This window comes from Hyperolius riggenbachi, chromosome 3 (genome assembly GCF_040937935.1).
Source record: "Hyperolius riggenbachi isolate aHypRig1 chromosome 3, aHypRig1.pri, whole genome shotgun sequence".
In the NCBI taxonomy this organism is placed as follows: Eukaryota; Metazoa; Chordata; class Amphibia; order Anura; family Hyperoliidae; genus Hyperolius; species Hyperolius riggenbachi.
In genome coordinates, this window is record NC_090648.1 from 289,075,339 (window position 1) to 289,147,427 (window position 72,089).

Here is a 72,089-nt window from a genome sequence, read left to right on the forward strand (position 1 = left end):
CAACCCAGTAATAACATTACATCTGTAGTGGCACTTCCAGGTCAGGTGCTACGCGGCAGTAAGTGCACACCGACATGAACTGCTTTTGGTAAATTTTGACTATTAATGTGGCAAAAGACTATGGTAAAGATGAGATTGTGCTTTCTTGTGAGGGACAGTTAGTGACATGACTATACTCTTTAAAGTGCTTTTAAGATGTCAACATTATAATACAGTAGAAATACACAATAACTGTAATGATAATAATATGAACTCAGATATAAAAAAGCACAGTAATAATAAAGATGCATTTTCCCAGCCTTCAATGATGTTTGTACACAATGATGTTTTACAAAATAACCCCTGTGGATACCTGATGTGTCCCCATCAGAAAACATTTAGTGCAGAGGCTGGAGGATACCATCTTGGGGAAAGGGGGAAATTTGTGACGTTCTGTTGGTCACTTTGAGAAAATCCGCTGACAGTAATCAACCCTAAAGAGAGATAAGTATAAGGGTTGTCAAATGAAGCCTTACTGTTGTATATTCCTCCTGAGTAATTATGTTTGTTGGTTTTAAAACTGCTATCCATCAATTATAAAACATATTACCCTTCCCTCTGGGAAGCAAAGTAAAAGTAGTGGTAGTTAATAGAGAAGATTGCAAACATCTTTTCTTTTAGCATCCTGAAACTGAAACTGTGGTCAAGTTGCTGCAGAGCAGTTTTTCCTACCCCTTCTCAAATCTGATGGTAGAAGCATCATGTTCCAAGTTAACAACTCATCTCTGTGATCTATAAGGCCTGTGGGATTCCCTGCCTTTGTATCAGTCTTTATGCCCCAATCTCCGCAACCTTCACCTTGAGTGGCGCATCCCTACTCAGCCGAGGGCCAAGTGCTTCATTCCAGCACTCAGCTACACCCAGGCCACTTCAGGACCACAGTGCTTAACCCCCCTAAAGGCCGGGCTATTTGGCGTTAGGCGGTCCTGAGGCTGCCGCCGCGGTCACGCCCATTGGCTTGACGCGGTCTTGAGGTAGTTAAGTACGCAAGGTATAAGGACTGATGAGTTGAAGCCAGAGATACCACCAGTACCTACTAGATCAGGCATGGGCAAACTTGGCCCTCCAGCTGTTAAGGAACTACAAGTCCCACAATGCATTGCAGGAGTCTGACAGCCACAGTCATGACTCATAAAGGCAAATGCATTGTGGGACTTGTAGTTCCGTAACAGCTGGAGGGCCGAGTTTGCCCAAGCCTGTACTAGATGGAAGCACAGGCAGAGACAAGAAACAAGGTCAAAACAAGCCAGGGGTCATACACATCAGATACTTAACAATTGTGATACGAGAGAGCAGGCGATAGTGTAGTGGGTTAAAACAAAGTTCAGTCCAGGCAGCAATTCAAAGTATAGTCAGGTTCAGGCAAAGGGTCGGTCCAGGCAGCAATTGAAAGAACAGTCAGGTTCATGCAAAGGGTTGGTCCAGGCAGCAATTGAAAGAACAGTCAGGTTCAGGCAAAGGGTCGGTCTAGGCAGCAATAGTAATAGTAAGGGTAAGGAAAAGGGTCAGTGCAAACATCAATCCACAGCCAGACCAATACAAATTTTACCCGGCAACCAGCCACAGCTAACATTATCATGGGCAGTTTGTGCAGAGCAGAGCAAATCTTTTAAATCAGCACTCACCAATCATTGGCCAGATGCACACATGATCAGTCTCTCTTCCTGAATGTCAGCTGATAAAACTACATTTGCCATTGCCTGAGCATGTAGGATGGATGTGTGCATGGTCACATGTACTATACCGCCACCAGAACCCTCTCTTGCATGTGCGTCCACAGGAGCCCCAGAAGTGCCGTGTGTGGATGCGGGAGTTGGGCCACTCAGCTGCAAGTGCCAGGAATGTTGGAGGCACAAGAGGCAGGTGAGATTGTGACATGATCACTCCCTACAGTGCTTTCTAAAGCTGGGCAAGGCTGAGACAGCTGGTAAGTGTAACGATCGGTGTACCACAGAGAGGGTCTGATTACCGGTGATCTGCAGTATCACTGAGAATACAGAATATACCCGATTATTGGTGATCTGCAGTATCACCGATAATCAGATATATCTACTAACCTCTGGACACCTGAGATAACAAGTGAGTGATTGGGTGTAACAGTAACACAGTGGACTGTACCTAAGGAGTAGGTACAGTGGCAGTAAGGAATACTGCACAGAAGAAAGCTCCTTCCGTAAGCCTAGACTCTCCCGGGGGAGGAGCTAAGCAGAATGTGGGAAGGTCAGAGCGTGAGTGACACCAATGAGCGGGTGTCACTAACAGATCTGGAAACTGCCTCTAACAGTAAGGCTAGTTCTCGAGGTCGGCCAAGCCAGGTCATCAACACACAGAAAGATAAGGTACAGAATCAGAAGGCAGATACGGAATCCAATAACAGGCAGGGTCAGGCAACGGAGAATCAGAATAACGAGGTACAGAATCAGGAGGCAGGTACAGAGTCCAGGAACAAGCAGAGATTGGCAACAGGATATCAGAAATAGCAAGGTACAAGATCAGAGTTCAGAGGAATAGTCAGGCAGGCAGAAGGTCATAACAAATAATACAATTCAATATTCCTAATGCTAAGGTGTGAACTCCTTGATGTCAACACCTTTGGAAACTATGCTAGATTACAGAAACAGACAAGGCCTGAGTGCTACCCCGTAGTGATCGCAACGACAGACAACCAGAGAATGACCAGCACCCAGTATATATACTATAGCGCTCTCCAGCGCCACCCTAAGTGCTGGACCAATGAAGAGTGGTGGAAATGTCAGCTGACCAGCTTGGTCAGCTGACCTTCTTCTGGCTGTCATATAAACTCTGCCTCTCAGCGCGCGCGCGCGTCATTCTGAACCTGTGTGGACTATCAGTCCCAGCCACACCATTCACGTTTTGCAATGTCTCTGCTGGCCTGCACGCGGGGTGAGACGCACCGCTATCTACACAAGCGGTGGCCTCCCCACGCCTGGTCAGACTGTCAGTAGCAGGCCTGTGCGCGCAAACCGCCGCGTCAGACGCGGCGGTTTTTCCGCGTTCCGCTATGCCAGCCGCGGAAACAGCCGCCTCATCCTGCGTACATGCGGCGGCTTTTCCGCGTTTCTTCACAGTAAGCCTTGCTTACTGATCTGGGACTCAACAGTGACTGTATAGTGGACACATAAGGAAAATGGTCAGTTGCATCTCAGTAATAATGAGTTAGCTTAACATGAAATCAGTGTGATGAAACTTCAAAATCACCCACTGACATCTATTTAAGTGTAAATAGCACAGCCAGTTTTCTCAGCCCAGATGCTCACAGTACTGATTTCACCTTTTACATTGTTCTTTCCTTTGCTCCCCGCATGCAGGACATTCTACCTGTGCTACATTTACAGATCATTTACAGAATATTCTCCCTATGCCCAGAGGCCACCAGATTCCTAATAAAAGTTGTCATTATCTACCTACCTGGTATTCCTCTAATGAGGTTCTCCCTTCTACATCTACAATGAATGCTGCAGCTAGAAAGATATGTGCTTCTGACTATCCTCAACTGCTGCTTCTTTCTCTGCATGGGCATCCCTTTAACATCAGAAATACATTCAAGATTCTGTGTTTTGCCTTTAAATTATTAGTATTATAAATTTATACAGCATCAATGGCATAGCATATGACACTTAACAATTTCAATCAGTTGCAGAGGCAAAGTATAAAGACAGTCCATGATAAAACAAAGGGCCATGCAGATAATACACAGTCATACAGTATAGCTAGTATAGCTAATAGGAGGTATACAGTGGCGTAGCTACAAACCTCTGGGCCCCAATGCGGAATCTGGATGTGGGCCCCCCCCCCGGCAACAACAGCCCCCCCCCTCCCCCGACAACACCCGACGGATGCACACACATATCAAAATCCCTATAGCCAGCTATAGGTACCCCCAGTATAGGTAGTCAGGCATAGGTAAGCCAGTATAGTTGCCCCCGGTATAGGTGAGATAGGCAGGCGCCGCCGGTATAAGTTAGATAGATAGGTGCCCCCAGTACAGGTTAGCTAGGTGGGTGCCTCTAATATAGGTAGCCAGAATAGTTGCCCCCAGCGTAGGTTAGATAGGTAGTTGCCCCCAGTATAGGTTAGTTAGGTAGGTGCCTCCAATATAGGTTAGATAAGTAAGTGCCCCCAGTATAGGTTAGATAGGTAGGTGCCCCCAGTATAAATTAGATTAGGTCGGTGCCCCCTAGTATAGGTTAGATTAGGTAGCTGCCCCCCAGTATAGGTTAGATTAGGTAGCTGCCCCCCAGGATAGATTAGGTAGCTGCCCCCCAGGATTAGGTTAGATTAGGTAGCTGCCCCCCAGGATAGATTAGGTAGCTGCCCCCAGGATAGATTAGGTAGGTGCCTCCCAGTATAGGTTAGATTAGGTAGCTGCCCCCAGGATAGATTAGGTAGGTGCCCCCCAGTATAGGTTAGATTAGGTAGCTGCCCCCCAGGATTAGGTTAGATTAGGTAGGTGCCCCCCAGGATAGATTAGGTAGCTGCCCCCAGGATAGATTAGGTAGGTGCCCCCCAGTATAGGTTAGATTAGGTAGGTGCCCCCCAGGATAGATTAGGTAGCTGCCCCCCAGGATAGATTAGGTAGCTGCCCCCCAGGATTAGGTTAGATTAGGTAGCTGCCCCCCAGGATAGATTAGGTAGCTGCCCCCCAGGATAGATTAGGTAGCTGCCCGTCCCCATAATGGAGGGGGGGGCCGCAGCCACGGGGAGGGCAGCCCGACCTCTCCCTCCCTTCCTCTCCCCGCCCCCCCCCCCCTCAGATGCAGAGTGAGCGGCTCACGGAAGCGCTGTAGGCAGAACTCACCTCCGTCCCTGGTTCCAATCGCCGCTGATCTCCTCTCTGGCTGGCTCTGCATAGATGCTTACACACGCAGCTTCCTGTTTAGCCGGAAGCTGCGTGTGTAACAACATCTATGCAGAGCCAGCCAGAGAGGAGATCAGCGGCGAGTGGAACGCAGGGAGGTGAGTTCTGCCTATAGCGCTTCCGTTAGCCGCTTACTCTGCATCTGAGGGGGGGCCCCGGGGAGAGGAAGGGAGGAAGAGGTCGGGCTGCCCTCCCCGCGGCTGCGGCTCCCTCCTACCAGCGCGAACGGGCGCATGGCCCTCCAAACGGAGATGGGCCCCCCGGGCCCCTCCCCCGCCTCCTCAGGAGCCGGGCCCGGTCGCCAAGGCAACCGCTGCGACCACGGGCCCTACGCCCTTGGAGGTATACAACAGAACGAAAGACAATTAAAAGTGATACTGAGGGGCAACCCTGCCTGTAAACACTTACTGTACAATGTAAACTAGATGGATTAAGCTGTGATTACTTGACAAAATATTACAAAAGACCAAGCTAGGTCATTACAACAAGTTCTAGTCTCACTTTTATTTCCACCTTTTTATGTAAATACACCCCTAACTACCCTCTCTGATTTACATACGACTTTCTCACTGATAACTGTTTTCCATGCATGACTCCAAGATCTCTCCCATGGCTGCCCTTACACTATTTTTTTCTATCATTTCATTAGGTTTATTTCTATCTTTAACAGGTTGGGCTGGTGTGATATGTGAGCTTATTGCTACTGTGCTTGCACAATAAGGCCTGGTGCACACCAAAAACCGCTAGCAGATCCGCAAAATGCTAGCAGATTTTGAAACGCTTTTTCTTATTTTTCTGCAGCGTTTCAGCTAGCGTTTTGCGGTTTTGTGTAGCGGTTTGGTATAGTAGATTTCATGTATTGTTACAGTAAAGCTGTTACTGAACAGCTACTGTAGCAAAAAACGCCTGGCAAACCGCTCTGAAGTGCCGTTTTTCAGAGCGGTTTGCGTTTTTCCTATACTTAACATTGAGGCAGAAACGCATCCGCAATCCAAAATCTGCAGCAGCCCGGGAGTATGCGTTTCTGCAAAACGCCTCCCGCTCTGGTGTGCACCAGCCCATTGCAATACATTACCCTAGCGGATCCGCACCCGCAAGCGGATCGCAAACTGCAGCCGAACCGCTCTGGTGTGCACTAGGCCTAATAGAATGTACTACGAGTATGGTCTACATCAGCCTATCACACAGGGACCTTTAGTTTTTCTGTTTAGCTATGCTGAAAACACTCATAATCTTCATTGTTTTGTGCTGTCTGTGGGGTGTTCTCTGCTTGATTTAGATTTGCAGCATATTACCCCATGCATTTAGTTATTCATCATCAACACTGATTTGGGCTGAGGGGCTTATTCTACTATAATTGCAATTCCAGAACACTAGATCATACATTGGACAGCACTGTAGCTTATAATCACACACCACCACCATCACCACCATAACTTTCCTAAGGCTACATTCATGTACATGAGGATAGGTACCCCTTTCTGGGAACCGGAAATAGATACGTTTTAATGTACAAAAAATATAACTCATGGAAAAGATAGCAGCTATTTATTACTAAATGTTAGTACAAAACCACCAAAAAAAACGGAAAACCACAAAAACTGAAAACTGTAAAGACTAAAGGGAAAATCTTAAAGTGTGCCCTGGGTGGTAGAAAAAATATTAGGTACTTACATAGGTAGAGGGAAGGCTCTGAATACTCCAGAGGCTTCCCATGTCCTTCTCGCCCCCACCATTGCTTTGCATGTAGTATGCTTTGCAAAAGAAGTAACAAGGCTGTGCCACTTTTCTATTATTTATAATTATTATTTTGGGGGGATTTATATAGCCCTTACAGATGTAAACCTTTGTTAAACCCCTAAATCATATTTATTAATAATCAAGGGAACTTTACCATTCATATATGTCAGCAAATATTTATTAAAATAATAACTGAGATAAATATTTAGTAAGCCGGTACCCATTCAGTCCTTGGGCAAGACTCCCTAACATTGCTACTGCCTACTGAGTGCGCTCTAGTGGATGCCTCTCAAGCGCTTTGTGCCCGACAGGAGAAAACCGCTATACAAATGTTTTGGGCATGTTTTTGTTGTTGTTTTTTTTAATACACTAATGTTATTTCTACTAGTATGAGCATATGTAAAAGTCTATATAAGACACTTGCACTAAACACTTTCACTAATTACCCCACTTAGAATAGAAATCTCTTAGGTATGCAGAATTATCTTATATGTGTTATGTAATTATGGTTTTGTGCGTGTATTATCAACCTAACTACACCTTTTAGGTTGTTTTATGTGTGTACAATGGCTTAAAATGTATCAGGAGGTGGTTAAAACTATTTTATCTTTATTTTTGACTATTTCCTTCTCTTGTTTTTATTTCTGTCATTAAAGGCAGACATGACTTTGTCTGACACTACATTTCACTACTGATAAAATATAATAAACACAATAGTGGGAAATGTATTTACCGCTATAGAAAATAATTTATTCTAAAATTGTAGTCAGATATAAACTGAACACTATAGCATGTTTTATTACTCTAAAAACATATTTTATTTCTAGGTATGTTCTTGCAAATATTCATCCCATTTAAATTGTACATATAATAAATCACTGACTTAGATTATTCAAGTAAAGACCTCAAACAAACCCAGTTCAAGTACTTAGAATTATTTATGTGAAAGACATAGCCATCATTGGAATATGAATTGTAAATATTTATTAATGGTTCACATTAAAGAAGATTTCAGCTGCAGGTACTTCACCTTCTGTCACTCCTAACTATCTAGAGGATGGTTTCAATCATAGTCTTGTCAAATTATCTTTTAGGGTACTGAACTCCCTAAACACAACAAAACAGATAGAAGATTAGAACGCATGGTGCATCATTATTTTGAGATATCAAAATTGGTTTAAATTGCTTAACGGGTTCCCCTGTTAAACTCGGAATTGGAACAATTACTTTCAATACTCTGATGTGTCTTAAAGCACGTTAGATATACAATATTCTCTCTCATGTGTAGCGTAAATATACTCTGGACAACGATGTGTGTGTGTGTGCGTGTGTGTGAGTGTGTGAGCGTGTGTGTGCGTGTGCGTGTGTAAAACATTTTACAAGTTACCCTGTGTACAACTTTTTGTTTTCTATTGAATTACATTTCTGAGCCCTACAATTCAAATTTAAAGGGTTGTAATGCAGCATCTGAATCTATACAGTTTTTTCATCCTCAGATCACTGCCTCCTGCCTCTCTTGTTAGTGGGAGTGTCACCCTATGACCCCTCTGTTTCCTGTGTGTCCTCTGAATATGGCATGTGTATGCTGACACCATCATCCATGTTAAGCTTGGAGAATGCCAGGTTATTCTGGCACTTCTGTCCCACCCTCTGCACTAATGAGAGGGTGAAATAATGATGTTGGGGGTGTAGGTGAGCTAGGTGCAATCATTGGGGAAGGCAAGAGGGGTAAGAGGTGGCATTGCTACAAAGACAGAGACCTATCTCACCAGAGGACACTCTGGGGAGTCACAGCTAGAGATGGCCCGAACCTCCAATTTTCGGTTCACGAACCGGGTTCGCAAACTTTTGCAAAAAGTACGGTTCGTGTGAACTTCCGCAAACTGCAATAGACTTCAATGGGGAGACGAACTTGGAAAACTAAAAAAATGTATGCTGGCCACAAAAGTGATGGAAAAGTTGTTTCAAGGGGTCTAACATCTGAGTTTTTGCATGGATGAGTGGGATAGATGCCAAAAGTCCCGGGGAAAAATCTGGATTTGACGCAAAGCAGCGTTTTAAGCGCAGAAATCACATTGAATGCTAAATTGCAGGCCTAAAGTGCTTTAAAACATCTTGCATGTGTATACATCAATCAGGGAGTGTAATTAGAGTACTGCTTCACACTGACACACCAAACTCACTGTGTAATGCACCGCAAACAGCTGTTTGTGTTGTGACGGCGGTGCTGGACTGGTGCGCACCATGGCGAGAGTGCAGGCGATAGCGATTTTCAAGCCCATATGGTCGCCAGGCTGAGGTGATTGTCCAGCTGATCAAATTTGGTCTGTCCACAATGAAGCAATGACCTTATTATCTTGGGTGTGCCCCCCCCCCCCCGAGACACTCATATAGCCGGCGGTCATTGCTTCGTTGTGATACGCAAGCCCCTTCACCGCGGCAAGGTAATGATCATGAAGGGGAATTGGCACATGTACATGCCTTTTGTTTTGTTGTTGCAGCCGCACTGCAGCCAGAAAAATTAGGCAGGCATGTACACGCACCAGAAAAATTTGTATAAATCCGCCTGGAATCCTGGACCCTGTTGGTGGTGGCAGAGAAGGTAGTCAAGCTGTCTGCAGGCAGAGATGCTGTGTGGGGAGCGACTTAGTCTTGGGGCAGGTAGTCACACGACTTGCAGGCAGAGATGCTGTGTGTGGGGACTGGCTTAGTCTTCGGGCAAGCCTGACCGTGCTTTGCAGACCACGTGGTCAGGTGGTCCCTTGACCCAACGCTGTGTGCCAGAGATGACACCACTTGACTTTCAACATCACGGTACAGTTTGGGTATCGCCTTTTTTGAGAAATAATTGCATATCTTCCACTGTGGTGTGTGGATTTGCTTTTGTGTGCTGCTTTCCCTCAGGTGGTCATCCCATTGCAGTTTGTGCTCTTGTAATCATGTGCCTTCGTAAGGTAGTTGTCCCTACGCGGGTCTTGGTCTTTCCACGGCTCAATTTTTGGTGGCAGAGAGTACAGATGGCATTGCTCTCATCTGAGACAGACACAAAAAAAATGTCCACACTGCTGAGCCCTGGGGCGATGGCACTTTGGTGGTGGTGGCTGACTGAGTGTTAAGTGGGGTGCCAGAATCAGAGCAGGAGGAGGAAGATATGTCACGCTTCTATGCGGAAGCTGAGAAAGATGAGGTGTTCTGTGTTAAATAGTCAACTACGTCCTGACAATATTGGGGGTTGATGGCACATGCCTTCTTCTGAACACTGTACTTTGGTCGCGGGCCGCAGGAAATCACGACGGCGCGACCTCGAACAGACCTGCCAGGTGGCCTGCCTCTGCCTTTTGTTTTGTCCATATTGGGGGGGATGAAGTGAAAGGTATGCAATGACTTGACTAATGCAATGTGCAGTCAGTCACACAGGTGCAGTTAACAAGTATGCACGGAGTGGTATATCACACTGTGTGCGCTCACGTAGGTAGGTGGGTGCACTGTGAACAACAGGTAGTAGGTATATGCAGTACTGGGTATTACAATGTGCACCCGTCACACACACACAGGTAGTCACTGAATGTGCTGGGCCTGGCAGTGGCACACACACAGTATGGATTATCAAGGCTGTCTATGCAACACAAGTGTCAGTGGGACACACATAAAAAAAATAGATCACAAGAACATGATTAGCTCTCAAAAGAGCTGTTGTGGGGTGCTATTTTAGCAATAAGAATCAGCAAGGAGCAAGATAACAAGCCTACAAAAGCCTAACTAATCTTTCCCTATGAGTGAGTCTGCACTGCAGCAGCAGCAGCTGTCCCTTCTCTATTTACTGCAGGCACACGAGTGAGTATAATGGCCGGCGGGGCCTGCCTTTTATAAGGGGGGGGGCTCCAGGAGGGAGTGTAGCCTGATTGGCTACAATGTGCCTGCTGACTGTGATGTAGAGGGTCAAAGTTGACCCTAATGGTGCACTATGGGGGCGAACCAAACTTCCCGAAAAGTTCCCCGTTCGCCATGATCGCGAACCACGGAAGTTTGCTCGGGAACCGTTCGCTGGCGAACCGTTTGGACCATCTCTAGTTACAGCTAAGAGTATTTTCAACCTGCACAACTAAGCAAGCGTGTACAGCAAGAGACGTTCATTCCAGGACATGACACTGTTCTATGAGGAATCACAGTTTATTTCAGAAAATTATAGTACTGTACATTTACTTTTAGACACACTTACTTTGTTCTTTCTTTTGTCTTTCCGGCTGACTTTATGCAATCCCTGTGAATGTGATATATCACATGTTCACTGGAGTACGCAGTTTGACCACAGAGCATGACTACAACTGTGTCCAAAGTGTTAGCTCCAGCACATAACCATGTTTGTCATGCTCAGTATAATCACAGCAAACCTACTGTACTTTCCTATTAACTCCTCTAGGTCTACATCTCTCCATCTAGCCCTGACAGTTGCAGCTAATGGCTCTGTGTTTTGCTGCACTCATCCAATTCCCAACTATGCTGTGCAGAGCGCATGGCAATTCCCTGTGCAGCTAATCCTTGCATAGTGTAGGCACTAACTACATTTATGCTGTGCCTTCCTTCACCAGAACTAGTTTTTGTTTATTGTATTACTCTATTTGAAGCATGCCTTCTGGATCCTTCAATATGCTGTATATGCACACTAAGTTTTGACAGAAGTGCCCTCTTTAAAGTGGACCTGAACTCTTGCACAGAACAGAAGGAGAACTCAGAGAAATGCCCCCTGTATGTATTTAGAGACTTTAGCCTGTTGAATTCCCTCTCATTTGTGTTTAATCACAAGTTGTAATTTGATCTTCCTGTGTCACATGACTGCCTATGGCAGATAAGCAAATAAACCCATTTGAAAGCACAGGCTGTAAACTATATGTCTGCTTCCATGAATCAGGCAGTAGAAACAGTGCATATTTATTTTAGGATTTGTATCAGCTGTAATATGCGAGCGGAATGCAACAGTTAGGTGAGTTATTCTCCGTCCACCTGCCGCACTTGCCTGCCACCCGCATATTTGGAGGGAGGAGTGTAAGGAAGGAGGGGAACCCCCTCCCCACCTCGGTCCCCACTGCCCCTCCTTCTTGTGCTGCTTCCCCCTCCTGATAAATATTGGCCAATCAGAGAGTAACAGGTGTGGAAGGGGAAAATGGAAGGGAAAGAGGCTTCAGCCAAATAGGATGCATTAGTTATGTCTGAGGGGAAGGTAAAGATGAAAAAAAAAGAAAACCCACCATGCCCTGCAACTTCCTTTGTGTGGCAGATGTACCAAATAAGAGCCAGGGAAACTGGGGAATGATGTTTTATGCAGAAGAAAAGTAAGAGTGATTTTTAACTTTTGGATTGCCTGGTTAGCATCCTTATTACGTGTTTACCAGATAAAAATAAAGAATTGATTTTTGATTTTATGCCTGACAGTTATTCTTTAATGTTGACACTGGAATTAGGCAAAAAATATGTAATATCTAATCATCAATTTTGATCACCCAGATTGGGCGCCAGGGGGTGTGGTGCAGCAGGTTACTGACAGGGAGGGGGGTGTCACAAAGGCCTCCCAAAGACGCCATGAGCAGGAGGGGAAGCAGTGCAAGAAGGAGGGGCAGCAGAGACAGCAGCAAGGAGGGGGGCCAGAACCCCCCTCCCTCACCTGGGTCCCCTCCTTCTGCACTCTCCCCCCTCCAGATATGTGAGCGGATTGCGACAGTCAGGTGAGTTATTCTACATCCACCTACTGCACTTGCCTGCCACCCGCATATCTGGAGGGAGGAATGTACAGAAGGAGGAGAACCCCCTCCCCACCTAATATCTAGTCATCAATTTTGATCACCCAAATGGGCCACACCAGCTAGCCATTGTGTCCCCTTTGTACCCCTACTTCCTCCCGCCATCCAAAAAAAATGTGAAGCTGGAGCTGCCACTGACTAGAGATGTACAGGGACCAGATATTTGTGTGTAATAGAACTTTTCTCCACATTAAGCTTGAGCTGATAAATTCTTTCTTTACTTATCCAGGTGCCTTCTCCTTAAAAAAAAGATACTTTTGCATTCAAACAATAAAAAAAGCACAAAAAACAGTAAAAAACTAAACAAAACAAAAAACCCCAAACCCCATTCAGCTTTGTAGTGTCGTGTGTAACCTAGACTTGAACATGACATTTGTTTAAGATTTTGTAATCCAACTTGGCTTGCTGATGATGATGCGTATGATGCTGCAAACTAATTGATGTACTGTATGTGTCCCTGAACATGATGCATCAAACCTGAAATCTTTTCTAGACTTGAAGGTGGTCAAGTATTTTAGAACTAGTACTTGTATTGACATTTTTAAACATCTACTTGCTATTTTATTTTTTTTTACATGTACACAAGACTTGTCAGAGCCAAGTCATACAGATTTTGATACTAGCCACTTGCTGCCAATAGCCATGACAGCTGTGAGATTTTTTGAAATTACTTTTCTATTAGACTTGTGGGTTGCAAGGCGCCAGTGGCGTAGCTAAGGAGCTGTGGGCCCCGATGCAAGTTTTACAATGGGGCCCCCCAAGCACTGTATAAATAACAATGGCACACCAAAACCTGCCAATGGCAACTACAGTGTCAGAGGTGCAAGAAGGGGAAGGGGAACAGCTTGTTGTTAATAATTACCACTATTCAAAGTATCTATAGAAGGCCTGGTGCACACCAAAAACCGCTAGCAGATCCGCAAAATGCTAGCAGATTCTGAAACGCTTTTTCTTCTTTTTCTGTAGCGTTTCAGCTAGCATTTTGCGGTTTTGTGAAGCGTTTTTGGTGTAGTAGATTTCATGTATTGTTACAGTAAAGCTGTTACTGAACAGCTACTGTAACAAAAAACGCCTGGCAAACCGCTCTGAAGTGCCGTTTTTCAGAGCGGTTTGCGTTTTTCCTATACTTAACATTGAGGCAGAAACGCATCCGCAATCCAAAATCTGCAGCAGCCCAGGAGTATGCGTTTCTGCAAAACGCCTCCCGCTCTGGTGTGCACCAGCCCATTGAAATACATTACCCTAGCGGATCCGCACCCGCAAGCGGATCGCAAACCGCAGCAGAACCGCTCTGGTGTGCACTAGGCCGAAGTGATTATTATGAGCACAGGACCAATAGAGAGCTAATACTGATGTCATGGGATGGGACTTCGGTGCCCCTTTGGCCCAAGTGCCCGGATGTGGTTTCAACCTCTGCAACCCCTATTGCTATGCCCTTGCAAGGCGCTCTGCACCTCAGTGGCTGTGGCTTTGCCAGTCTGTCTGCCTGCAGAGCACAGGGAAGCAGTATTTCAAATAATGATGTCTTTTAAAAGATGACTTGCTGTTTCACTGAAACTTTTTATTAACATAAAATAAAAATTATATGGATTCTCTCCTTATGCTGTTCTTTATTAAAAAAAAAATAAAGTAACTGTTATATGTGGGTTCTTCTGCTGAGAGCATTGTGCCAAAACCCGGTGAAGTTTTATTGGCAAGCTCATCTTTCTTTGGAAAACACTCAGTTGCTTCCTTTTTATTCAATTTTGCTGAAAGTCTACAAGATGTTGTGGATTTTACATCCTAAGGTTCTATGAAAGTCTTCTACAAAGTATCTGAATGCTGTTTTGAAATTTTTAACAAGCTGGCTGTGGAACTAAAACATCCATGAGCCCTGGCAGCGCATTCTCTTTGCCAGCTAGTCCATCAGCATGAAGTGTGCTCTTTCACATCATGAGGCCTTCAAGCTGCTTTCACATCCTCTTGTTGTGGTCTTTTTGCTGCTTGTGCCAAGAAATCACCTTTTTCTGTAGATTTTTTTTTATTATGAAGTAGTTCTGTGTATTTACAAGCTAGAGATCCTGCTCGTGTTTGTTCTACTCTGCCCAACACATTACTTTGATAATGTATAAAACCTGTCACTATGGAACAGCACGGTAAAGATTTGTTTTTGATTTAAGTCTGTAGGAAAGCAAAATGTGCTAATTTTGCATATCTTATTTACTAAATGAAGGATTCAGGGATGTTCCTTCCATTGGGCGCCAGGGGGTGTGGCGCAGCAGGTGACTGACAGGGAGGGGAGTGTCACAAAGCTCTCCCAAAGAGGCCATGAGCAGGAGGGGAAGCAGTGCAAGAAGGAGGGGCAGCAGAGACAACAGCAAGGAGTGGGGCCAGAACCCCCCCCCCTCCCTCACCTGGGTACCCTCCTTCTGCACTCTCCCCCCTTCAGATATGCGAGTGGAATGCGACAGTCAGGTGAGTTATTCTCTGTCCACCTGCCGCACTTGCCTGCCACCCGCATATCTGGAGGGAGGAGTGTACAGAAGGAGGGGACCCCCCTCCTCACCTTGGTCCCCACTGCCCCTCCTTCTTGCGCTGCTTCCCCCTCCTGGGGCCAACTATACTACCTACACTGGGGGCGACTATACTACCTACACTGGGGCAACTAGACTACCTACACTATGGGTAACTGTTCTACCTACTAGAGATGTCGCAAACATAGAATTTTCCATTCGCGTACAGTGAATGCGAACTTCCAAAAATGTTCGCAAACAGGCGAACCCAGCAAACTGTCATATACTTCAATGGGCAGGCGAATTTTAAAACCTACAAAGACTGTTTCTGGCCACAAAAGTGATGGAAAAGTTGTTTCAAGTGTTCTAACACCTAGACTGTGGCATACCAGAGGGGGATCCATGCCAAAAGTCCCACCAAAAATTACGGAGTTGACTAGAAGTCGGGTTTTAATCCCTAAAGGGCAGAAATCCCATTATGCAAAGCTCTGGTTGTCAGTGGGCTGTGGAGTGTCACACACAGAGAAATGCAATAGTACGATCAGAATACAGTGAAATTATAATGCACAGGAGTGGTGCTGTGTCTGCAAGTTAATGTTGCAACAGCAGTAGTGTGCACACAGCTTTGGGTCTCAGTGGGGCTGTGCAGTGTCACAAACAGAGAAATGCAATAGTACTATCAGAATACAGTGAAATAATAATGTACAGGAGTGGTTCTGTGCATGCAACTTAATAAAGCAACAACAATAGCAGAATTGTGCACACAGCTCTGGGTGTCAGTGGGCTGTGGAGTGTCACACACAAAAAAACCATAGGAGACCAATGTGCTAGCCCTCAAAAGGGCTGTTTGGGGTGCTTTCACAGCAAGTGAGGAACACAAACACAGGCCTAGCTAATGCTTTCCCTACCTATCTGCAGCAAGTCTGACCCTGCTCTAACTAACAGTCAGCAGCCAGCAGAGAATGAATCCAATATGGCCACTGCAACTGCTTTTTTATAGGGTGGTGGGGGGTCCAGGAGGGGTTGCTAGCTGATTGGCTGCCATGTGTCTGCTGACTGTGAGGTAAGGAGTCAAAGTTTGGCTCCATGATGATGTATAGGGGGCGGGTCGAACATGCCATATGTTCGCAGTTCACGGAGAACGTGAACAGCGGAATTTGCGGGATATTGACCTCCGGCGAACTGTTCGGGCCATCTCTACTACCTACACTGGGGGCAACTATACTAGCTATACTGGGGGCAACAACACTAGCTTTACTGGGGCAACTATGCTAGCTATACTGGGTCAACTATACTACCTACATTGGGGCAACTATACTAGCTATACTGGGGGCAATTATACTAGCTATACTGGGGCAACTATACTAGCTACCTATACTGGGGCAACTATACTAGCTAACTATACTGGGGGCAGCTTTATTACATTTACTAGGAGAACTATGCTACCTATACTGGGGCAACTGTATTACATATACTGGAGGCACCTATACCTGGCATTACCTGCCATGGCGCACTCGCTCCTTTCCTTTTTTGGGGGGTGGTTGTCTTATAATACTGGGTTTCAAATGCCCTAGATATGCCATTGGAAGGATGTACTATAATTATTTATGGACACACTGCAGCCAGTTTACAGTTAGACTACACAGTTAGCAAGCAGCAACTACTGATTTATCAGCCTGATCTGCACTGTGGCAATAGGGGTGCGCAGGCTTTGATGGGCACGTGGGCCATTTTCATTGTAAGCGGCGGTTGTGGCTTGCGCATGCAGTCTTTTGGGGCGGAGGTGGCATTTGCATTTGCAATTATGGTGTGTGTGCAGGTGCGTTGTTTAGTATATAGAATGATTTTCAATTCTTTTGAGAATCACAAGTTTACTGGTACTTAACTAAGAAAAAGTCTGGATCATGTTTGAAGTGTGTTATTATTACTTAGTATGTACTGTCATCTTCTGCAAGGCTTTACAGAGTATATATAGTCATATCACTAACTGTCCCTCACAGGAGCTAACAATCTAATACCTACCATAGTCATATGTTCATGGTAGTCTAGGGCTAATTTTAGGGGGAAGCCAGTTTACTTATCTGACAGTTTTTGAGCTATGGGAGGAAACTGGAGTGCCTGGAGGAAACCCATGTAGACACAGGGGAGAACATGCAAACTCTGTTCAGATAGTTCCCTGGCTGGCATTCAAACCAGGGACCCAGTATTGCAAAGCAAGAGTGCTATCCACTACGCCAGTGGCGTACCTACTGGGGATGCAACCCCATCGGCTGCAGGGGGCCCGGGGCTGTTCTGGGGCCCGCCAGCCATGTGCGAGGGAAGCGCTGCCCCCGATTGTGGGACCCCCCATCCAGGTGAGGAACTGGCCGCGGCGTCTAATAGACACCGGACCAGTTCATTCCCCACAGCCCCGCAGTCTCCCGGGAAGGCAGAGCAGGGCTACGGCAAGATGGCTGCCGAAGCCCTGCTCTGGAGACTATTTATGTCTCCAGTACAGGGCTTCAGGAGCCATCTTGCCATAGCCCTGCACTCTGCCTGTCAGCGCGGGAGATGTGCTGCAGAAGGATCGTCGGGGAGCTGCGAGCCAGATGCCGGGAGAGGAGACCTCTGTCAGGTGAGTGAATTGTTTTTTTTTCACATGTGAAATTGTTTTTTTTTTTTTTTTTTGTAACTGCTGCCCACATTTCTATTTTCTGGTGTCTGCTGCCCACATTGCAAATTTCTGGTGTCTGCTGCCCACATGGCGATTTTCTGGTGTCTGCTGCCCACATTGCAATTTTCTGGTCACTGCTGCCCACATTACGATTTTCTGGTGACTGCTGCCCACATTACGATTATTTTCTGGTGTCTGCTGCCCACATTACAATTTTCTGGTGTCTGCTGCCCACATGGCGATTTTCTGGTGTCTGCTGCCCACATTGCGATTTTCTGGTCACTGCTGCCCACATTACGATTTTCTGGTGACTGCTTCCCACATTACGATTATTTTCTAGTGAATGCTGCCCACATTTCTATTTTCTGGTGCCTGCTGCCCACATTTCTATTTTCTGATGTCTGCTGCCCACATTGTGATTTTCTGGTGCTTACTGCCCACATTGCTATTTTCTGGTGTCTGCTGCCCACATTGTAATTTTCTGGTGTCTGCTGCCCACATTGCAATTTTCTGGTGTCTGCTGCCCACGTGGCGATTTTCTGGTGTCTGCTGCCCACATTGCAATTTTCTGGTGTCTGCTGCCCACATGGCGATTTTCTGGTGTCTGCTGCCCACATTGCGATTTTCTGTTGACTGCTGCCCACATTGCGATTTTCTGGTAACTGCTGCCCACATTGCGATTTTCTGGTCACTGCTGCCCACATTGCATTTTTCTGGTGACTGCTGCCCACATTGCGATTTTCTGATTACTGCTGCCCACATTGCGATTTTCTGGTGTCTGCTGCCCACATTGCGATTTTCTGGTGTCTGCTGCCCACATTGCGATTTTCTGGTGTCTGCTGCCCACATTACGATTTTCTGGTGACTGCTGCCCAGTTTACGATTATTTTCTCGTGACTGCTGCCCACATTGCGATTTTCTGGTGACTGCTGCCCACTTTACGATTATATTCTGGTGATTGCTGCCCACATTACGATTATTTTCTTATGACTGCTGGCCACATTATGATTATTTTATGGTGACTGCTGCCCACTTTACGATTATTTTATGGTAAAATGCTGCCCATTTTACGATTATTCTATGGGGAAATGCTGCTCACTTTACGATTATTTTATAGTGAAATCCTGCCCAATTTGCAATTAATTTCTGGTGAAATGCTGCCCAATTTACGATTAATTTCTGATGAAATGCTGCCCAATTTACGATTAATTTCTGGTGAAATGCTGCCCAATTTATGATTAATTTCTGGTGAAATGCTGCCCAATTTATGATTCATTTCTGGTGAAATGCTGCCCATTTTACGATTCATTTCTGGTGAAATGCTGCCCAATTTACGATTAATTTCTGGTAAAACATTGCTGCATTAGGATTATTTAATAGTGAAACGCTGCCCCATTACGATTATTTGGCGCCTATGGGGGGGCTCCATCCTCATTTTCGCAGGGGGGCCCAGTGATTTCTAGTTACGCCCCTGCACTACGCCACCATACTTCGTAAGTTATATGCATCTCTACAAACAGAAATGGATAAGCTGATGATCAGTTGCTAGGAGAGGAACAACAAACATTCTATAGTCAGGCAATTGATGTTTGAGATTGACTGTCTTATCACCCAGTGCTTCCCGATTGTGCAGATTATGCACAATCCCTGGTTCAAATGCAAACAGCACTATAGGGACCCGAGAACATGTAAAACAACCACTATACAGTTTCTTTTCCCTTTTTTTTTTAATTTTCCTACTCACAGTTGAAATTCAGAAGTACATAGGGTCACTTCACTATTCTTGACTGCACGATTCAGCAGACTTTAATTTCAGCTGTCTGATGGCCATAAAACTGGACTGTTCAATGGAATGGTATTCCACCCTTCACTCAGCACTCCAGCTAACGAGGCCTTTTTCCAGCTATTTTAGCGAGCCAAAGTCACTGAAAGAATCTTTCACAGCAACATACTGTTTCCTGGTCGCTCTTTAAAAACAACATAAGAATGGGTGCCTTTTTTAAATACTTTCCTACTGTTCTATTACATAATTTCTGCATGTCAAAAAATATTAGGCAGTATGCAGTGCAACAGTGCAAAAGATATTAAACTATTCTATACATTTTAGAGTGTAGTGACACAAAGAAGAAATCACACAATGCTTCCCATAATTGTTTATAAAAAATAACTTGATTTATCTATCAAGAAGGATAGGATTTGGAATTAAAGTGTTCTCATAAAAAAACAGCATTTTATATTATAAAAGAAGAAGTAATAGAGGAAGCCTGTGACCAGATGTACACGGTGGAGGGAGACTGTCCTTGGTAAAAAATTGATTACATGCCTTGGAGGGCAGATGAGACCTGTATGGGGACAGCACAGGGCCAGCAGCAGCTGGAGTCACAGGAACTTCACAAACTGCTCCTGGCATTGATCTGTGACACTGCTGTAGTATAATATAAAGTAACAGACGCGATCACAAACTGAGAGTCACGGACTGCGCACATCTAATAAAGTCAATTGGTAATTTTACCAATGTTCTACTATCCCCCACTAGCCTTCCCCTATCTATGCCTAACACTAACCTTCCCCCAGCTACTCCTCCTAACACTAACCTTCCCCCATCTACTCCTAACACTAACCTCCCCATCTATGCCCAACACTAAACCTCCTACCCTATCTAAATCTGCTCCCCGCTGCTCCGTGGATAACCAGGTGCCTAAATGCCCCCCTCTCCGCCGGCGTTTAACCATTTTACAGCTGAGTGTCTATTACCAATCCTCCAATGCTCGTCCTGGCACTTAACTTACCACCCAGTGCATGGCTCTATTATAGTTTAGCACCTCTTACCGGGCCTGATGCTCCTGTAATAATATGGCACCTAACGTACCTGCCTGGTTACCGCCTATAGTATAGCCAAGCGCCTATTACTGTGCTGGAGTCACTGTGCCAATAGCTTAAGTTCATCTATAACAAAGGTAAGCTCTGGCATTACCTTCTCTGCGCTGTGCATGTGGTGTTCCCATTTCAGCTGATTTGGCCTCCACCTTCCCCTTCCCCTCAACTCTAGTGCCACACAAGCACCTGAACTACCCTCAGATCAAACTGAAACAAATTTGAGCAACACCATTTAGAAGCATATGTGTAATAAATTAATACATGTGACAAATGTGCTCCCTAAAACATTGTGGTGCATTTCAATTCTCTTAAGAATGATTTTCTGTTAAAAATCAGAATTTGCTTACAAATATTATCATGCTGCAATGTGCAGTAATGTTGTCAGCGTGTTACCATGATGAGGCAGAAGGTCATTTGCTCTGTAATTAATCCTTCTGCACATTAATGCCCGTTTACATGGTGTGATGCACAGTGGTAATTGGGGGGTCAGGGGAACTTCCTGCACTCTTTGAAAGGTGCCTCAGGGGTTAACCAAAGATCAGCCCTCTAAATGGGAGGGACCTGTACTTGAGGGAAGCACAAGCTGAAATTTAAATGTACATGACCTTCAGTATGCTTCCTTCAATAAACAGTGCTAAGAATTATTTTAACATGGAACTACATTCTGATCAGTGGAGTACCTAGGTATTTGACTCCCAGCACTGATTATTTACAGACAACCCCCCCCCCCCCCCCAAAAAGGGGGGTAAAGGAGTGAGTGTGACAACTATCACTGTCTAATATGACTATGGTAGGGATTAGATTGTGAGCTCCTCTGAAGGACAGACAGTGTGACATGATTGTGTACTTTTTTGTACTTCATTACTATCTGTATCCAAACTGTATCCAAACTGCACCTGATTGATGCCGTTGATCAGGAGCAGATCAGACATGTCAGAAATAATCATCAGATCCTGTTAGTCGGATGGGAAATTGCATTGTAGGTAGGTTCCCCCAGTATAGGTTAGATAGGTAGGTGCCTCCAGTGTAGGTAGATAGGTAGGTGCCTCCAGTGTGGGTTAGATAGGTAGGTTCCCCCGGTATAGGTTAGATAGGTAGGTGGCTCCAGTGTAGGTTAGATAGGTAGGCTCCCCCCATAGATAGGTGCCTCCGGTGTAGGTTAGATAGGTAGGTGCCTCCAGTGTAGGTAGATAGGTAGGTGCCTCCAGTGTGGGTTAGATAGGTAGATTTCCCCAATAGCTATCTGCCTCCAGTGTAGGTTAGATAGGTAGGTGCCCCCAGTATAGGTTAGATAGGTAGGTGCCTCCACTCACCTTCCGATCCCGGCACACACACACTCTCCATCTCCTTCCTACTTCCTGTCCTGGTGTCCCTCGCATTGGTAATAGCGCCCCTGTAATGACATCGGTCATGTAATCGGGGACGCGGGGGTAGGAAGTAGGAAGGTGATGGAGGCTGTGCCTGCGGGGATCGGAAGGTGATTTATTAACTACACTATGCCCGCTCCCACGCCGCTCCACCCAGTGCTCCCTCCTGCCGCTCGGTCTGATCCGGGGCACCATGGCAACAGGTTCGGGGGTGGCGTCCTGGATCAAAGCCTCTAGCGATGGCACTGCATATGGAGGCTGCCATATTTATTTCCTTTTAAATAATGCCAGCTGCTTGAGAGTCCTGTTGATCTTTCTGGTCAGAAGTGTCTTCATCACACATCTGAAGCAAGCATGCAGCTGATCTTTTCAGATTTTTGTCAGAAACATTTGACCTGTATGCCTAGGAAATAAATATGTCAACCTCTCTCTCACTTGGAAAAGAAACAAAAAAAGAGACACCGAGAGCCCAATATAGTGTAGTATACACTGGTAAATGAAGGTGTGTGGAAAGAGTATGTGCAATATACTCACAAGTCAGGGTTACCACATAGGCAACCACTGTAAAAACAGGTGGAGAGATTAGACCTGTTCCCACTCAGGATTAAGAAGTCGCTCTTTGCAGATCAAGGAAAAAAGGGGTAACACCCCTCCATCAAGGGTGGATATGTATAATGTAGTATGGATACAGAGGCGTCAGAAGGAAAAAAAGATCTAAAACTATATAAGTGAGGAGGTAGTGGTGGACTTACCTCCTCCGGGCAGACACAAGAAAATGCCGATCAATTTTAAGCAAAACAATTTATTTACATACTCAGTTTCGCGGAACGACCCGCTTCCTCAGGCAATAAGATAGAGCATATACATATACAGAGGCACATGGCATAGTACCATAGTCCAGACTTGTTTTTGTATATGCTCCATCTTATTGCCTGAGGAAGCGGGTCACTGCTGCGAAACGGAGTATGTAAATACATCGTTTTGCTGAAAATTGATCGCATTTTCTTGTGTCTGCCCGGAGGAGGTAAGTCCACCACTACCTCCTCACTTTTAAACGTTTTAGATCTTTTTATCCTTCTGGCACCTCTGTATCCATACTACATTATCCCTCTCACTTGGGATCCCTTTAAAAATGTGGTCACGTGACCTGAATGCACGTAAGTTAAGAACAGACTTCTGGTGTTTGGGTTGCATCACTAGGGTATTAAGATTGCAAGAGAATTAAGGGATAGACTAAACATTTTGAGAAAAATTGGTCCTGACAGCATTATGAGGTCTCTGTGCAGGAAATGTCTTGAGAAGGGGCCCCTGAACAGTTACATAACAATTATTGATTTGAAATGGGCAAATTAAGCTGCTAACACAGATTGAGGAAAGCAAACTCTGTAGCTGAGTTTTTGTACATGACTAGGAAAATATGTAATATTTCACACATCTGTAATCAGGAAATAGTAGTAATTGGGGGGGGGGGGGGGAAGGGGACATGCCTCTCTAGCCAACAAAACTGCTGATGCCTTCAGGGAATACAAAGGCATGAGATCATAGCATGATCCACGAGAAAATGGCTCCATATGCCAATTGTCATGCCATGTCTGTATGTAGATATAGATATACAGTATTCTTGAAAGCCAGCTCACAATCTCTCAGTATTTTGTTATATTGCCTTTTGTCAATTATTATTGTTAAACTGCCATTCTATAAAAGTGGATAATTATTAATCAAGGTCCCTGACATTTATTTTGTATTTGTGTTTGTGGCTATGTAAATTCTGAAACTGAAGGAAATATAAAAAATAAAGCTTGGCAATCTAGATGTAGCTTTCCCTTATCATTTGCTACATATTCAATTTAACAGAGAACCCTGTACTGCACTGCAAAGTTTTTTGGTCTTTATAATAATCCGCTTTCTTAACTAGTTGAAGTTCTATTGTAGCAGGTTGGAAAAAAGCGTGTGAGGGTTAAGTGTAGGAACCATTCAAATGGTCACAGTGAACTGCAGGGGGACAAGAGGAGCAGCAGCTTTAAAGTAATTGACTAATACAGTAAGGATATTAAAGTCATTTAGTGCCAAAAGGGAACACACTGATCCCTGACCCTGGGCCACTTTGGAGTAATCTAGTATTCAATCCACCGTGTAATGACTGCCAGACCTGTCAATCCAACAAGCTCTCCAGTCAAATGCCTTTGGCTACTATTGGCTTGTGAAAAAAAAGGACAAAAACTGTAAGGAAATGCTGTTCATTTCTGGTGTGATGAGATAATGTCATTGCTGTAATGCACTTTATAATGTCCATGCATAGCTTAATCAATTTAGACCTATGTCACAAGTGCCCTGTTCCTGAGAGGTCATCGCTTGTTTTTTTTCCCCCTCTTGCTATAGCAGCCTAAGTTTAAAAAGGAAAATGAACACTATAAACTATTTCTATGAATTTTAACAAGGAGAAAAGAGGTCATGGCTTGCCATTCCGCAGTGTGCACTGAAAAAGAAATGTTTGTAATATAGGGCTAACTCTGTTTTTCTCCCTTTATTTGACAAACTGAGAAATGCATCAGCTTATTTTTATTTATCATTTGGAGTATATTTATGGAATAGCGTGGTCATTAGCGAGTGATAAGTATTGAAAGCTGGATTAAGGTAAACAGACAATAATATCATCACTCTCTCATAAGCACATAAATAATGCATGCAAATATATGACTAATGATGTTGTTTTGTGAACCCTGTGCATGATGTATTTTATACTCTGTTATACTTTCTCATGGGAAAGGGGGTGTCGGCTACTGATTGGAATAAAAGGTCAATCCTTGGTTAAAGAATATATTGTGTAGCAGAAGGAAACAACTGTTACTTTCTGGACGCACATAAGAAGTACATTTATCCCAAAGTATAATCAGAATCAGATTTATTTAAGTACAGGGTATTGGACAAGGAGTTTTTTTGGGGGGCACAACAGCTCAGAGATGAACATACATACATGGATACAATATATGGGTACTTGTTACACATTGGGGTGAATACACATTCCACATTAGGGGTCGCTCTTTGTGCGGGTGGGGGGTGGGGAGGGCTGAGTTGGAGGCCAGGACAGTTTGGTGGAAAAATGAGTCCTGGTGGCCTACTATAAACTACTTTTTCCTATGTTGCTGTCATTTACGGTAGGTAGTAAAAATATGACTGATCTGACTGGTTTTGTACTAGTTCATCTCATAGGGGATTCTTCTCAGCATTTCCTTTATTCTTCAGAACAGAACTCCCTTGGAAGGATCTCTTCAAATTTGCCTCCCTACTCCCTTATACACTCTTTTGACAGTTGGGCAACTGCCATGTACGTCACATTCAGTGAGAGTATATATATATATATATATATATATATATATATATATATATATATATATATATATATAAGCCCCTTGCTGTGGATGTCGCTTGCAATCGTTATCGCACAATATTTAAAATATTTAAAACACAAACATCTCACCAACCTTAACTATAACCCGGGTGATAGTTCAAAGAGCTTAGTGGGCAATTAATAATCAACTCAGTTCAATTCTGCCAGATGACTTATTATATTCCCACTGGACATGCTGGTAATCTTTGAACATGCATTAGTAAATCTGGCCCTCTAAAAGTGTATCATGTAGTTTTGTGTGGTTCAGTTATCCTGATAGTTATTCTTAGAAAGAAACAGGAAGTGCAGTGTTCTTGTAGCACAATGATGATTAAGGCATACGGTAGAAGGAAGGTTATTTTCTGTTTTTCTATAATCCTTTTTAAATGAAACAAGATTTGACTAAAGTGCAATTACCAATGTAATTTCCTTTGAGTAATGGTGCTACAAAATACAGATTTAAAGAAATAAAGCAGTTACATCATGTGTTTCATTGACAGATTTTGAAATCATCCTAAATGTAAGACAGCATGGGTATACCCAATATATCAAAACAGCCATATTACTTTTAGCGATATACATCATAATATAAATAGCACTATTACAGCACAACTCGGAAACCATTAAATCATTCTAAATCATTGTTACATTCCATTAGTGTCAGTGGTGAGACCACATAATAAGCTTTATTACAAACTTCACCTTGGTAGGCCATTGTCTGTAATAGCCATTTCTCTCTGATGTGGTATCACATTTTGGAAATCTAGGCAGACAATAAAGATTTTTTATTTCTCTTTTTCTTAATATTTTCTTGTTGGAGGATGAAGCTAAATCTCATAAAGATTCAGTCTTATAAGCATATCACTGAGATGGGTTATCTGATTTAAGTATTATCTGTTTCACAATTACATAAACTAATATGTAATTTGTCAGTTCTCATACATATTTTGTATATATGCACATGCTTGTTTTATCTGGGTAGAAAGAAAGAAAAAAAAAAACAAGGAAAGAAGGAAAGAAAGGAAGGAAGGAAGAAAGGAAGGAAGGAAGGATGGAAGGATGGAAGGACGGAAGGAAGGAAGAAAGGAAGGAAGGAAGGATGGAAGGACGGAAGGATGGAGGGAAGGATGGAAGGAAAAAAGGAAGGAAGGAAGGTTTGCTATAATTCCGCAAACACAGAAATGACACAATGCAAACATTTCACTCACAGCAGATAATTAAAAGATCTTTATAACTGTAAACTGTGATCATTCATCTACAGCACACACTGTAGCACAGGAATTTAGATTTCATGTTTTATTAACTTTGGTAAAATCTCTGTGCTCTGGCTTGGATTCGAACTGAGGATCCAGCGCTGCAAAGCGAGAGTGCTAACCACTGGGGCGGTTCTAGGTTTTTTTATTGAGGGAGCTATGCAGGTGCTGCATCCAGTGCTGGGGTAGTTGTCAACCTGCAAAGCACGCCGTGGCAAAAAATGGGCGTGCTCATGCAATGGAAAGTGGGTGTGGTAATCACGGGTCATGGGCAGGACCAAATGTACATGAACTTAGCACCTGTGTAATTCACAGACAGTGGACATCAACAGCACTAGGTAGCCACCCCTGTCCCCAGTATTGGTAGCTAGATGTCCCATAATTATAAAACCCTTCCCTAGGATTGGTGACCAGATGTGCTCCCAGAATAGGTAGCCAGGTATAGGTGCCCCCGCCCCAGCATAGGTAGCCAGGTATAAGTGCCCCAGTATTAGTAGCCTGGTATAGGTGCCCCCAGTATAGGTTGCAAGGACTATGTTCCCCCAGTATAGGTAGCCTGGTATAGGTGCCCTCAGTATTGGTAGCCAGGTATAGGTGCCTCCAGTATAGGTAGCCAGGTGGGGGGCACATGCAGAGCTTGTTATGATACTTATGTTGCTGGGATACACACGCCACATGTACTTATGGTACTTCCTGGTCTCTTGTGTTCCATCTCATAGTAAAAGTTCCCCCTAGGGGGGCATTGTTACTATGAGATGGAATGCAGGGCCAGGAAGTAAGTACATTAGGCCCTGGGTCCCAGCAACGTAAGTATTGTAACAAGCGCTCACTCTACATGCGCCCGCCTTACCCGCCCATTCTGATATTAACACCCTGAAATTACCAGCCTGTGGTGGTACTGCGGGCGAGGAGCCAGTGCTATTGGGATGCTAATGAAGATTTTGGGGGTGCTAGAGCCCCAGCAAGCTCTCCCTTGCGCTGCTACTGGCTAACCATTACGGAACCATGCTGCCCAACATTGCTTGTATCTCCCTGAGTGAATTTTTTTATCGGGAAACAAAGGGTACTTTTGCATTATTTTAGGTTTCTGTTTATCTTGTGGAGGTGTGCCAGGAAGTGACTAGGAGACATGGAAGAGGAGGTGATTGCCAGAGGGGCAAGGGATTGCCTACATTCTGGGGCATTACTCGGGCAACTAAGGCTACTGCATCCAACTGACATGGTATATACCCTGATAAGCTGGTGGTGAATCATCATTGTGGTCCTAGTGGCACTGCATTCTGAGCCCGGTCATGTGGTATCTCACTGTCCAGACTGAGTGCGGCTGTAATTAATCCTGTGTTTGTATGCCATCAGTATTCAAGCATAGAGAGTGCTCCACCTGAGAGACTTTACTATTTGATATTACAATCGTAAATTCTACTATTATTGCAACATTTGTAATTCGTTTGTATCAAATAGTGAGCACTGATTAACCACTTCCCAACTGAGGGGTTTTACTCCCTGACCACCAGAGCAATTTTCACCTTTCAGCACTGCTTCCATTCATTCGTCTATAATTTTATCATTACTTATCGCAATGAAATGAACTATATCTTGTTTTTTTCGCCACCAATTAGGCTTTCTTTAGGTGGGACATTATGCCAAGAATAATTTTATTCTAAATGTGTTTTAATGGGAAAATAGGAAAAAATGTGGGAAAATTTTTTATTATTTTTCAGTTTTCGGCCTTTATAGTTTTTAAATAATGCATGCTACTGTAATTAAAACCCATTAAATGTATATGCCTATTTATCCCGGTTATAAAACCGTTTAAATTATGTCCCTATCACAATGTTTGCCGCCAATATTTTAGTTGGAAATAAAGGTGCATTTTTTCAGTTTTGCGTCCATCCCTAATTACAAGCCCATAGTTTATAAAGTAACAGTGTTATACCCTCTTGGCATAAATATTTAAAAAGTTCAGTCCCTAAGGTAACTATTTATGTATTTTTTTTAAATTGTAAATTTTTTTTTTTTTAATTACAAAAAAAAATAATTGGGGAGTGTGGGAGGTAAGGAGTTAATTTTTTGTGTAAAACAAGTTTATTTGTGTGTAAAAAATGGTTAGGGTGTAGTTTTACTATTTGGCCACAAGATGGCAACATTACCAATTTGTTTCATGCGACCTGCAAGCGTCCTTCCGGACGCTTGCAGGAAGTAGAAAGAGGCTGGGACTTTGTTATTTTTTCACAATGATCGCGCTGCTCAGCCGAGCGGCAGCAGATCATTGCGGGGCTTAGATCAACGAACGGGAATGGATTTTCCCGTTCGTTGATCTCTGGGCGAGCGGGCGGCGGCGTGTTTACTAGCGGCGGGCGGCGTGTTTACGAGCGGGAGCGCGGACAGCGGCGGGAGTGCGCAGAGTACGGATTTCTCCGTCCCTGGGGGTGAAAGGATGGAAAAAGGGGCGGAGAAATCCGTACGCGCGGGGGTAAAGTGGTTAATACTGTGTAATACCACAGTCACTACTAGCCTTACACTGCCATATACAGTGCAAAGCTAAGGAAGCCATTGATCTGTCAAGTGACCATCACTTGCTCTGACATCAGCTCTATTAGATAAAGAACGGTCTTTTCCAATCAATGTTCAATTAATACAATGATCAAAAATTGATTAAGAGAACCTTCATTTTTAAATGATTCTATTTGGATTCAGTGTTTTTATATAATCTAATATATTAAAACATCAAACCGTGTAAGACCAGTTCAGCTGTCGAATTATATTTCCATTGTAATTTGTTCATGGCTAATGAAATCAAGATATGATCAATTATTCTTTTTGAGTTTCTCCTTCAAGGAGACCTGATGAAGAAGCACTTTTTTGATTTATCTGAGGATGGATGGGTTAGCACTTCTCTGGCTGACTCATCATGCTTTGCCTACAAAGTAAGCAAGAATTAGTGGGACAATGGTCATGACTAGGGATGCTCACCAAATTCCGCGGAATTCAGATTTCCACGATTCTGATTGGCAATTCCCTTCTGTCGCATCGGAACGGAATTGCTATAGCGTTAAACGGTAATTCCGGAATTGCTATTCGTAATTCCGTCGGAATGCTGATTATTTCAGCCAATCAGAAGGAAGACCCTAGACAGAAGCTTAAGAGTAAAACCAACAGGATTTCTGCATGAAAATCGGAATTTCTGCATCAATTAGAGTCTTAACAAAAACCAACCAATCCTACGTTAGCAACCAGCTCTCTAGCTACCTATCATCAGCTATCCCACCTATTTTGTATATAAGAGAGGTGTGCAGTCACAAAGCTTGTGGGTTTCAGTCTGGTGTTGGAGAGAGAGGAGAGACAGACCCATATTAGTTGTTTCAATATAAAACAATAGTCTTTTTAAAGACTGTATATAAACCAAAAGTCTTTTTAAAGACTGTGTGAGAGAGTTAGATTGGTGTGAGCTATATTAGTAGTATTAGCTAGCTAGCTAGGTGTATTTGTGAGAGAGTGACAGACAGATTGTTAGTTTGAGTGATAGATTGTAGTGTAGTGTGTTAGTAGTTGCTGTGTGGAGAGAGGGTTAGAGCCAGCCAGGCTGCAGGCTTAGTATTTGACAGAGTGAGAGTGAGTTAGGTGATTGCTTAGTTGAGTGTAGTGCAAGTGTTTTTTTTTTTGTTTTGTTTTCTAAGTTCATTTTTTTTTGTTTTCTTTATTTTCTTTTTCTGATTTATTTTCTTTATTTCATCCCCTTACTTTGTTATCTGTTCTGTCGCTCATACCCCTTCCCCAATAAAGTTTGTGGCCCCAAAACAATGGAGCAAGAGCAGCAGCAATTTCCTGTCACTCCTAAAAGAAAATGGAGTGATAGTGGTGTTGGTGGATCACGTGAAGTACGTGATCAGGTTGAGGGTGGCAGCAGCAGCAGGAAGCGCTCCCCCCTGGTCAGAGATCTCTTCCCTGTGTTCACACGCAGGAAAATTTTGTCAGAGCAGCAGGAGAAGAGCGTTGTCGATTATTTAGATCAGGAACCCTCTACCTAGTCTGAGGGACTTGAAGCTAGTTGCAGCAGCACCAGTAGTGGCCGCCAGGTTCCTCATGACCAGACTCCAACCACAGCAGCTTCTCTTGACGGGGTTGCTTCCTCCCAGTACTCTCCTCCAGAAGTAAAGCACACCTATGTTGATGAGAGAGATGTGCAGAAGGATTGGGAGAAGGCATTGGAGGAGAACACGGGAACAAGCTCCCAAGAAGTGGTGGGTTCTGTGGTGACAGACATGGCCCCTGTGTTTTCTACATCCAGTGTCACCAGTCAACATCACCACCAGTCAACTACAGAATCAGAATCAGAATCAGAATCACTTTTAATTCGCCAAGTACAGCAAGAGCTGTAATCGGAATTGCTTGTGGTACACATGGCATAGGCAGAGTATAAAGGTGGCCACACGATACAATAAAATGATCCGATTTTACAGTAATTAGATAAAAATGATCGCTTTTTTTTCATTCAACTGAAAAATCCGATTGGATTTCCCGTTTTTTTCGATTTAAATCGATCCGGAATGCCAGATATTTCTCTTCAATTTCTACTAAAGATTGTATGGTGTGTGTTGGATTGTTAATTTATTACTATACACACCCTAGCAATTTTCTCTGAGTTTCCAATCATTTTTATCATAATTGAAATCATTTTTATCATAATTGAGGAAAAAATTGAACATAGGTGTGTGGTACATTGGTCATATTTTTGAAATGTTACAATCAGTCAGAAAAATTGATTGCAATTCTTAAATTGAAAATATATTTAAAAAATTGTATGGTGTGTGGCCACCTTTAGACAGATGCACAACACATACAATTACGAAAAGCAGAAGACAGTTTGTATTGGCCATTCACCACTACAAATGCGGACCAGTACTACAGAGGTGTTTGGTGGCCAGGCCCAGGTGGAGGGTCCAGAAGAGTCACTTATGGGTTCCAGTGATTTGGTTGAACTGGATGATATTTTGGATGATGATCATGGAATTATTTTACTTTTCTGGAAGAGGATGAATTCAGGGCACTCTGTTCTGTGTGCCATAAATCGGGGAGCAGAGGCAAATCGGGCACCAGGTTCGGCACTTCAGGGCTGCTAAGCCATCTGCGCAACCACCACAGACGGGAGTTCGAATATGTAAAAAATTACAATAAGATGGGTGGAGGAAAAGCAGCAGCAACAGGCCCCTCCTCTTCTTTTTCTACTCATCCTGTCCCAATCCAACCTGCTCAGTCCCATTCCAGTTCAAATCCCTCTGCATGCCAGGCTGGAATGGGACTCCAGACCTCGGCAAGCACCTCATCATCACCCGTGTTGGTTTCCTCTGATTCACCAGTAATCCAGCGTCAAGCCTCTGTGCCAGAAATGTTGCAGAGGAAGCGGATGCTCCCTGCAAGCGATCCATTTGTTGTTAAAAATAATGCGCTCCTGGCAAGGCTGTTGGGCCAACAGCTGCTGCCCTACCAGTTTGTGGACTGTGCCCCCTTCGACAATTGTTTATCCCCAGCCAGGGCTGCCATCAGAAATTTTGGGGCCCCTCACACATCATCAGGCCTGGGCCCCCCTCCCTGGGCCCACTCACTGGTTGCTGTTCCCGCCCACTAGCCACCCCACCCTGTGTCCATGCGCGAACTGCGCTGTGGCAAAAAATGCGCATGGCCAGCCACCAGCAGACAAAGTGGTCACCGCCAGTATGGTGAATGATTACTTGGGGTCGGCCAGTGCTCCAGACAATATGGAGAGTAATGAAGACCCCATGGACTATTGGACAAAACAACTGGATACCTGGATAACTGTTCTTTCGGTGCGAGTATTTAGTGCTGCAGGTCGGGTGGTCACCGACCAATGGACCCGTCTGTCCACAGACAATGTGGACATACTAACGGTCATAAAAATGAACGAGTCATGGATCAGTGACAATTACAAGGCCCCTCTCACTGACTAAATTACAATGTGCTGTTTTTCAAGCCTCAAAGGCTCTCCCTCAAACTGCTGCCATCACTGCCATCGCATATTTTTGCATTTTAATATAAAAAAACAGTTTTTACAGCAATCCAGCGTAATATCACTAACCCTATGCTTTTGGCCAATGACTACTCCTGCTGCTTTAAAAAAAAAATTATAATGACTGCCGTGGAGCCACCTCTAGGTCCTATGGCCTACGACAACTCCTGCTGCCCCCCCAAAAAAATTTGTGATGACCGCCGTGGAACCACCTCTAGGTCCCATGGCCTACGACAACTCCTGCTGCTCCAACAAAAGAATTGTGATGACCACCATGGAACCACCTCTAGGTCCCATGGCCTACGACAACTCCTGCTGCTCCCTCCAAAAAAAAATGACTGGTGGAACAGCCACTAGGTCCCATTGCCTATGATGTTTCAAAAACAAGGTTTCAAATGAGATTACTGAAATTGTACCACCGGAATTCCGCAAAATACCCCCGGAATGTAATGGTTATGGAATTTCGTTCTGAGGGAATTCCAAATGTCTGCAGAATCGGAAATCGCCCTTTCCGATAATCCCTAGTCATGACTAGGGATAAGTGAGAAATGATGATGACTAGGGATGAGTGAGAACACTTCTGTCAGTCTCACGAGAATTTCTTCGAGCTTTGGGTGGTTCCACAAATTTTAGCCTAAATTTTTGTTGCGAATTGCATGGAAGTCAATGGCGCTAACTTTAGTGGTTATAGCAAAATACATGCTAAAATCACTAAATTTTCTAGGTACGTTAAGGAGAACAGTGGGAACAATGGAACATTTCTAAAAAAAAAGACCTTGAAGTTTTACAGAAAACAGATTTTTAAAGTTACGTTAAAGAGAATCTGTACTCTAAAATTTTTACAGCAAAAAGCATACCATTCTATTCCTTATTTTCTCCTGGGCCCCTCTGTGCTGTTTCTGCCACTCTCTGCTGCAATCCTGGCTTGTAATTAACAGTTTTAGGCAGTGTTTACAAACAAACTAACAAGCTTGTGATAGGCTCACATAAGCAGAGTGTGTGAGTCATGCAAAGCATGCAGGGGGCCTGCAGAGGGTGTGTATCGCTTCTATCCAATCACAAGCAGCCCTGCACATTCCACACATTCAAGCCTTAGCCTGACAGCCGACATAAGGAAACAAATTAGATCATATAACAGAGATAACACAGCCACTGTGCTATTAGGAAGGGCTGCAGTAAGCTAGAGCACATTAGAACAGGCAAAGGAACTTATAGGATAGAAGAACTAAGGCTGAAAATTTTGTTACAGAGTCTTTAAGAAAAACAATGTTTACTGACAGATAATCTATCTACCTATTGGTATTGAAAATGTACACATATCCCCAGAAACAGTAGTTCATTTTCTAATGGTGTTTCATGTTGGTTAAGTTACAACATTTGTCATTTGCCAAGGATTGCTGTACAGTTGCAATGTTGTTGTATAAGGCTCCCTTATATATATTTTATATACTTATGAGCTCCCCCTCCCAAGTCTCTTTAAAACCTGTTCACAAATGCAGGCTGCAGTGGCGGCTCCAGGAATTTTTTTGGGGGGGGGGTGCTATGCAGGTGCTGGGTAAGGGGAATAGTGTCTATTCTTGGTGTCTTCTAGTAGTCTCAATCATGATGTCCTGGTTGGTAGGGGATGGTTTAGTAATTCTTCTTAGCTTCTGGGTTCGGCAGTCGGAATCCGCTATTTTATGTGTGGGATCAGTAGGGGGGCTGCTCTATATGATAGAGTGACAGGGTGGGGATGGTCTATATGTAAGAAAAGCTTTCAGTAAAGTGGGGGGTGCCGAACCTCTGATGATAGAATGGCAGGGCGGTGATTGTCCTTTTGCAAGGAACCACTGTAAAGCCTGATGCCTCTTTGATCTGGGTTGAACGGGTGGCTCATTGCCTCTATGGGGTGGGTGCTGGACGCACCACTCTTAATATGCATTAGGTTTCATTTATGTGCTCCCCGTGGGGGCTTATAGCATAATAGGTGGAATTATTATTGTAGCGGTATGCAGACTGAGGGATTTTGGGGTACGGGGGGCTTTGGGAAAATATATATGCTCACAAGTGCAACATATATTGGGTTATGGAACTGTTATGACATTTTTTATTGTTGTTACCCACCAGGGTTCCGCCACCACCGCCGGCTGACCAATGATGTGCATCCTAGTCGGGGCCAAAGTGCGGTGGGAGGTGACATGGGCGGGCATTGTGCATATTAAATTTCCGTAGTGTGCGGTGTGTTCAGAGCCCCTGATGAGTCACGCCCCTAGAGTGATGAAACGCGTAGGGCGGAGCTTCTGAACCCGCACGCTTGTCAGACCACACCATAGTGGAGGGCGGTATGCGGTTTTATGAGATGTGCCTTACTCAATCTATTATCTGGTACGCATATTTGTATATGAGCTTTTAATTGTATTAAAGAAGATTTTATGCCATGAGGAGGCGGCTGTGTTTATATTTTATAGATCAAGCTGCTGGCGGCTATTGATGTTTTTGATGTGCCTGCTTTAAAGTAATTCTCCGGTGAGCAGGGAAACGAAGGGGGGAGTGTGACCCCCAACCTGCATGTGGTGATAGAATTCCTTGCACAGTGTGTGTGAATACACAGGGTGTACTTGTGCAAAGAGGATTACACGCTATGTGCATATCTTTTTCCTCGATCTAGGTATACGAACAGGCGACAACGCTGAAAGAGAAAACGCTGGATGCGCGGCTGCACTTGGGGAGAATACAAAGTGGTGTACACGTGAGAAGTGGAACAAAAATCATACATGATTCCAAACATATTTCACAAATAAATAACTGCAAAGTGGTGTGTGCATAATTATTCAGCCCACTTTGGTCTGAGTGCAGTCAGTTGCCCATAGACATTGCCTGATAAGTGCTAATGACTAAATAGAGTGCACCTGTGTGTAATCTAATGTCAGTACAAATACAGCTGCTCTGTGATGGCCTCACAGGTTGTCTAAGAGAATCATGGGAGCAACAACACCATGAAGTCCAAAGAACACACCAGACAGGTCAGGGATAAAGTTATTGAAAAATTTAAAGCAGGCTTAGGCTACAAAAAGATTTCCAAAGCCTTGAACATCCCACGGAGCACTGGTCAAGTGATCATTCAGAAATGGATGGAGTATGGCACCACTCTAAACCTACCAAGAGAGGGCCGTCCACCTAAACTCCCAGGCCGAACAAGGAGAGCGCTGATCAGAAATGCAGTCAAGAGGCCCATGGTGACTCTAAACGATCTGCAGAGATCTACAGCTCAGGTGGGGGAATCTGTCCATAGGACAACTATTAGTCATGCACTGCACAAAGTTTGCCTTTATGGAAGAGTGGCAAGAAGAAAGCCATTGTTAACAGAAAAGCATAAGAATTTCCATTTGCAGTTTGCCGCAAGCCATGTGGGGGACACAGCAAACATGTGGAAGAAGGTGCTCTGGTCAGAGGAGACCAAAATGGGACTTTTTGGCCAAAATGCAAAATGATACGTGTGGTGGAAAACTAACACCAGTGATGCTCATCCGAGCTAGGATATCTGAGATACTCGGATATCCTAGCTCTTTTTTTACTATTTGAGCTCGAATACTGAGCTCGAATAGTATTAGCTATCTGGGCTGTGCAATCCAAGCGCATTCAGATAGCAATCAGCTATCTGGAGATATCCGAGCTATCCGAGCTCGAATACGGAGCTCGGATAGCGTCATCAGCGGGTGACGTCACCTCGAGTCCTCACAAGCGAATCAGAGGGCTCCCAGCCCTCTGACTGCAGCCAATTACAGAGGGGGAGCCTGGCCAAACCCCCCTCTATAAATAGCGGGCGCCATGTTGCTTCACTCGTCCTGCTTGTGACTTACTGACTGACTGTACTGAGAGACTGCTCCAGTGCTTTTTGTCTGTGCAAGTAGTGCATTTATTGTTCAATACACCAAGCGTTTTTACACTCCAACACTTGATATTCACCTGTATTGCTTTGTATTGTAGATAGATTGTATTTTAGGCAGGTTAGTTTGTGTGATTAGGGACTAGGGAGGGAGACTGTCACTGGTGCTGCTGCAGCTGCAGCAGCTAGGCCCTGTGCCTAGGCAAGGCAGCCTGCCCTGCTCTGTACTCTAGTCTCTAGTTACCTGTGCTCTCACCTGTCCTACTCTACTGTACTACTTCTGTGTTAGATAGATTATTGTACTATTTTGTAGCTAGCAAGGCCCATCTTTACTGCTATACCTGTCCTGTATCTGCTCTCTGTAATCTAGTCACACCTGTTCTATTGTTTAGCTAGATTCTTCTATTGTTTAGTTAGTACTGTAGTGTACTCTAGTCTGTGTATAGGGACCGTCCGTCACCGCGTTATCTAGGGTCTTTGTGTGCGCAGTGCACGTCTGCGCTGTCTGCACTCTCTCGTTAGTGCTACACCCGTCCTATTGTTTATATTACTTGTATTGTGTATTCGCTGAACTGTACTTTACTGTAGTCTGTGTATAGGGACACCGTCAGACAGCGTCAGCTAGGGTCTTTGTGTGCGCACTGCGCACTCTCTCGTTAGCGCTACACCGATCTCTGCTGTAGAGTACACCTGTCCGTCACCTCACACACCCACCACCACCAGTCCCACCCGATTAAAGTACCCCACTTGTCCCACCCGCCTTTACATACATAACTTTTTTTTTCTTATTTGTATAATATTAAAAATATACGATGTCTGGCACTGGCAGCCGTGGTTTGGGCAGGGGCAGCAAGGGCATCGGCAAGAGAGGAGGTTGTGGCAGCCGCGCCACCACCACCACCATGCGCAGTTCTGCGTCTTCACCAGTGGCTATTCCGCCATTAGCCATTGGCCGTGGATGCCTTGGCCGCCCAACAGCTGGGAGTCACGCTGCAGAGACACAGCAGCAGCGTGTGGCGCAGATGTTCCTCCCACCGCCAGGTCGTAGCCGTCCTATTGAGGAGAAGGACGCAGACTTTGTGGTGGAACTGATGGTGGATGAGCAGGCCACCATTAGCTCTGGAACCGAGTCCTCCACCCCCGCCACCACTCCTGTTCGCAAGAGCACAACAGCTGCCCAGCACTGCCTGGGGAGGAGGAGGAAGAGGAGTGCAGCTCTCCAGCCCCAGCGGGCAACACCAGCACCCTGTCACTCAGCACCTTCTTATCCCCAAGCACAGCGGGGCTATGGAGTGCTGTTGCGGCAGAATTGGAGGAGGAAGAAATGCTGATGGGCACTTTGAGGGATGATGCTTTGAACAGTCAGACAGTGTTGAGTGTCCATCAGCCCATGCATGCAGAAGGGGAGTTTGTGTGGTCATCCCAGCAGGACATGTTTGCGGAGGGGGAGGATGATGATGACAGGGTGAAGGACAGAGACTGGGTGGCAGATCCTGGGGATGTCATCAGCTCTGAGGAGGAGGGTGCATCTGCGGGCCTTGCTAGAAGGATCAGCATCGCAGACATAGGCAGGATCAGAAGTGGGCGTGGTATGCAGGCCACACAGCGTGCTGATCTGGAGAGTTCTGCCAGTGCAACCAGCCGCACCAAGAACCCCCCCCCCCCCCCCCCCCCAACCACCACAGGGAGACCAGCGGCAGCAGCACCTTCGAGCTGAAGGGGAGACTTCACCTCCCCAATTTGGAATTTTTTCAGAATGCCATATGTGGATCGCAAGTATGCTACCTGCAACCAGTGCCGCCAGCAGCTCAGCAGAGGGAAGGACCCCTCTGTGTACGGCACCACCTCTCTGGTTACCCGTCTGGCAGGGAAACACTTTCATGAGCATGAGGAGTTCATGAAGTTGAAGGAAGCTGGCAGTGGCAGACCCGCCACCACTGCGAAGCCGTCGGCAACAGCCACCCGCCCTCCTCCACCTCCTCCAGCAACACCAGCAGGAGTGCGTCAGAAATGCACTGCTCCTCCTCCCTCTGCAACTCCTGTCGCCGACACTGAGGCCTGTTCTGGCAGCCAGTCCTCAGTGGCCCCCTCTGCTCCCTCCAGTGATTCCCGTGCCAGCAAAAGACGTCACCAGACCCTGCTCAGCGACACCTTCCAGGGGGTGGTCAGGGTTCTGCCTCCAAGCAGCCGTCGCATGCGTCAGCTGAACGGCTTGCTGGCATGGGCCATGTGCTCCCAACTCCTGCCTTATTCCCTTGTGCAGGAGGTAAGCGACATGCGTGCGCTCCTGATGTGTGCAGCCCCCGATTGGCCAATCCCCAGCTGACATTTTTTTGCATGCACGGCCATCCCTGCACTTCACCGCTCTGTGATGGCCAATGTCGGGAGAGGGCTGGATCACGCGGTGGGTCAATGGGTCCATGTCACCATGGACTCGTGGAGCAGCTGGTTTGGGACAGGCCGCTATCTGTCCTTCACCGCGCATTGGGTCAGCTTGGTGGAAGGGGGTGAGGAGGGGGGAGCAGCATCGGGCACTGTCAGAGCAGCAGCAGCAGCAACAACGCAGTGGGTGGTGCCACCATGCAGGGTCAGCGGAATTGAAGCAGGTTCCTCTGATCCGCTTCCATCCTCCGGCACACCAGCCCAAACCCCCTTCCTCAGCAGCAGCGTGAAGCCCCGCCACTGCCAAGCACTGCTGGAATTGGTCAGCCTGGGGAAGACCAAACTGACGGCGAACCATGTCCTGGCCAAACTCCGAGAGCAGGAGAGGAATTGGCTGACCCCCAGAGGCCTCAGAGTCGGAGAGGTGGTGTCCGACAATGGGGCAAACTTGGTTGCTGCAATCAGCAGGGGAGACCTGACCCACATCCCCTGCCTGGCGCACGTCCTGAACCTGGTAGTCCAAAAGTTCCTGCGGATCTACCAGGGGATGGACCGACTCCTTGAGGCGGCAAGGAAGGTTGTGCGTCATTTCCGGCACTCGGCTGCAGCCATAGCGAGCCTGGAAGAGGTGCAGAAGGAGCTGCACCTGCCACAGCACCGGCTCATGATCGATGTTCCAACTCGCTGGTAGAGTTGGGCCGAACGGTTTGCCTGCGAACGGTTCCATGCGAACTTCAGTGGTTTGCGTTCACGTCCCGCAGGCGAACCTTTGCGGAAGTTCGGTTCGCCCCATAATGCACATGGAGGGTCAACTTTGACCCTCTACATCACAGTCAGCAGGCCCAGTGTAGAGAATTAGGCTACACTAGCCCTTGGAGCCCCACCCCCCCTTATATAAGGCAGGCAGCGGCGGCCATTACGGTCACTCGTGTGCTGCCTGCGTTAGTGAGAGTAGGGCGAGCTGCTGCAGACTGTCTCTCAGGGAAAGATTAGTTAGGCTTAACTTGTTCCTGTCTGGCTGCATACCTGTGCTGTGTACCCACCACTGCATACCTGTGCTGTGAACCCACCACTGCATACCTGTGCTGTGAACCCACCACTGCATACCTGTGCTGTGAACCCACCACTGCATACCTGTTCTGTGAACCCACCACTGCATACCTGTGCTGTGAACCCACCACTGCATATCTGTTCAGTGAACTCACCACTGCATACCTGTGCTGTGAACCCACCACTGCATACCTGTGCTGTGAACCCACCACTGCATACCTGTTCTGTGAACCCACCACTGCATACCTGTGCTGTGAACCCACCACTGCATACCTGTTCAGTGAACCCACCACTGCATACCCGTGCTGTGAACCCACCACTGCATACCTGTTCAGTGAACCTGCCACTGCATACCTGTTCTGTGAACCCACCACTGCATACCTGTTCAGTGAACCCACCACTGCATACCTGTTCAGTGAACCCAAGATTGTCAGGACGTGGTTGAGTATTTAGCGACACAGAACACCTCATCTTGCTCAGCCACCAGCGCTACTACTAGCACCACTTCCGCTGCATTTGACACTTCGCAAGAATTATTTAGTGGTGAAATCGCTGATGCACAGCCATTGTTGTTACAGCCAGATGAATTTTCACCAGCTCATATGTCTGCGTTACGCGGCAACACTATGGATGTAACGTGTAAGGAGGATGAAGGACCTACTGATGGTGCATGTTTGGATTTTTCTGAGTCAAGCGAAGCTGGGCAGGATGACTACGATGATGACGACGATAGGGATCCTCTGTATGTTCCCAATAGAGGAGATGAAGAGGGGGACAGTTCAGAGGGGGAGTCAGAGAGTAGTAGGAGGAGAGAAGTTGCTGAAAGAAGCTGGGGCAGCTCTTCGTCAGAAACAGCTGGTGGCAGAGTCCGGCACCATGTATCGCCACCTATGTACAGCCAGCCAACTTGCCTTTCATCATCAGCTGCTGAGGTCCCCATAGTGCCCACATCCCAGGGTGGCTCAGCGGTGTGGAAATTTTTTAATGTGTGTGCCTCAGATCGGACCAAAGCCATCTGTTCGCTCTGCCAACAAAAATTGAGCCGTGGAAAGGCCAACACTCACGTAGGGACAAGTGCCTTACGAAGGCACCTGGAGAAAAGGCACAAACAGCAATGGGATGGCCACCTGAGCAAAAGCAGCAGCAGCACACAAAAGCAAAGCCACCCTCCTTCTCCTCTTCCTCCTCCATCAGGTGCATTATCTGCTTCTGCCGCTTTCTCCCTTCCATCTTCACAGGCACCCTCCTCCACTCCGCCTCTGCCCTTGAGCGGTTCCTGCTCCTCTGCCCACAGCAGCAGTCAGGTGTCCGTGAAGGAAATGTTTAAGTGGAAGAAGCCAATTTCGGCCAGTCACCCCCTTGCCCGGCGTCTGACAGCTGGCGTGGCGGAACTGTTAGCTCGGCAGCTGTTACCATACCGGCTGGTGGACTCTGAGGCCTTCCGTAAATTTGTGGCCATCGGAACACCGCAGTGGAAGATGCCAGGCCGCACTTATTTTTCGAGAAAGGCCATACCCCAACTGCACCGTGAAGTTGAGAGGCAAGTGGTGTCATCTCTTGCGAAGAGCGTTGGGTCAAGGGTACACCTGACCACGGATGCCTGGTCTGCAAGCACGGGCAGGGCCGCTACATTACGTACACAGCCCATTGGGTGAACCTGGTGGTGAACGATGGCAAGCAGGGCGCAGCGGACCAAATTGTGACACCTCCACGGCTTTGTTAAGCTTGGAGGTGTATTCTCCACAGTCAGCATGCAACACATAAGCTGACGTGAAGGAGGTACACACACTAGCACAAGGAATCAGGATATCCCCAGTTTAGTGGAGGAGAGGACTGACTCCAATAGGAGATTGTGGTGCACAGAGCCGGTGCAGATCCGAACAGCCACAAACAACACTTTCGTAATAACGTCTCAGCGCAAAGTAGCGCTGAGCGCATAAACCAGGACTGAGGAGATCAGGACAGGTAGACAGAATGAACGCTTGCTTAACTAGCCACTACTTAGTTACAGCAAGCGTCCACAATAAAACAGACTGGAATGAGGTAGCCAATGCGTTTGCAGCAATGGCGTGCCTCACAAAGACAGGACAGGATAGTCAGGAAATAGCAGGATCAAGATAGATGAACGTAACACAGATAAATATACAATAAGTATGATTTCCTAGCGTATTACAATTACAGCTATCAATGAAACTATTTGTAACGTCTGACTAACATATGTATATATCGGCAATGAACCGATATATGACATAAGCAGGAACTCTGACTAAGACTGGAGTAATACAGGGAACAGGACTCAGAAGGATTCGCTATCTCTTCGCAGAGATGAACGCAATCCACAAACAGGACCAGGAACAGGATACTAGCTCAGCACGGGTGCTCACGATATGCGCAAACTACCAAAGCGTGCTGGAAGGCTGACTGACTGAACACAGGAAATAAACAGTTCGTGTACGTATATATCAGCGACACTGATGTATCAACGTAACACGAATACAAAGAAAATAACAAAATGCGCAAGTATGCGTATATATTGGCGATGAACCAATATATGACACAAGACAAGCAGAGTAACAACTTCTAGAACAAGAGCAGAACTAGGAGGACTCGCTGACCCCTTCGCAGGAGTCAGCGCAGTCCACACGGACTAGGAACGAGGTGGGGCACGGGCAGAGTAACAGACAGAATCTGAGACTATGGTAGCCCATCAAGCATTGCAGGAAGCAGTTCTTTATACTGAGGTCATCCAATGGGAGCAGACCTGCAGATTCCCACACAAGTGAATGGTAATTAATCACAGGCTGACAGCAGGAAAAGGCAGACAATGATATGCAGCCTGCAGGAAAGGGATTGCCCCTCCATTGCAGCAGACAATGTTTGTTTACACAAAAGCATATTAAACTGTCATTAACTTCAGAGCGACTGCAGATGGAATCAGCAACTAGTTTAAGTGCAAACCAAACTATGCAAGAAAATGCATGTAATGACATCAGAACTGCTTGGGTTACAATACCACTGCAGCCAGCAGTAAACGCTGCAGACATGATCATAACATTACCCCCCCCCCCCTTAAAAGCGGATACCAGCCGCTTTTCAAAACTGAAATTCCCAACAAAACAATCTGACTGATAATTCATGATGGCCGGGACAGCCCGGCAAGACCAAATTCCAGAATCAGTCCCCACAAGACTGGACCCATCAGAACCAGAACCTACAGAACCATGCCCGTCAGCACTACAAGCCTCAGTGTGATACCCATCAGAACCACGACTTCCAGAAAAAAGCCCCCAGAAACACTCTGAGCGATACCCACCGCCTTCCAGGGACTGTCCAAAAACGCCAAAGCCTTTGCAATGCCCACCGGAACTGTCCCTACCAACACAAAACCCACCGTTGAACCAGTCCAAGGTACCAGGACAAGTTTCCTCAGAGATCTCCCAGAACACTTGGAAGCTCCAAAGAGATCCCCACAGGTCAGAACGCCCCTTAGGCTCATATGGTGAACTATCAAGAACCCCTATGGAACCCAGGGCAACTCTAGAGTCAGGGTCACAAGGACAAACATCAAGATCAGGGCTTTTAGGGACCAGAACCATCTCCGGGCATGCAGGCCAACCGGCAACATCAGAACATGTCTCCACTAGGGAAGCGTGTGAGAACGCCAACACAGACACACTTGGGCACTCTGGCATACGAAGCACATCTGGGCACACCGGCACAAGAGAGACTTCTGGGCATGTCAAGGAACTGCGAACCTCAAAGTCAGTCAAGGTAGGACCGAAACCAGGACTGGGCAAAAAAAAATCATCATGACTAGACTTCACAGTTACTGGATTCTCACTAAAAAATGCAGGATCAGGCTTAGATGTCTTTGATTCCAGCAAGGTTATTAACAAATCATGTTCAGGGGCATTTACAAGACAGGACAAATCTTCTGATGTATGCACCGAACTAGACAGGGTTCCCATAACTTCTTCTGGACTAGACAGAGACTCATCAAATACACTGGATTGGAGCTCATGAAGGGCTGCAAAACAAGTCAGTAGTGCAGCAATCCCCACTGAACTAGGCAAAACTGAGTAACTCACTGGACAGAAAGGGGACTCTGGAACTTCTGCCACACCGGCCAGAGAACCAGAATTTTCCAGGATACAGGGCTGGGTTTCAGAAACACTCATTAACCCGGACTGAAATTCTGAGATTTCGATTATTTTTTCCAGCGAGTCAGAATTATCCATGTTACAGGGCAAGACTTTTGAAACATTCAGAGGACAGGGCTGGAGTTCCTCGGCTGTTACAACATTGGAGAGGGACTCAACAACATTGGTTAAATCAGACTGTGTACAGGGCAAGGTATCTAACACACTTGCTGACGAGGACAATATTTCAATGGCTTCTGCTTCGCTGGGCAGAAATTCATCAAGTTTTATTAGAGCAGACTGTAATTCCAAAACAGCTGCTAGACAAGTGAATATTACTGCAACACCAACTGAGGTAAGCAGTGCCTCAGACTCCTCTGCTAGAGGGTTTGAAGTATCCAAAGTACTGGGTGAAGCATAAGACTCTGCGACCACAGCTTCACTGGACAGGATCACTGAACAGTCCATATTGCAGGGAAAAACCATGGAAGCACCTGCTGGACAGCATAATGATTCTGTGACCTGAGTTTCATTGGAGAGATGTACTGCACAATTCATGGTACAGGGCAAATTTACTGGAACATTTTCTGAACACGGTAATAATTCTGCAATTTCGGATTCACATAGCAGACGCTCTGAGTTATTCACGAAGCTAGAGTGAGGTGTAGAAACAGGAAGATCAAAACACAATGTTTGCGCATCTAAATCACCATTCAATTGTGAAATTGGAAAATTCAGATGCTGGGGTTCTGAGGTTTCTGGACAGGATTGCTGGGACTCGGAAACTGATGTAGTGCATCTATTGGCATCTGCTGGATCAGACAGGAGTTGAACTTTATTAACACAGGTAATTTCTGCAGAAGTGTTTGCAGAGACAGGCAAGATTTTACTGGTGTCTGTTTCACTGAACAAAGACTCATGAGTACTGGCTAGGCTGGACTCAGAAGTCAGCAGGACCTCTGGATTCTCTGCTGAGAAATTTGTGCAGGGCAAAGTTAAGAAAGTATCAGTGGCTTCTGTTTTACTGGGAAGTAACACTGAGTTATCCATGGTACAGGGTGGAGTTACAGGAACATTCACAAGACATGGCAGGGACTCAGTAACTGGAGAAGTGGGACAGTCTCCAATTGACAGTGTGTCTTCCCTGGTATCAACTGATTGAATCGCATAAAAATCGTCCAAAATCATTTTCCACACATCGATCAATGGAGCCACAAGGTCATACCCACACACACCAGTTTTTATTAGGTTATAGGCAGATTTAATGCATGCATTCAATACTAATTCACTTTTTGCACTGTAAAATTGACAAAATGAACTTGAATCATTCTTCCATTCATTGACCAGAGCTTCCATCTCTCCTTTCTCAAATGGAGGATTCCAAGCATACTTAACAGGCAGATCACAGTTTGCAAATGTGGTTTTGGCAGAAACATACATTGGATTATTTAGCAGGTGATTGGCAGATTTCTTATTCCTAAGGATCTCCAATACCTGTAGCAAGTGTTGGACTGTAGTGTATGCAAATTTTTCTTGCTGCACGAATAGATTGATTTGTTCAATACTCTGTAATATATCCTCATAATCATACTCAGATAATTCTTTTAAACAAAAATCTTTATTTTCCCTAGCCAGTGATGAAAGTTCATTAGTAGTTTCATAAGTCCATTTAACTCCCCTGAAAGACAATTGCATTTCATTATCTGTTAATGGCAGAATCTCATTGCAGGTCTGATGCGCAGTCGCTAAAGATAACGATTCTGCAGATTGGACACGTTTCTTAGAACGTTTGCGTTTTGCCTTTGACCTTGCTGTTTTTGGTGATTTATTCAAAGCTGCAGGAAAATTATCAGTAACACTTTCTGCTTGCTGATCATTCTTGCAAGCAATTGAAGGAGCAGCTGATTGGCCTGCTGCCAGGAGTTCATTAAGAGGAAAAGGCAATGGATCTATGCGCAACCAATTGTGAATTACAAAAGCTATAAATTGCAAAGGACTTTGTCTAAACTGAGTGTGATCTAAGACATCGATTGCCCAATCAAAAAGTTTGCCCTTAAAAAGAACACAAACGATCCAATCAGACCAGGTAGAAATTGCAGAAGCCCGAAAGTCGGGATTGGCCAGAACTTTACCCAATTCTGATATAAATTTGTCTGTAACTTCAGGACCAAGCTTTTCAAATTTTTTAAAGGAGCAGGACCCCTGACAAACAGTGTCATAATTTCTGGAAATTCCCCCCCACAATAGGGATTGGTAATGGGGCTACCATAATGTTAAGCTTGGAGGTGTATTCTCCACAGTCAGCATGCAACACATAAGCTGACGTGAAGGAGGTACACACACTAGCACAAGGAATCAGGATATCCCCAGTTTAGTGGAGGAGAGGACTGACTCCAATAGGAGATTGTGGTGCACAGAGCCGATGCAGATCCGAACAGCCACAAACAACACTTTCGTAATAACGTCTCAGCGCAAAGTAGCGCTGAGCGCATAAACCAGGACTGAGGAGATCAGGACAGGTAGACAGAATGAACGCTTGCTTAACTAGCCACTACTTAGTGACAGCAAGCGTCCACAATAAAACAGACTGGAATGAGGTAGCCAATGCGTTTGCAGCAATGGCGTGCCTCACAAAGACAGGACAGGATAGTCAGGAAATAGCAGGATCAAGATAGATGAACGTAACACAGATAAATATACAATAAGTATGATTTCCTAGCGTATTACAATTACAGCTATCAATGAAACTATTTGTAACGTCTGACTAACATATGTATATATCGGCAATGAACCGATATATGACATAAGCAGGAACTCTGACTAAGACTGGAGTAATACAGGGAACAGGACTCAGAAGGATTCGCTATCTCTTCGCAGAGATGAACACAATCCACAAACAGGACCAGGAACAGGATACTAGCTCAGCACGGGTGCTCACGATACGCGCAAACTACCAAAGCGTGCTGGAAGGCTGACTGACTGAACACAGGAAATAAACAGTTCGTGTACGTATAAATCAGCGACACTGATGTATCAACGTAACACGAATACAAAGAAAATAACAAAATGCGCAAGTATGCGTATATATTGGCGATGAACCAATATATGACACAAGACAAGCAGAGTAACAACTTCTAGAACAAGAGCAGAACTAGGAGGACTCACTGACCCCTTCGCAGGAGTCAGCGCAGTCCACACGGACTAGGAACGAGGTGGGGCACGGGCAGAGTAACAGACAGAATCTGAGACTATGGTAGCCCATCAAGCATTGCAGGAAGCAGTTCTTTATGCTGAGGTCATCCAATGGGAGCAGACCTGCAGATTCCCACACAAGTGAATGGTAATTAATCACAGGCTGACAGCAGGAAAAGGCAGACAATGATATGCAGCCTGCAGGAAAGGGATTGCCCCTCCATTGCAGCAGACAATGTTTGTTTACACAAAAGCATATTAAACTGTCATTAACTTCAGAGCGACTGCAGATGGAATCAGCAACTAGTTTAAGTGCAAACCAAACTATGCAAGAAAATGCATGTAATGACATCAGAACTGCTTGGGTTACAATACCACTGCAGCCAGCAGTAAACGCTGCAGACATGATCATAACAGGCTTGCAGGCAGGCCTCCTGCCACCTCCTCTCCTCCTGCTACATGCTCTTCGCTGTCCTCATCCTCCTTGGCTGAGTGGCAGTTCTCCTCTCCAACTACACAGCCCCAGCTCCGCAGGGCCTATGCTGCATGCCAGGTAAGACGGTTTCACGCCATCTTAGACATGTCTTGTCTCAAAGCGGAGAGTCACACTGGAGCAGCTCTCCTGGCTGCTCTTAAGAAACAGGTGGATGAGTGGCTGACCCCGCACCACCTGGAGATAGGCAACGTGGTGTGCGACAACGGCAGCAATCTGCTTGCCGCTTTGCATATGGGGAAGATGACACACATACCCTGCATGGCACATGTCATGAATCTAGTGGTTCAAAGATTTGTGGCAAAGTACCCTGGCTTAGCGAATGTCCTGAAGCAGGCCAGGAAGTTCTGTGGGCATTTGAGGCGGTCTTACACAGCCATGGCACGCTTTGCGGAAATTCAGCGCAAAAACAACATGCCGGTGAGACGCCTCATTTGCGATAGCCCGACTCGCTGGAACTCGACCCTGCTCATGTTCTCCCGCCTGCTAGAACAGAAGAAAGCCGTGACCCACTACCTCTACAACTACAGTAGAATGAAACAGTCTGGGAAGATGGGGATGTTCTGGCCCGACAACTGGACACTGATGAAAAATGCATGCAGGCTCATGCGGCCGTTTGAGGAGGTGACCAACCTGGTGAGCCGCAGTGAGGGCACCATCAGCGACTTAATTCCCTACGCTTACTTCTTGGAGCGTGCTGTGCGTAGAGTGGCGGATGAAGCTGTGAATGAGCGTGACCAGGAACCGTTACGGCAGGAACAGGCATGGGACCAATTTTCATCAGACCCAGCTGTTTCCTCAACACCTGCGGCAGCACAGAGGGGGAGGAGGAGGAAGAAGAGAAGTCATGTGCAGAAGACGAGTCAGACTCAGAGGATGATGAGCAAGGTGTTTCTTTGGGGGAGGAGGAGGAGGAGGAGGGGACAGCGGCAGGAGAACAACCGCAGCAGGCGTCGCAAGGGGCTTGTGCTGCTCAAACTTCCCGTGGTATTGTTCGCGGCCGGGGGGAGGAGGTTGACTTACCTGACGTCACTGAGGAAGAGCAAGAGGAGATGGAGGCTACTGGATCCGACTTTGTGCAGATGTCGTCTTTTATGCTGTCCTGCCTGTTGAGGGACCCCCGTATAAAAAACCTCAAGGGGAATGAGCTGTACTGGGTGGCCACACTACTAGACCCTCGGTACAGGCACAAAGTGGCGGACCTGTTACCAACTCACCGGAAGGTGGAAAGGATGCAGCACATGCAGAACCAGCTGTAAACTATGCTTTACAATGCCTTTAAGGGTGATGTGACAGCACAACGCCAGCAAGGTACCACTGCCACTAATCCTCCTCCCGTGTCCACGCAGTCAAAGACAGGACGCTCCAGCGATCTCATGGTGATGTCGGACATGCGAATGTTCTTTAGTCCAACGCCTCGCCGTAGCCCTTCCGGATCCACCCTCCGCCAACGCCTGGAACGGCAGGTAGCCGACTACCTGGCCTTAAGTGTGGATGTAGACACTGCTGTGAACAGCGATGAGGAACCCTTGAACTACTGGGTGCGCAGGCTTGACCTGTGGCCAGAGCTGTCCCAATTTGCCATCCAACTTCTCTCCTGCCCTGCCGCAAGCGTCCTGTCAGAAAGGACCTTCAGCGCAGCTGGAGGCATTGTCACAGAGAAGAGAAGTCGCCTAAGTCACAAAAGTGTTAAGTACCTCACCTTTATCAAAATGAATGAGGCATGGATCCCGGAGGGCTGCTGCCCGCCCCAAGACTAAGTCAGTCCCCGCACACACAGCATCTCTGCCCGCACGCCGTGTGACTGGCTGCCTGACCTGCCCCAAGAAGACTAAGTCGCTCCCAGTCCCTCCACACAGCATGTCTGCCTGCAGGTCGCATGACTACCTTCTCCGCCACCACCAACAGGGTCCGGGACTCCAGGCGGATTGCTGAATTTTTTAGGCCACTGCTAGCAGCTGCCGCTGTAATAATTTTTCTGGTGCGTGTACATGACTGCCTAATTTTTCTGGCTGCACTGCGGGCAGCTGCAACAACAAAAGAAAAGGCATGTACATGCGCCCATTCCCCTTTGTGATCATTACCTTGCCGTGGTGAAGGGGCTTGCGTATCACAATGAAGCAATGACCGGCGCCTAGATGAGTGTCTCGGGGGGCACACAAAAGATAATAAGGTCGTTGCTTCATTGTGGTCAGACCAAATTTGATCAGCTGGACAGTCACTGTTCTGTCATTCAGCTACATCAGCCAGGCGACCATATGGGCTGTAAAGCCACCAAAACCTGCACTCTCGCCATGGTGCGCACCAGTCCAGCATGGCCGTCACTACACAAACAGCTGTTTGCGGTGTGTTACACGGTGAGTTTGGTGTGTCAGTGTGAAGCAGTACCTTAATTACACTACCTGATTGATGTATACACATGCAAGATGTTTTAAAGCACTTTAGGCCTGTCATTTAGCATTCAATGTGATTTCTGCCCTTAAAACGCTGCTTTGCGTCAAATCCAGATTTTTCCCGGGGACTTTTGGCATGTATCCCACTCCGCCATGCCCCCCTCCAGGTGTTAGGCCCCTTGAAACATCTTTTCCATCACTTTTGTGGCCAGCATAATTTTTTTTTTTTCAAAGTTTGCATCCCCATTGAAGTCTATTGCGGTTCGCGAACTTTAACGCGAACCGAACCTTCCGCGGAAGTTCGCGAACCAGGTTCGCGAACCTAAAATCGGAGGTTCGGCCCAACTCTACTCGCTGGAACTCCACCCTGGCGATGTTGGAGCGTCTGGTTGAACAGAGGCAGGCTGTCAGCCAGTACGTTGCACGAGCAACAGTTGCCGCCATCACTGCAACTGGGCGTGCCGCCACCAACCTCCCGTCCATCATCTCCACGGAGTACTGGGAGCACATGCAGCAGATGTTCTCAGTGCTGGCACCCTTCCTGCAGGCCACCAACATGGTAAGCAGGGACCATGCAATGGTGTGCGAGTGGGTCCCCATGGTGTGTGTGCTGGACAGGGCCCTGTATGCACTGCTAGAAGAGGGAGCCTTGGACCAGCAGGAGCTGCAGGCAGCTTCACAGGCCACCTCTGAGGAGGAGGGCTTGGAGTTGGTGGAGGTCCCTGACCTTGCTACTGATGAGGGGGAGCAGCAGAGCGCAGCTGGAGTGGTGCGGGGGTGGAGAGAGGATGAGGTGGAGGAGGCAGAGGATGAGGAGGACAGCACTGTCGGCTCTGGGGCTGCCGAGGACATGGCCAGACTCTTCCCAATGGCAGCGCACATGCTGAGGTGCCTGCGCAAGGACCCAAGGGTCATCCAGATGAAGCAGAAGGAGGACATCTGGATCTGCATGATGCTGGACCCACATCTGAAGGGGAAGCTCAGCCAGTTCCTGCCTGCAGGAGGAGACCGTGCGCAAAAAATGAGGGATTTGCAGCTGTCCCTTGTTGAGCGCTTGGAGGAAGCCTTCCCTCAGCCATCCACCCCCACTGTCCAGCCAGCACAGAGGCAGCAGCAGGTGCCTGCATCCACCAGCAGCAAGCGCACGCGCACCACAAACCTGCTGTCTCTGACCAACGAGCTCTACATGAGTGTAGAGCTGCCAGGGACTAGAGAGGAGGTGCCTGCAGCAGCATCCTTCTCCAGTCACAGACAGCGCTTGACCCGCATGGTGGCTGACTACATGGTGTCCTTCAGCGGGCTTGACAGCGCGGCCCCTGTTGATCCCATGGAGTATTGGGTCAAGCACCTGACGATCTGGAGCGAGCTTGCGCAGTACACCCTGGAAGTGCTCTCCTGCCCCCCTTCCAGCATACTGTCAGAGAGTTGCTTCAGTGCAGCCGGTGGAGTCGTCACTGAGAAGCGATCTCGTCTGTCTCACAAGTCTGTGGACAGACTGACGTTTCTCAAAATTAACCAGGCTTGGGTGGAAGGCAAATTCCTGGCCCCTGTTGTCGGCGAGAGGGGGACATGAAGTGGCACACACACATTACACCTGCTGCTGCTGCTGTATTTCTTCCTGCTGTCTGTGTCTCTACTGCCAGGGAACACATTAAAAGGTGCTGCTGCCCATGCGCCACCAGCTATTTACGCTCACAAATAGCTGCATTATTTTGAAAAAAAAAATTAAATTATTTTAGAGGTGTCCGGGTTGAAAACTGTGCTGTTCCAATTGTGTATTGGACACAATGTGGGCTTCACGACCACTGTCTGGAACCTAATGGTGTTCATTTACGGCCCTGGTACCACCGCTAGGAACCAGGGCCCATTATGTCTCGCTGCCTGCCCTCCTGCCTGCTGCCTGCTGCCAGTCTGCCACACACTCAACCTCCTCACGCTGCCTGCTGCTGTATTTCCGCCTGCTTTCTGTATGTTTCCACTGCCAGGGAACACATTACAAGGTGCTGCTGCCCATGCGCCACCAGCTATTTACGCTCACAAATAGCTGCATTATTTTGAAAAAAAAATTATTTTAGAGGTGTCCGGGTTTAAAACTGTGCTGTCCCAATTGTGTATTGGACACAATGTGGGCTTCACGACCGCTGTCTGGAACCTCATGGTGTTCATTTACGGCCCTGGAACCACCGCTAGGACCCAGGGCCTATTATGTCTCGCTGCCTGCCCTCCTGCCTGCTGCCTGCTGCCAGTCTGCCACACACTCAACCTCCTCACGCTGCCTGCTGCTGTATTTCCTCCTGCTGTCTGTATGTTTCCACTGCCAGGGAACACATTACAAGGTGCTGCTGCCCATGCGCTACCAGCTATTTACGCTAACAAATAGCTGCATTATTTTGAAAAAAAACAAAACAATAATTACATTATTTTAGAGGTGTCCGGGTTGAAAACTGTGCTGTCCCAGTTGTGTATTGGACACAATGTGGGCTTCACAACCGCTGTCTGGAACCTCATGGTGTTTATTTACAGCCCTGAAACCACCGCTAGGAACAAGGGCCTATTATGTCAGTCACATCACACTGCCTGACACACACTACTCCTCCTCCTGTAGCTGCATTGAGCTTCTGCTGTCTGTGTGCTGCTACCACTGCCAGGGAGAACAGAAGAAGAACTATTTTCTGCTGCCACCCACTCTCCTACCAGCTATTAACATACTACAATAGCTGAAAGTACTTCCTCCTCCTGCTGATGTCTGTGTTTGACCACCGCCAGGGTACACAGAAAAAGGCGCTGTGGCTTGCAATGTGCCACTAGTACCTATTATGCCATTAACACAAATATAACTATGGTGTTATTAAAATAAAATATTTCCACAAATGAAGTAAAAAAAAATATTACAAAAGAAAGGAAAACCAAGACACATAATATAATGATAGAGAAGAAGAGGAAGAAGAAGAAGAAGAAGAAGAAGAAGAAAGAAGAAGAAGATATAGAAGAAGAAGAAGATATAGAAGAAGAAGACAAAGAAGAAGAAGATATAGAAGAAGAAGATATAGAAGAAGAAGAAGTTATAGAAGAAGAAGAAGATGCAGAAGAAGAAGAAGAAGATATAGAAGAAGAAGAAGAAGAAGATATAGAAGAAGAAAAAGATAATTGTAGAAGTAGAAGATGAAGAAGATTCGAGTAGAAGAAGATATAGAAGAAGAAGAAGAAGAAGAAGAAGATATAGAAGAAGAAGATGAAGACGACGTAAATGAAGACTTCCAACTTACAACCATTTTGGACACACCTTCTCATGCAAACACTTTTCATGAAGTTAATTTACTATTTTTGATAACTTTTTTATAACTACTACATCACCACTTAATCACTTGATGTTTTTCTTCATAAAAAAGGTGGTTTCATGCATCATTGACCTCCAATACAAGTTTTAAAAGCTATTTAAGGCCAGCTCGAATATTTTACTCGAATACAGACTCGGATAGTGACGTTGGATATCAGAGTTCGATTCGGATATTCAATTAACTCGAATATCGAACTTCGAGTGAATTCGGATAGTTTACTATCCGAATTCGACCAAACTCGAATAGGATAATGAGGTATCCGATCAACACTGACTAACACTGCACATCACTCTGAACACACCATCCCCACTGTCAAATATGGTGGTGGCAGCATCATGCTCTGGGGGTGCTTCTCTTCAGCAGGGACAGGGAAGCTGGTCAAAGTTGATGGGAAGATGAATGGAGCCAAATATAGGGCAATCTTGGAAGAAATCCTCTTGGAGTCTGCAAAAGACTTGAGACTGGGGCGGAGGTTCACCTTCCAGCAGGACAACAACCCTAAACATAAAGCCAGGGCAACAATGGAATAGTTTAAAACAAAACATATGTGTTAGAATGGCCCAGTCAAAGTCCAGATCTAATTCCAATTGAGAATCTGTGGCAAGATCTGAAAACTGCTGTTCACAAACGCTGTCCATCTAATGTGACTGAGCTGGAGCTGTTTTGCAAAGAAGAATGGGCAAGGATTTCAGTCTCTAGATGTGCAAAGCTGGTAGAGACATACTCTAAAAGACTGGCAGCTGTAATTGCAGCAAAAGGTGGTTCTACAAAATATTGACTCAGGGGGCTGAATACTTTTGCAAACCACTGTAAGATGTTACTGCTATATAAATATAGTATGGACACTACACCGACAGGATTAGAGTGTGAGCCAGCCTAGCCAGGCCCAGTGGGCCTGGCTGGCCCTGGCCCAGGTAGCACCAGTAGGCAATGATGATGACGCAGCAAAAGGGGCCCCAACCCCCCCCTCCGCCCGCCCGATGCCCGCAATGAACAGGGCCTCCCTCACTCACACAATGGGACTGGCTCTCCTCTCTCTGACTCCAGACCTCCCCACTCTCTGTCTCCAGTCTAGGCTCTGACTGACGGTCTCTCTCGCTGCTCGTCTCTCGTCTCCGTGCTTCTGGCTCCCTCTCTCCTTACGCCCACGGCTCCACTCTCACCATGCCGACACCATGCGGTGTGCGCAGATTTATGCTGCCTGGACGAGTGACGTCACGTCAGCGTGCGTTGCGCACGGAACGTCTGAAGTCAATCGCTGTGCCGCACACAGCAAGGGGGAGCCTGAGCAGAGCACAGCAGCATGAGTAGCGTGCTAGATGGGGCTGGGGCTAGACTAGTGGGCTGGGCTAGTGCCTGGGAAAAATTAAAGCAACAGAGCGGCGCTGTACAAAAAAATAAATAAAAAAAAATTCAAATCAGCACCTTTTTTTTAGGGGGTGCTAATAAGGTGCTTGGAGGATTTTAGGGGGTGCTTCAGCACCGAAAGCACCCACCTGGTGCCGCCCCTGGCAGGCTGATATTGCCAGCATTCAGGGCCCAAATTGCATGGGGTTCATACACCTGAGATATATCAGCTGCATGATCCATGATGTGGGGGGCTCTGGAAGAGAGGGGCAGCAAAGCCTTCCACTCTTCTTCAGAGCATTGTCTATACTATAGGCACTGGAGGTGGGGATCTTAAGAGGGGTTCATAGTGGCATTTGAGGGTCCTCTTTAATAAGAACACCCCCAGATGCCCACTCCCCTGTGAAATGGGTGTGGAGTACTTAGGTACCTCTTGCCCATTTCCACAAAGGATTTATTTGAAAATAAAAATTCAACCATTAATGATCCCATTCCAATATCCTTGGAAATTTTCAATGTCAATATCCTCTACAATGTGATTGAAAATCCTAACAAACAATATTGCACATGTTGCAGCCTGCAGCCTATCTACTGAACTATTTTCCGCTTCCTTTCTCCCTGCTCACTGCATACCTTGATTGAAGATCCCCAACAAACAATGCTACACATGTCGCTCCCTGCCACACTATACTCCCTGCCGTTCACTATTCTTAAAGGAGTTATCAGGCATTATTAGGCAAAATAAGTGCTACTTACCGAGGCTTCGTCCAGCCCCAAGCTCCCAGCATGTACCTCACCGCAGCTCTGCCCGTAGCCATTCGCCGCCTCTGCCTCCCAGTCTGCGGTGATGACGTCAGGCTGACCTGGTGGTCGGCCTGTACTGCGCCTGTGCGATCGGCGCTATCAATCACCGACACGTGGACCGGAGCGTACTGCGCAGGCGCAGTAGTTCTGCGCTTGCGCAGTATGCTCCGGTCCACGTGGTGGTGATTGACAGCACCGCTCATGCAGGGGCAGTACAGGCTGACCTCCAGGTCGGCCTGACGTCATCACCGCAGACCGGGAGGCCGAGGCAGCGAACGGCTGCGGTCAGAGCTGCGGTGAGGGACATGCTGGGAGCTTGGGGCTGGATGAAGCCCCAGGTAAGTAGCACTTATTTTGCCTAATAATGCCTTGATAACTCCTTTAGGTATGGATAACTTTGAGAAAGCTTCTTTAAATGTGCCCCCAGGGCACCCCATTGGTCCTTTAACAGACCAATGAGAATCCTCTCTGAGGGTTCTTTTAAAGATGCTTTGCCATGGCTTGCCCAACTTTAGTATGGTCAGTGGCAGCAGCGGGGAGCAACATGTGTGGTGTTGTTTGTCAGGATCTTCAATCATGGTATGCAGTTAGAAGGGAGATGGGGAGAGGAAAAAAGTCCAGTAGATGGGTTGTTAAATGTGGCAGGTTAAAATCGTTGCCCACAAAACAAAATAAAATAACAACATAAAAATATTTTTTAATTCTATCTTGATGTAGGGTTGTGTAGTCAAGAACCTAGACAATAACAAGTTCTAGCGAAATGATTATTCACTGACAGCATGCATGAATTTTTATCAGACTCTCAAACCAAACTAAAATAATTAAACACATTGAAACATTTGGCACATTCTCAGGCATTAAGATACATTTCCACCCTACTCAACATGAATGGGCTAAGATCTTGGTTTACAAATTGCCCATAAATCATTAAATAATGCTTAAATATCTTCATAAGACATAGTACTGACTTGGGGTATATATACGGTACATCCAATTTCATACCAATAATGCATAAAATCCATCAAAAAGAGAAGTGAAGGATTTTCTCAATTTCCATAACAGGCGAAAGCCATCTTATTAAAATAATAGGCTTTCCTAGATGTCTTTATCTAATGAAATCCCTCCCCCTACCCCTGATGCACAAAGATATCAACAACTTTAGCCAGACATTGATTTTAATTTTTTTTTATATGGAGTCATAAGAAAACAAGACTAACTTTGAAGAGAGTGAGGCTTCATTTAAGCAAGTCAGGGGGAGGTCTTAATTTTCCCAATCCCCGGTGTTAAACTTCTTCTCAAGCATTTCATTTTACAAATAAAGAGCTAGCAAAAGAGATGGTACATCCATTGGGACATGCCACCGGAGGGGTCCGATCGCTGTGGCCGTTTATTTTTCTCAAGCCTCTATGAGGCTCTCTCTCTCCCTCCCTTCCTCCTCCCTCCCCTTCCCTCCTCTCCTCCGTAAAGAGAGTTGAACAGGATGGCGATCCGTCCTGTTCCACTTCTCATAGGCATTAGCCTATGAGAGGACGGCGCTCCCCGGCAAATCAGAGGCCGGGGATCGCCGATCTTGTACAGCGCTGCCGGGACTGCAGTGCTGTACAGTTGTAAACAAAGGGAATTTCTTTCCCCTTTTGTTTACAAACAGCCTGCTAGCCACGATCGGCATGCGCGTGGCCGTTCCCTGGGAAACTGCAGCCCCAGGACTTGACGCCGATCGGCATTAGGCGGTCCTGGGGCTGCCGCCGCGGCCACGCCCATCGGCGTCAGGAGGTCCCCAGGTAGTTAATACCAATGCCTCCTTAGCCAAAAATGTGCTGCATCACAAGTGCTGAGAAGAGATGCTTGAAGAGTGGGAAGAAAACACAGAGAAACTGAAGGTTATAGAGAACAACAACTGAGGTGAATCCCCTGAGCCATATCTCTTTTAACATGCCGCAGACTAAAGCCTATACAGCAAATTGACTTTTTGTCCTAAATGTCAATATCCTAATCCAGCTCTCCTGCTTATTTTGACCCTGCCAATTTTTTTTCAGTTATGACTAGACATATTAGTTTAAGAGGGGAAAAAAACACAGGCAGCAGTCAAGACCCAGATATACAGTTATTTTACTTTCTTCCACATGCAGCATCTCCACTACTGAGTGCCCACAAAATCCCAAGGTTTGAGCACATAATTTATTTAATAGATGAAAGGTCAATAGTTATCCTTTAGACACAATGTAAAATGCCTTCCCAAATGGAGATTTATGCAGGTCTATATGATATTATAAATGTGGAACAACTTAATGCTGAATGTCACAGAATAGAGATCACCAAAAAGTTTGTCCACCCTTGCCCACCTTTATAAACACTTCTCTATTTAGGGATCAGATAATTAGATACAAGTATCCAGATTTCATGCTATTTTGAGTGCAATGGCAATGCATACCCTGTGCGCTGAAAATGCAAGACAAGACACAGAGCATTTATATCAGGCCCTTCTCCTAGGGCAGCGATGGCGAACCTATGGCACGCGTGCCGGACGCGGCACGCGTAGCCAAATCTGCTGGCACGCCATCCCGTCCATCATGTGCCGTCCGATTGCATGAACTGGCCACGGCATCTAACAAATGCCGCGATAGTTCATAGCCTGCAGCTCTGCTCCAGCCTGCATAGTCTTCCGTCAGGCAGAGCAGGGCTACGGGAAGATGGCGTCCGAAAGCCCTGTACTGGAGCCCTGCTCTGCGCGGGAGATATGCAGGAGCAATATCTCCAGGGGAGCTGAGCGCCAGAGGCCGGCAGGGAGAGGAGACTTCTGTCAGGTGATTAAATTCCTTTTTTTGGAGCTGAAATTTTGCCCACTGCATTATTTTCTGCTGAAATGTTGCCCACTGCATTATTTTCTGCTGAAATGTTGCCCACTGCTTTTTATTTCTGCTGAAATGTTGCCAACTGCGTTATTTTCTGCTGAAATGTTGCCCACTGCATTATTTTCTGCTGAAATGTTGCCCACTGCGTTATTTTCTGCTGAAATGTTGCCCATTGCGTTATTTTCTGCTGAAATGTTGCCCACTGCGTTGATTTTTGCTGAAATGTTGCCCACTGCATTACTTTCTGCTGAAATGTTGCCCACTGCGTTATTTTCTGCTGAAATGTTGCCCATTGCGTTTATTTTCTGCTGAAATGTTGCCCACTGCTTTATTGTTTGTTACATCATTATGTTAGCTCCGCCCATACAATGTCATGGCCCCGTCCATTTCTGTCACAGCGCGCTATGTGTGCCACAAACACCCCCCTGCCCTGTCAAAGGTTGAACCCAGAAAAATCTGGTCACTGTAGGTTTGAGGGCCTGGTATTTGTCATCTCTTATGTTCTGAGGAGGAGGGGGGGGCTCATTTTGTTCAAATTGGTGTGTTGGCACTTTACGAGAGACAAGAGACTTTTGAGTTGAAATTTGGGCACTCGGTCTTGAAAAGGTTTGCCACCACTGTCCTAGGGAATTCAAAGTACCAGAGCTGCAGCCACTAGGATGCACTCAGTACAGTAGGCAGTAGCAGTGTTAGATAGTCCTGCCCAAGGTCTGCTTACTGATTAGGTACTGGCTTACTGAGCAGGAAGAGCCAAGACCAGTACACTATGAATTGTGCCCTTCAATTAATGCTATGCCATTAAATTGAATGTCACAACAACTTGGTGGCAATGGACAAGCTGATGCAGAACATTTTATTATTATTGTTGATTTATAAAAATCCATGTGGCTGTACAAAGTAAGAAATAAACATGAGGTACATAATAATACAGACAATAGTATACTAAATATAGACACTGGCACAAAATACAGAATTGGTAGACAGAGTAATTACAGTGACAAATGTAACTAATGAATAAATGTATATCAAATTTCAAGTTACAAATGGGTGAGAGAGCCCTGCCCTTGCAAGCTTACAATATAAAGGAATAGGGAGGAAGCAATATGTGGTGTAGTATACAATATGTATAGCTACAGGCAGTTTGGTTTTAGGATATATTTAGTAAAGAGTACAACTTGGCCAAAGGTTGAAGGAGAATGGCCTAAGTTAGAGCATATGCTTGTCGGAAAAGAGTAAGTTTTGAGGGAGCTATTAAAGATTTAAAGAGACTGATGGATGTGTTTTAGAAGGGTATTTCAGAGAAGGGGTGAGCCGCGGGAGAAATATGTGAAAGTGAGGAGGTGATTGTAGAGGAGGACAAACAATGTCATGTGATCTGAGATTGTGCTTGGGTTGGTATTAGGAAACTAGTGAGGAGATGTACGGGGAAGAGAGATTGTGGAGAGCTTTGTAGTTTAGGGTTAAGAGTTTGAACAGAATCCTCTGGTTAATTAGTAGCCAATGAAGAGCTTGAAAGAGAGGGGCAGCAGGGAAGAGTGAGACGAAAGATGTAGACTCACCCTTAAAACCAAAGTTTGGTATACAGAAAAAAATTAAGGATGGGAAAATTAGGAAGTTAGCTTCTTGATATAGCTTGATACATGTCAACAGAATGTTACCCAAGCCATACCAACCTACCAAGTAACGCCACACATAAGAATAACACTGACTCAAAATAAAAGTCTTACCAGGCAGGCATCTTCACTGCTCAAAAAAATAAAGGAACACTTTAAAACACAATACATTTTAATGTGGAAAAAAAAATTACGTAGGGTATATACTGTATACTGATATGAATTGATCAATGTGTTAGGGTCAAATGCCACAGTATTTTATGGAAATTTAATTGATAATTCTACAGAGGGCTGAGTTCAGAGATGCCCCGAAAATCAATGTACATCTACATGTTTGCTTAGAAGAATGAAAATATGCCATCATTTTTGGGTTTTTGGTACTTGATGCAATAAGGGTTTTATTTATGAGAAACCAGTAAAATTTACAAATAGCACAACTTATGGGATATAGAGAACATGCACATTGCTAGTATAATGCACATTATGCTACTTGCATTATATTAGCAATAGCAACATGCGTTATACAATTCGAGTCACACTATTTGCAAAGTTACTTGCATAAACGTGTGTGCTGTGTGCACACATACATTTTGCAGGCCTTTTGTAAATCATAACCTGTATAAAACCTATATATGATGTGAATATGACTTGTGTGTGCTGACTTTTTCTATCTGGTGTTCTTTTGATCTAGTTTTGTGATTTTTCAATAAAACATACATAATAATAAAACATACTTGGCTAGACCATAAAAAAGCTGATAATAATAATAATAATAATAATAATAATAATATGGTCTGCTGTGATGAAAGGAGAACTTATTTCATATTCATAATGCAGCCTCTATATTGTGTATTTAATAAAGAATATCAGTGACAAATGAAGGCCCTGGTGACCACATAACAAGCTTAGATTACCCTGTGGAGGAGGAATGTGATGGAATGAATTTACCATCAGGGGAAGATAAAGTGCCCATGGATCTCTTGTTAGTTAATTATACTATTGTGCCTCTACTTTCACATGCTGAATCCACAGCAGAACATTCCTTTTTGAATATCATATACAAAGTGTTTAGTTTGCTTACTGCTTATTTTTCTTGACAACTCAAGCCAGAATATCAAATCCCATTGGTAACAAATATCTGTCTAGGGGAAAAAGAGAGCTGTGTTATTTATTTTCATTATAGAATTGCTTGTACTTGAAAAAATATGTACCTGTCAAGTTTTCAATATTGTGCTTTTCGCTGGGGAAGCATGTAATGCCATTGTGATTTCAAAACCTTGCTGACAATTCGACAATTCATGTTAAGGTACTAAAGACAAATCAACCTTTTTTCCCCCTTTTTCCTTTCATTTGACAGTCAACAGTTTGAGACCTAAGTGGTACTTTGATGTACTATTCTGTGATGAAATGATTCACGCCTTGTAGAATTTCTGAAAGATGCTCTTTTAACCAATTAAACATTTTTTTTTTTTTGTGATACACAAGTAAACTCATCATAATGCTTAAAAATAACTCACTATTAACACAGACAACAAATAAATGTATATAAAAACACAAACACAAAATCGATTTTTATAGAATTATCATTATTAGCCTTGAGAGAAGCTTAGTCTCCCATTATGAGTGATTTTTGTTTTACATCAACTTATGCTCTGAACAGTATAAGTTAAAACAATACTAAGTTAAGAAGATAAATCGTACATGGTTTGCTAATCAAGAAAATCTTATTTCAAAAAACAGAACAGAGAAGTGGATATTTAAACTCCTTGGTGAATTCTATAAAAGTATATGCCAAAGTATATTTAATACAGAAATCTCAAATAAACTTTCCCCTGCTTTCAGTCTTTTTGGAAGATCTGAAAATTGCATTTATCACGCACTGATTCTTTACTTTGGCATGAGGATGGATGGCCCTTAGCGGGCTTCAGGTAAGAAAGAGAAGAGTGAGGCACTGCTTCCTTAAAAGCCCTTTATTCCATGAAGGCAGATACAGTGGTTACAAGCAGTGGGGGTGACAAAATGCCTGACAAGTTTAACTTGCTTCGTCAGAGGCAGTTAGTACTAGCTGCCTCTATTGAAGCAAGTTTAACTTGTGAAACAGCTGTCAGGCTGCATTCTGACAACCCCTCTTCTTGTAACCACTTTATCTACTAGTTGATTCTAAGGAAGCACTGCCTCGTTCTTCTCTTCTTTATTAGATAGTGTCCTCACAGGAGAGCATGCTCCAGTTTTGCTATGCCAGCTGATGCACTCCTTGTTGCATGCTAGTGCCACACTGCTATCCTTTTACCAGTGAATCCTGCAGTTTTCAGTTAGGGCTGGTTCACACAGGCCACTAAATATCAGACATCAGAATGGAATGAAAAGTGATATTGTTAAAGTGTCACTCCCCTTTGCTAGGAAGTTTGAATATTGCACGAAACATCTGTCCCTGTAATACATCTCCTTGTTGGTATTCACAGAAAGTATCCTACCACTTTACCACATGATGTAGGTAAAAGACTCTTAAGAAAAGGTACTCAGATTTTTTTTTTACAAAGTATAAATATGCTATTATAAATAATACATCTGTTCTAAATACCTTTTCTCCAATGCTGATTATTGCAGCCAGCATAGCTCTTTCTCTGTTCTGAAACCACCAGGCAAATTTGAGCACCATTGTTTACAGTCACAAAGTAACACGTTTTTAGAAGGGGGGGGGGGGGCTGTCATTTTTCACGTTTAGCAAAAATACAGTGCATCCTTTAAATATGTCCCTTGCTTTCGGAAAGACTAGAGGTCAGGGTTAGGAGAATGAGTAGGCCATCTAGAGGTAAACCTTTACTCATTGAACAATACAAAACAAATCCACATATTTTTAAAAGGGTGAATTTTCATGTTATGATGGGCTGATGTCTACTAGCGCTGAGGGCATTGAAAGACTGAAAGATGCCACTCTAGCAGCAGAAGAGGAAGTACGGTAACCAGTTGCTTTTTGCTCTGGGCCATGTTGGCTATGAAATCAGGTATCTGGTGGATAGGTTTCCTATTTCCCAGGTGTTTGACATTCCTACCCAATTAAGGCTGTAATATCCTGCTATGTGGCTGGAAAGTGTACTGGTTAAGGGCTCTGCCTCTGACACAGGGGACCTGGGTTCGAATCTCGGCTCTGCCTGTTCAGTAAGCCAGCACCTATTCAGTAGGAGTATAACGTAAATGTAAGGAAAAAGGGGGGGTCGGGGGGCATATGTCACAAATAACGAGATCCAAAAATAAGTGAAAATTTACAAAAATTTATTAATATCATAATTAAACATATTAAAAAAGCACCAATGTAACCTGCCAAAAAGCCACACTTGGTCACCAATCACACCTCAGACACACCACTGCCTGCGACCACCTAGTGTGGTCGGGGATCCCAAAACAAGGATAGGCCTAAACAAGTGTCTGATCAAAAAAATGAGGGTAATAGGAAAATGATGATGAAAGCAAGCCGGTACAAGTGACAGAAGCAAAATGAAGCAATGCATCCAGCAGAGGCTAGAAAGCCAATAGGGCATCTGCAAATCAATAGTTCAGATGAAACAGCACAGCCAGCATGAAGAGATGAAATGCAAATAGCAATAAGCACAGATCAAAAGGAATGGCATGAAGCGTGAGCCATACTATACCCAATCCTGGTACAGCAATGCGGAGTCCAGTTAGTTCCTGGAGGTTTTCTGGTCGCTCAGCCCCCTGTGTAGAAGCCCAAGGCTGGGGGAGCGGTAAGGGATCCAGTAGAGAAGTCAGGTCCAATGTGCTGGTATAGCAGGCTGTAATGGCTGTGATAATCAAGCAGAGTCCCATAAGGCAAAGTCCCATGTATGCAGGAAGCTGGATAGCCTTTCCGGGTGGAGACCAAAAAAGTGCCTCAGGCCAGCAGAGGGTGGATGTGGAGGGTGGGCGGGTGGCAGAGCAAGGCAGTCGGCAAGGCAGTCAGGTGCTAACACCACGCCGGCAGCCCTCATTCAGTAGGAGACCTTAGGCAAGTCTCCTTAACACTGGTACTGCCTATAGAGTGCGTCCTAGTGGCTGCAGCTCTGGCGCTTTGAGTCCGCCAGGAGAAATATAAGTGTTTGTCTTAAGTACAACAGCAATCAGACTCACATAGCTGTGTGCATGCGTGCGTGTGTGCGTTTTGGGGGAATAATCAGCTTTACTGATCTGGTTTTCCTTAAAATGCAATTTCTTAGTTTAAAGTATACCTGAACTGTAAGGGATATGGAGGTGGCTATGTTGATTGCCTTTTAGACATTACCATACCAGTTGCCTGAAACAATCATGCAGCTAATCCAATCGCTCTCAGTCAGAACAGGGCCATCGATAGGGCATCACAGGGAAGAGAAGAGTATGGGGCCTGAGGAATTCTGGGGCCTAGCCAAGGGGGCCCTACCATGAAGCAAACAGAAGCACATTAAGGCAGTTATCAGACACTTGACCAGAGCTTCAAGTTCTGAGAGGGTGCTTGCTTGTATAATATAGATTCCGAATGTTATTCAATAGTAAACTAGCACCAGCAAAGCACACATATGGTAGAAAAAGAAAACCTGTTATGGTTTTGAGCCCTAGTACACACGGTTATTTGGTTGAGGTGTTGCAGACACTTTTCAGAAACTATCCAGCAAAGCACACAGACATTGCTATCTCTCACACAGACCTCCTGGCGGCCAGAGGCGTAGCAATAGGGGTTGCAGCGGTTGCGACAGCATTAGGGCCCTTGGGTCAGTGGGGCCCCAAAGGGCCCACCCTCAACTCCAGTATAAGCTCTCTATTGGTTCTGAGCTCATAATAATCACTTCTATAGATGCTTTGAATAGTGGTAATCATTAACAAACTGTTCCCCATCCTCTTCTTGCACCTCTGACACTGTAGTTGCCATTGGCAGGTTTTGGTGCGCTGTATCAATTGTTATGTATAGAGTGCTTTGGGGGCACAGCAAGGCCAAAAGCTTGCTTATTCTTATTCTTTTTAGTTAGCCAATAAATGTATGTCAATCCTGATTTAAAACTTCTTCTTTTACTGATGGCTAACATGGTACAATACCCTACTGCTACTAATCTTGTAACTCGTGTGTGCTAAGTACTTTTTCTTCACATTTGTACATGTGATTCTACTAGTGTGTAGACATTGGCACTTAGATCCAGGCTAGAGCGGAGACATATATATTAATAATATACTGTAGTCTGATATTCTCCTTTCTGCTGTGTTTACAGCTCTGAACCAAACTGATAATGAGTTCAGAGATGTGAAGGGAATTGGGCAGGACAGGGAGGCAGTGAGTGAGGGATACTGGCTGTGTGTGATGTGTGTATATGTATGGAGTATGTGTGTTTGCATTTTGTGTGCTCTGTACAGTATGTACAGATGGCTGTGTTATTTTTGGATCTAAAAGTGCACACTTATAATGCACATGTGAATGCATTGTCCCTCAGGCATTTTGAGACTCTCCCTGTGCCTGTGTGCTCTTGAAAATGAATTCATTTTCAGTTGCAAACAGCCCAGAAACACTAGAGTGTGTCTTCTGTAAAAATGCATTCTGTCATGTGGTATTGCAGAGTATACAGTAGAAATGCATGTTTATATGAAAGTTTCATATGTCCATGCACATCACAGAGCATGTGAGGTGCATCAAAGCTGATTGAGTAATCTGTGTATATATAGGGCACCTACTACAATGGCTATCATTCATAAAAGTGTTGTCGGTAACAAAAATCTGTGCGGGAAAATACCGCTGTCGATATTTCAGCCTTCTGGGTGGTCATTCATAAAAATGTTTCTAGTTGCGAAAGGAGTGCGGAGATATTCCGCTGTAGGCTGTCGGTAGGCTGTCGGTAGGCATGCGGAAACAGGAGAAGCTGGCCGAGTCCCTCCATGCGGTGTTCTCTCTGCTGCTGCTTGGGAGGTCTGTCCCATTCACTTACATGTACTCTGCATGTTTATCGCTACATCCAGGGGAGCGGTAATCATAAATTTTTATGAATTTACATTTTGTTACATTTCCGCATAGAATCACCGCACAATGCAGTAATTTATCGCTCTGCTCGGGAAAGTCAGCTTTGCATGCGGAAACAGCATTTATGAATACACATTTTGCTCAGTGCTCGGTAAAGTCGGCTGTTTAGAGCATTTCGCATGCGGGAATGCTTTATGAATGATAGTCAATGTCTGCTTCATGCAGCAAAAAGTATAGAACCTGCCCTAGGCCCGGCGTATTGGTGCCAGGCTGTGGTTGCCCTTGTTTCTCTGGTTGCCCTTGTTTGTTTTCAGCATTAAATGAATCTTACAGATGATAAAAAAAGAAGACACAAAGGTGTCCGTGTGTTCAGGCAATTAACCCTTTAGCAGCTACATATAGCAAGGCTATATGTGTGCTGCAGGGCTGATTTTTTTTCTGCCGCTGGGGAAGCGTACCTTCCTCAGCCTGGCAGGATATGCAGAGCAGTGGAGGGAGCTGTCATGTTTACCTGTTCCAGGCATCTCGACCGGCACTCCCAGAATTCTCTATGGAGATCCGTCAGCATTGCAGCACTGCCTGGTGGTGGAAGAGGGGTGATGGAAGATATTCTTTCATCACCCCTCTTCCACCACCGGGCGGCGGTGCTGCAACGCTGACACTAACCTCTGGGTTACGATCACATGTCTTATCATGTGATTGAAACTCAGAAGAGGATGCTGGGAGTGCAGGGCTGCAGCTAGATGAAGAGGAGAAGCCAATCCAGCTGCCTGAAACAGGTAAATATAAAAACAAACACAGACACAGAACATTTATATGCGCTGCTCTGCATAGCTGCATTAGGCAGCAAAACCCTTTATGCCATTAGAAGATGACTTGGCATGCATTATCTGTCTGGAGATAATGTGTGCAGGAGTCTTAACAGGTTAAAGAGCTTTTTTCCTTCAGATTGTGATTTGGTATGAGGAAGGCCTAGTAGGTTTGCACAGAATGGGGCCCAGAAATTTCTGATGATGGCCCTGAGTCAGAACATCTGATCTTCATGCTTGTTTAGAGTCTATGAGCAGCACGGTGGGTAACCTTGCAATGCTGGATCCCTGGTTCGAGTCCCGGCCAGGGCACTATTTTCATGGAGTTTGTACAGTATGTTCTCCCCGTGTCTGCGTGGGTTTCCACCGGGCACTCCGGTTTCCTCCCACATCCACAAAACATGCAGATAAGTAAGTTGGATTCCCCCCAAAATTTATCCTAGATTACAATACATACATACATACACTACACAGTATATATATATATATAGACACATATGACTATGGTAGGAATTAGATTGTGAGCCCCTTTGAGGGACAGTTAAGTGACAAGACAATATACTCTGTACAGCGCTGCGGAGTTGGCACTGTATAAAATACTAAATAATAATATGGATGAGCGTATTAGAGACAGATAACAAGTAGGACAGCCAGGCAACTGGAATTGTTTAAAGGGAAATACATATGTCAGCCTTCATATCCCTCTCAGTTCAGGCGTCCTTTAATTTGTTTTAGTTTAGGTTTCTAATGAGGAAAGTGAGGAAGGATTATGTTATCCCTCTTTTCTTTTCCTGTCTGTATCTCCTTTTAGAGGTTTCCCTTGCTTTACTGTTATGTTGCTGGAAACAAAGCTGGTGGGGAATATCTCCAATAAAGTTTTTATTGCTCTCTGTGTCTTTTCCCATCTTATTTTATTGTTGCCCATCAAAAGTGAGAAAGAAACCTCTCCATTGGGGTCACCCACAATTACCCTGCCTTTCTATTCATTCCAGAAGCTTAGGGTGTTTTCCTTGTTCAAAAACAAACGTGTTAATCACAGCAAAGTAAATGTATTATTTTGCAGCTGTCAGCATGTGTTAAACAGCCACATTTTATTAATAAATAAATAAAATACAGCAAGAAAAGTAAAATGTATTTCACCGTTTATAATATATCTAAGGTTATCTTTTAATGCACAGAGTTTCATAGTAGAACAAGGTCTTACAAAAACAGGCATTTAACAATTGATAATGCAACCTAGATAGTGATTTGGATTTAATAAAACATAATTTGGATTTCACTTTTTACCCTGAAAAATGCTATGATAGTAAAATGTAATTATGAGAAATAAAATAAGGATTTTCTTCGTTACAACCTCTGGCTCTTCACTGATTGCCGTAAATTATAAATTATGCAGTCAATGTAGGCCAACAAAAGAAGACATCTTCAGATCTCAGTCAAAGGTAATTACTTAAGTCGGCTGAATGTTCCCTTTTCATAGAGTGTGATCTCTCTTTGACAGCTCACACTGACAGATGACCTTCTCAGCAACATTCTTATCCTCTGGATCATGAACAGTGTGCTTCTCTCACTGAATATCTCTATATATTTGTGACACTAAGCTTTCAAATACAGCTATTGACAAATCAGAACATCAGTCTAAGTACTGGTCTTCCTATCACTCACAATAAAGTAGCTATCACTTGTGGTGTTGTAGAGCAAGCACATCTCTGAAAAATGAGTTCTCAGCAAGTGCTAATTTGACACAGCTCGCTTGGCTTCCCATAATTGCTCTGTCATTGTCAGTTGGCAGTTCGGGCTCATTCCTGGAAGCTGTGCCGTACAATTGGTCACAATTACTCCCATTTACCACCACCATTATGGCACTGATGTTGCCCAGTCCGCATATTGATATGCCTCATTAAACCAGGGTGCAGACTATTAATGAACATTGTTAGCATTTCTCTTAAACTCTTTTGCCTCTAATAAACAGTCAGTGTTCCATGAAGGAGTATTGCCATCATTCTGATATGCTATTTATTATTGTATGGGGGAAGGGTTCCCTGCCATAGAAAACTACACAGATGCTGCAAGAAAAATATATGGGTAGGTCAGTAAAAAATAGCAGTGATCAGTGGAACCATTTCCAGCAGGGACATCCCACCATTAACCAAGTGACCTCTTCTATCCACAAGATGACAGAAAGGATAAACATGATAACCTCACGGTAACCTAATCACAGTGTGCTTCTCAAGGTTTATAAGCTCCAATACATCTCCTTAACCCTCTCCTACCCCCAGGTGGTGCTACATGATACACTAAAAATGATTTAGCCCTGGGTTCTCAATCCATCATGTCCAGCATACTTCAGTGTGCATTTATATTCAGAGATAATTATGTGTTGATCAGAGAAGTCAGCCGCTGTCACCCATGTAGCAGGCACACGCGCAGTGTGACATAGGTGGTAACAATTGCATATTCTTGAGATGTCATGACAGGGACAAGGGTTTTATTATGTGTCACTATTCCTGTTAGGGGGAAAAAAAATATATAATTTTGCACACAATAGCCATAATGAATCCAATTCTCTATTAAGCCTTATTTTCATATACACCTTTGCCCTAATATACAATGGCTTTTTACATTTCAAGGATAAATGTTTATATTGTCTAAATGTATGCAAAATTTTGCTATTAAAAACAGAATGATTAATGCACTGTTTTGCATAAGACCGAAAGTTTAAGATTTTTTTAAATTTAAAATGAAAAGAAAAAGAAAATCATGAAAAATAAAGTAGTATCTATACTTAGAACATGACATTGCATAGGTGAAAGTTGCAATATTTCACTAGATTCCCTTTAACTACTGATACAATAGTGATTTAGCAGGCAGGATATCATTATTTCTGGCTGTTTGCAAAAAAAAAAAAAAAGCCTCAAAAAACAAAAATAAACCCACTTGGACTATATCAGTGATGTAGGGATCACTATAGCAACCTGAGCGATTGCTATGGGGCCCATAGCAACTAGGGGGCCCTCTAGTCCCAGCTGCTTGTGCGGTTTTTAATTGAATTTCTCGCTTATAGATTCCTCTATATATGCAAGCATTAGCACTTCTGGCTGGGAGGGGGCGGAGCTGCATACCGCTCTGTGTCTGTTTCTGGACGGAACTATGAAGTTATTTTCGGCTGTATTAATGTGCAGGGAGATGGCAGGTATAAAAAAAAGTCCAGTTACATTTGCCCCTTCCTGCGCATGAATTCAGCCGACAATAACTTCATAGTTCCGGTCAGAAACAGAGAGACTCAGAGCGAGACATAGCTCCGCCCATCCTTCCGTCCCTTGACATGGCTCCGCCCCTCCCCTTCAGTCTAGATGTGGCTCCAATCCTTCCCGTGGGTTGATATGGCTCCGCCCCTCCCCTTCAGTCCTAGATGTGGCTCCAATCCTTCCCGTGGGTTGACATGGCTCTGCCCCTCCCCGGCAGTCCTGGATGTAGCTCCGCCCACCACAGATGCCGTGGCTCTGCCCCCTACGGTGTCTGGACGTGTTCCCCCTGTCACCTATGTCACCTATGTAGTATGCACTGACCACAGACCACTGGTGTTCTCCGGAGCAGGTGTCACTGAGGGAACGTGGGAGACCGATAGAAGCCTCTCCTCTGCCCTGTGCTGACCAGCATGGATTATTTTGCTGCTTGAGTACAGTACAGTTTGCATCATAAATAAAGAAGTTCAGTATTCTCATTCATTAAAGCAGACCTGTGTATCATACATTCCTCTTCTTATAGCAAGGTATAATTACATGCTGTGTCTTTACCCCATGATCTCTCCTGCAGCCTGGGGGTGCCAGCTTTCAGGTGTAGCTTTGCCCCCTCCTAAAAAGCACCATGGTGAGTAGAGCAAACACCATGGTACTTTTTAGTGGGAAAGTTGACAGCCCCTAGTCTGCAGGAGAGATCGTGGGGGTAAAGACACAGCATGTAATTATACCTTGCTATAAGAAGAGGTCCCCTTGTATGTATCATTTACACTGAAGGTCTGCTTTAAAAACTGAACACTACTCTGTGATAGTTTTGAAGCTTCTATTCAGCATATCTTTAAATTTAAAGTCAGTATGCCCTTACATTCATTGATATATCCACTGCTCTACTGTGCTTCTATTGGGCCATGTAATCCTCTATTTGGCAAGCATTTCTCCTGTGTTGGACCCCAACTATTACTAGTCAGGACATTTGACCTGGAACTTGCATGCACCATGTATGTGCTGTAGCAGCTTTTTGGACACTGTCCACACTGTATGCCTTCAAGGCGGCTCTCTTTTCCCTGTTCACAGCACTCTGATTAGTGTATTTTGAAGCCAGAGCATTTACAAAGCTGTTACTGCGCATGAGTGGCGCATACACATTCCAGGTCAAAGGTCATGACAATAGTTGGGGCCTAGTACGGATTAATGTCAGCCGAACGGATGATTACGCGGCTTGAACAGAATGCATGATACAGCGGGGAATACATCAATCAATGTAAGTGCATACTGAATTTAATGACAAATTTTCATCTTGTTTCTATTTTTTAAAGCAAAACTAACAACAGACCGGCCAGTAGTGGAGGTCTGGGACTGCACTGACAGGGGACATAGTCGGAGAGGTACAAAGACAGTGATAGGTCAATAAATCCATGGTTAGGGCCGCCATTAAGGGGGTCCATTGCTAGCACACTCAATTGCAGAAAAACCGAGTACAGTGCTGGACGGAAGTTACATACCTCTCTAGGCTCCACAGAAGATATTCCTTCCACCTAGCATCAGAGTCTCTATGGTTACAGGGTCCTCTCTTGTTACATGATGAGAGAGGGCACTGTAATTATAGATACTCTGATGCTAGGAGGAAGGAAGATCATCGGTGGAGCCTAGAGAGTTATGTAACTTCCATCCAGCACTCTATTCGCTTACTCTTCATATGGGGTGCTACCTATACTTCAGGGAGGGGGAATAACCCGGCTACCTATACTGGCCACCTTTCTGACTACCTATAATGAAGGTACCTGTAGCTACTTATATTATTTCTACCTATACTGGGGCAACTTAATATTGCGGGTATTTCTAGCTTCCTATACTGGAAGGTGCTTTATAACTTTTCTTGGGGGGGGAGGGCAATCAAAATTTTGCTATGGGGCCCCATGATTTCTAGCTGCGCCCCTGGACTATATTGTTGGAAAACAATGGCTATGATAAAGTTAAACCATTTTTTATCACAATAAATCAGTGTAGAAGGCAATCCAACTTTTTTCTTATAAGAGATTGTGAGACTTAATTATTGTGACTGCCCATCAATGTATCATGTTTAAATAAATGCCA